This window comes from Pyrus communis, chromosome 11 (genome assembly GCF_041283825.1).
Source record: "Pyrus communis isolate YQ-2024b chromosome 11, ASM4128382v1, whole genome shotgun sequence".
Classification (NCBI taxonomy): domain Eukaryota; kingdom Viridiplantae; phylum Streptophyta; class Magnoliopsida; order Rosales; family Rosaceae; genus Pyrus; species Pyrus communis.
This window is the reverse complement of record NC_142575.1, coordinates 2,550,209-2,620,202: the sequence shown is the minus strand read 5'-3', so window position 1 is coordinate 2,620,202 and position 69,994 is coordinate 2,550,209. Positions and strand designations below refer to the sequence as shown.

At 36.7% G+C, this 69,994-nt stretch overlaps 9 protein-coding genes across 15 annotated transcripts; 1 reads left to right on the top strand and 8 right to left on the bottom strand.

The window, feature by feature from the left end:
* Nucleotides 1-2,001: 2,001 nt before the first annotated feature.
* Nucleotides 2,002-2,921, bottom strand: LOC148692671 (heavy metal-associated isoprenylated plant protein 46-like). The gene is made up of 2 exons (XM_088679530.1): nt 2,825-2,921; nt 2,002-2,300 (listed from the first exon to the last, which is right to left on the bottom strand). Exons 1-2 carry the CDS (start codon nt 2,919-2,921, stop codon nt 2,002-2,004), a joined length of 396 nt encoding a protein of 131 aa, XP_088535656.1.
* A 5,729-nt stretch (nt 2,922-8,650) lies between these two features.
* On the bottom strand, nt 8,651-9,664 carry LOC137743907 (heavy metal-associated isoprenylated plant protein 47). 2 transcript variants are annotated; one of them, XM_068483837.2, is made up of 3 exons: nt 9,515-9,664; nt 9,246-9,324; nt 8,651-9,126 (listed from the first exon to the last, which is right to left on the bottom strand). In XM_068483837.2, the coding sequence occupies exons 1-3, from the start codon at nt 9,518-9,520 to the stop codon at nt 8,873-8,875; spliced, it is 339 nt and encodes a 112-aa protein (XP_068339938.1). In that variant the 5' UTR covers nt 9,521-9,664; the 3' UTR covers nt 8,651-8,872. The 2 variants fall into 2 exon arrangements, with proteins under 2 accessions (XP_068339938.1, XP_088535299.1); XM_088679173.1 differs by lacking the exon at nt 9,515-9,664 and having other exon boundaries at nt 9,246-9,330.
* A 10,447-nt stretch (nt 9,665-20,111) lies between these two features.
* Nucleotides 20,112-21,727, bottom strand: LOC148692670 (uncharacterized). Its single transcript, XM_088678937.1, has 2 exons — nt 20,701-21,727; nt 20,112-20,389 (listed from the first exon to the last, which is right to left on the bottom strand). Exons 1-2 carry the CDS (start codon nt 21,707-21,709, stop codon nt 20,352-20,354), a joined length of 1,047 nt encoding a protein of 348 aa, XP_088535063.1. The 5' UTR covers nt 21,710-21,727; the 3' UTR covers nt 20,112-20,351.
* A 5,065-nt stretch (nt 21,728-26,792) lies between these two features.
* Nucleotides 26,793-27,840, bottom strand: LOC137741329 (heavy metal-associated isoprenylated plant protein 47-like). 2 transcript variants are annotated; one of them, XM_068481049.2, is made up of 3 exons: nt 27,753-27,840; nt 27,456-27,534; nt 26,793-27,336 (listed from the first exon to the last, which is right to left on the bottom strand). In XM_068481049.2, exons 1-3 carry the CDS (start codon nt 27,756-27,758, stop codon nt 27,083-27,085), a joined length of 339 nt encoding a protein of 112 aa, XP_068337150.1. In that variant the 5' UTR covers nt 27,759-27,840; the 3' UTR covers nt 26,793-27,082. The 2 variants fall into 2 exon arrangements, with proteins under 2 accessions (XP_068337150.1, XP_068337151.1); XM_068481050.2 differs by lacking the exon at nt 27,753-27,840 and having other exon boundaries at nt 27,456-27,726.
* A 3,934-nt stretch (nt 27,841-31,774) lies between these two features.
* Nucleotides 31,775-43,484, bottom strand: LOC137741596 (heavy metal-associated isoprenylated plant protein 47-like). Of its 2 annotated transcripts, XM_068481290.1 has the most exons (3): nt 43,394-43,478; nt 43,234-43,295; nt 31,775-31,960 (listed from the first exon to the last, which is right to left on the bottom strand). In XM_068481290.1, the coding sequence occupies exons 1-3, from the start codon at nt 43,476-43,478 to the stop codon at nt 31,775-31,777; spliced, it is 333 nt and encodes a 110-aa protein (XP_068337391.1). The 2 variants fall into 2 exon arrangements, with proteins under 2 accessions (XP_068337391.1, XP_088535251.1); XM_088679125.1 differs by lacking the exon at nt 31,775-31,960 and having other exon boundaries at nt 42,985-43,295; nt 43,394-43,484.
* A 5,889-nt stretch (nt 43,485-49,373) lies between these two features.
* LOC137742036 (sufE-like protein 1, chloroplastic/mitochondrial) lies at nt 49,374-52,951 on the bottom strand. Of its 3 annotated transcripts, XR_015953492.1 has the most exons (3): nt 51,771-52,951; nt 50,096-50,245; nt 49,374-49,867 (listed from the first exon to the last, which is right to left on the bottom strand). XR_015953492.1 is itself a non-coding variant. In XM_088680069.1 (2 exons), the coding sequence occupies exon 1, from the start codon at nt 52,949-52,951 to the stop codon at nt 51,803-51,805; it is 1,149 nt and encodes a 382-aa protein (XP_088536195.1). In that variant the 3' UTR covers nt 49,374-50,245; nt 51,771-51,802. The 3 variants fall into 3 exon arrangements, 2 of the variants coding, with proteins under 2 accessions (XP_088536195.1, XP_088536196.1); XM_088680069.1 differs by having other exon boundaries at nt 49,374-50,245; XM_088680070.1 differs by lacking the exon at nt 50,096-50,245.
* Nucleotides 49,696-50,621, top strand: LOC137742037 (NDR1/HIN1-like protein 10). The gene has a single exon (XM_068481770.2). The coding sequence runs from the start codon at nt 49,696-49,698 to the stop codon at nt 50,494-50,496; it is 801 nt and encodes a 266-aa protein (XP_068337871.2). The 3' UTR covers nt 50,497-50,621.
* A 1,061-nt stretch (nt 52,952-54,012) lies between the features above and the next one.
* LOC137741585 (fructose-bisphosphate aldolase, cytoplasmic isozyme 1) lies at nt 54,013-57,204 on the bottom strand. Its single transcript, XM_068481280.2, has 4 exons — nt 57,044-57,204; nt 56,318-56,590; nt 55,777-56,186; nt 54,013-55,247 (listed from the first exon to the last, which is right to left on the bottom strand). Exons 1-4 carry the CDS (start codon nt 57,069-57,071, stop codon nt 54,885-54,887), a joined length of 1,074 nt encoding a protein of 357 aa, XP_068337381.2. The 5' UTR covers nt 57,072-57,204; the 3' UTR covers nt 54,013-54,884.
* A 519-nt stretch (nt 57,205-57,723) lies between these two features.
* LOC137741584 (uridine kinase-like protein 3) lies at nt 57,724-63,523 on the bottom strand. 2 transcript variants are annotated; one of them, XM_068481279.2, is made up of 15 exons: nt 63,253-63,523; nt 62,077-62,237; nt 61,872-61,963; nt 61,630-61,699; nt 61,158-61,276; nt 60,864-60,960; nt 60,395-60,474; nt 59,788-59,982; nt 59,611-59,694; nt 59,424-59,484; nt 59,264-59,324; nt 58,847-58,940; nt 58,663-58,735; nt 58,424-58,506; nt 57,724-58,316 (listed from the first exon to the last, which is right to left on the bottom strand). In XM_068481279.2, the coding sequence occupies exons 2-15, from the start codon at nt 62,231-62,233 to the stop codon at nt 58,137-58,139; spliced, it is 1,446 nt and encodes a 481-aa protein (XP_068337380.2). In that variant the 5' UTR covers nt 62,234-62,237; nt 63,253-63,523; the 3' UTR covers nt 57,724-58,136. The 2 variants fall into 2 exon arrangements, with proteins under 2 accessions (XP_068337380.2, XP_068337379.2); XM_068481278.2 differs by having other exon boundaries at nt 58,663-58,940; nt 63,253-63,511.
* Nucleotides 63,524-69,994: the final 6,471 nt, after the last annotated feature.

Here is a 69,994-nt window from a genome sequence, read left to right as displayed (position 1 = left end):
TGCCTACAAGATGACATTGAGAAAGACAATTGGGACATGGCGCCCCTACGGACCTGTATGTCAAAGTTTGAATCTTTGAATGGTAGTTGTCACAGGGGAAGATGGTAACTTTGTAACGCATTATACTATTTTTTTAAAAATTTATTTATTGAAAATGACTCTAATGAACTTCAATATAAGCAAAACTGAAGAGTAAAACATAAGGAAAGTAGCTATAATAAACATATTTTACAAAAATGATCATTTTTTAGTAATGACAATATATTATTCATATATTGATAACATAAAGACGAAACAACAATTATATAATGACGAAATAATAAACATTGATCATCTCTGTAATAAAATATACAAAATTATATCTTTTGTGTGGCTAATTCCCCCAAAATATATATTACTGCAAATAATACTGGTTTCGGTCAGCAAACACTAACGAGGCAAACGGCGGCTGCTGCTTCATGCTTATGTGATTGGCACTAGGGTAAGCCATCAAACCAGTGCATATGGACCAAACAACACACACCAATGACCAAACGTTCTTCAAAAAAAACAACACACACCAAACCTTCTCCTCCAATTTTTTTATTTTTTTTATTTTTAGTTTGACATATGACTCTCCGTACATTACTCCAATTTTTTTAGTATGTTACTTTTGTAGGTAAATTATTAGTACTTCACTAACTAAGGTTCTAAATGAAATTAGCCAACCGAATCGAGAACCAAGATGTTCAAGACGATTATGAAATTACACCAAACCATCTCAAGCATGAATCCAGCTTGAACACATTGGTACATAATTTTATTGAATCATATTTGTTGGAAAAGTAGTTAATTATTTTATTATTATTTATAATTTTCTTGTGTGTCAAGGATTATGATCTTATACTCGTTAGTATATAGGGTTTGTTTTAATTTTTTTTTCTATATATAGGAGTGCTTGTATTTGTTTACTTTCAATTAGTCAGTCACTATGTAGTTAACTATTTTATAACCATCATGGCATACTCCAGAGCCCATCGTCTCATAGCATGGAAGTGGTTACCTAGGATGGAACTCCATCTAGCTTGCACCAGGAAAGTTTCTTCTCTTTTCTAATTTATTTTTATGGCCAACTCCATTTCTTGTTTTCTATGGATCTGGACCCAATTTACACATTTATATAAAGTTGGCCGTTTGAATCAAATTTTCTCAACTAATCAAGTTTATGTTCTACATGCCCTTAAAATGGGCTGCCACTTCTTACACTTGGGCTTATAGGTTTAAAAAGGAGACGTAATCGAACTTAAATCATTGTTTTGTAATACTGTGACGCAAATAAAATGGAGCCGTATCCACATATCCATATCAAACACATCACATATATCTTCCTTGACCCTACATAAGTTGAACCTAAAACCAATTCCAACAAGTAAAGACAACTGTCGCTAAAACAGAAGTAGGGTTCTGTTTTTCTAAGTCGTTGGATCTAACCCTTCTCATTATTGTTGGGTCAAATGGTGCTTTTAAGGTGTGAATAAGGAAAATAACAAAGGAAACATACGTGGATCATAAATTAAAGGTTTCATAAACCCTAATCAACAAAATTAAAAAACGACAACATAATTTATATATAGCAAGGTTTATAGCAACGAAAACAATAAAGAGACACTCCATAGCGCACTTATTTAACCACTGGTGTTATAAGGTCCTGCGGCAGAAACCAGACATATACAACTAATTCTTTAAGTCAATAGTATACAAGTAGGTTTAAAAACGTACATCCAAAAAACATGTACGTTGTTTAAAAAAGCAAGGCCACGCTTGGATTGGATAGTTTTGGATTAGATACCTACTAGATTTAAGGTAGATTAATGTAAGAAATGAAGGCTGCCTATGGAAATTTGTTCAAGTTGAAAGTTGAAGAAGGTGTTGATATTCTACAATTTTGTGGGGATCTAAAGCTAATCTTAATTTTTTTTTTCTTCAATATACTTTAAATCTAGTGAGTTATCTAATCCAATCCTAAACATTAAAACATGACTTACTAAATCCAACTCTAAACACCAAGCGCGACAAAAAACGCCTTCCATAGTACCTATCATCATAGTGCTTAAGAAACTGTGGATGGTGAATATAGTTTGATGCCCATTGAATTGGATTAGCTGGTGTTTCCTCCTCCGTTGTTATCACTTCAGCAACACTTATTATGGTGGCGAAGCCAAGCTTCTTCATCAATGATCTGGCCAATTTAACGACATCAACTCCATCTCCAATCACCTCCACCTGTTCAGTCTCCACTTTTATCGACACACTGCTCACACCTGCTTAATTTGTGCTCCATCATTAGTTAGTTAATTATCAACAATTAATTCCTAGGAATGATCGTTTGGGTAGACACTATAAAACTAATGAAAAATGTTTCAAAACAATAAATTTTAATCAAAGGTCATCAAATAATTTTATTTAATGATAATGACAAAAGAAAGAAACTTGACCAAAAGTGTGTGCAAGGCACATCTACATGTGTTCATTTTAAAAAATAGTACTCGTGTTTAGTTTAAGAAATAGTGATAAGTTTGAGAAAGTGATAGTATCCGCATTCAGTTTTTAGAAATAGTCAGTGTTCAGTTTAAAAATGTAATACACGTGTTCAGTTTAAGAAATATTGTCTTTTTATTATTAAACTTTTGCCTTTTTTTTATTAAAATTGAAGTTCTTTCCATTAAACTCTAAATCATTTTCATTAAATAAAGTTATATAATGATTTTTGGTTAAAATAAACTTCATCCAAGTCTTTTCATTAAAACTGCCTATTATTTAGTTGATTGAATACTAATTTGCATACCTTTGGCGTTTGCGGCAATCGTCAAGGCCTTGGTTTTGCATTTCTCAGATTTCAGCTGAACCTTGATGACTATCTTCTGCGTGCATAAATTGATCATAGTTAAATTCTTGTTTCCTCTTTTTGTTGACTGATATGATATTTACAAAGATATATTTATACGACCGATCGACTAATAGCCCAACAAACCACAATGGGGTCTCATGTCGAGTAAAACTTGAGACCTCTTCCAACTGAATAGTAGTAACATTAAGCCAAGTACTCGCAAGTTAAAGCCTTTTGTTTCATTTGCCTAGAAAGCACTATTAAACTTTCGTAAAATGCATGTAGTACTTAATTGCGATTAAAATTCTTACCTTCATGTAAATCAAATGAGTTGCTTTTTGGGAACAAAAATTTCTTTGAATCTGTGAATATGAAAAAAAGTTTCTTTTTGGATCTTAATTACAAAGTAACAACGATGTAGGGTATTTATAGGAGCTTAGTCTTTGCAGAATATATTATTCGTGTTGATTTATGCCTACAGGCACCGTCCCATTGCCTAAATATGAATTTAACTGACTCTTGGAAGCCAAGATTTCTAGACCAAGACCTCTTAATAACGAAGATGCTAATCTGATCCAATATTACTTCTTTTTTTTCAGAGAAAAAAATGTACAAAAAGGGCGATTAGCGGAAATACCCTGATTAATTAATGTTGTAGCATGCTATGACTCCTAGGAGCAAGTCATATACAAATACAAAAAAATGGTTTGGCCAGCATGGTGGTGCTCTATCTAATTGGCTGAAGTTTTGGGTGTAGTTGAGGGAAAATGTGTCACCTAACAATATATCACCGCCATTTCCTAAGTAATGGAGTTTTATTAGTTTAGGTACGATCCATTCAAGACAAAGTTTCTTAGTTATAATCCTTTGTTACAAGAGAACATCCTTCGACTATGAGTAATAGAGATATTTCCCTATTGTCATTTGGTTTTATAATGGAACTTCAACTTCTTCATGGTATCATAACAGGTTATCCCATGTGAGTAACTCAATGGCCACACTTGCTTCATGTCACTAGGATTTGTGTTGTCCCCGTGTTAGGTTTGAAAAGTTATCACATGTGAAGAAACATGTTGAGAACGAATCCCACATCCAAAAAAAAGGGACCTCACCTGCGTTTATAGATAATTAGGCTGTTCACACTGTACTCAATCAGACACGGTACGATGCGCTAGTTCTCTGATTTAGCTGCAAAGCTCATTTAACACATAAGAGATATTGGATTGGCAAGGCATCCAATAAGGTTAATTGGTGGTGTTTAACAAACTACAACCACAATAATTGAAAGAACAAATGAAATAAACTAATTCCAAGTTGTAAATTGTAACACGTCTGCTCGTTTGGTCCAGGAGACAAAAATGTGCTTCATGTGAACGGGCCAATATTTAATTAAATATTGCAAAAGTTTTATGGTGTTGCAGATATGTGTATAGTGAGTTTTAGAAACCATCTACGTGAGTCAATTCAAATAACAGTTTAAGGGGCTGTTTGATACTCATTTATTTGTAATTTTCTGCTTTTTAGTTTTTAATTTTTTGTTAAGATAGAGGGCAAATGCTTTATGATCTAACTCATTTGTTTGTAATTTTCTGCTTTTTGGTTTTTAATTTTTTGTTAAAGATACAGGACAAATACATTATCATCTATTTGAGTGTTGCTGATGTGTATCTATCATGGTAAAGACATATGGTGGAGTCTAATTGGCTATTGGTACAATAGATTAACCTTGCATGTAATGTTAACTTGAGCCACCAGTTTAGCCTTTGCCACTTAAATGAGGAGAAGACCCAAAATATCTAGAATACATTATTTATTTATTTATTGGGGCTTTATCTGTTTTGTACAAAGAGAGGATAATTAAGAGAAATTTTATGGATCAAAACTTTGGGTCCTGGGGTATTTTGAGTATAAAGTAAATGCTTTTAATTACTTGAACTACAAATTTCTTGTTAAATGATAATAAGTACACCTTCACAAAGTAAACTAAACTTCCCATTTAATTATTGGATTAAGTAACAAAAACTCTCCAACCTTTCAGTGTCATTTCAAATTGGTCCAAATATTTCAAAACATTCCAAACAAGTACCCAACTTATTAAAAATGTTACGTCCAGTAGGCCATGTTTGGACTGAAAATAGACATTGGGCTTGGCCAAAGCCCAAGATCCCACAAATCACTTTGATTTCTTAATGGGTATCTCATTTTAACAGGAATAAACAGTGGACGACTCAAAGTTTGGAAGTACTTTTGAAGTAGCAGGAATGGGCGGTAGGATCGCGCTCTTTCACACTGAAGGAGGATTGTTCAGTCGAGTTTTGCAAAGGAAAAGTACTTTTTAATGGCAAGTTCATAGTTCCAAGAAGATCAGAGCTCAAGTATCCAAGTGGAAGCTCATCATCTAGCAACTATCAAATCTACCACTTGGATCGAAGGCAATGAACTGAGAATGAAAGGTTTAATCTCAAAGAATGAAGGGTTTCTAAAAAAGGCGGCAAAAAAGTTAAAGAAAAGGACATTCAACTCAACATACAAAAATACTTCTAAAAGCTCTACAACCTACTTTTCACATATTCTCTGACACACCCTGACCCGATGTCTAGTGGGCACCGAAACCGAGGTGTGTTGGCCATCACTCAGATGGGTGATGAAGCCATGATACACATGAAATCACAGCTAGACTGTGAAACTATTACAATCTATCAAAAATTCGGCAGTACGTCTCCTAAAAATAGTAATAAGCCCAAATTAAAACACATGCAAGTATCACAAATATTCCTAGACATCCCCCAAAAGGCCACATCTAATAGGTCTCTGACCCTTAATTACATGCCTAATAATGTGTTTAGAGTATATTTGTTAGAATACAAGTTAAAAAAACTGAGTAAGTAACTTATCTGGTAAGAATGTGTCATAGCTTCGGGAAGATGTCACCACATCAAACATGCTCACTAAAACAACCACTTACTCTAGTGACATAGCATACAATACAATACACTAGCCATAGCTAGTGTAAGTTGGTTAATATAATCATATCATTATTGTAGTCTCGAAGTAATGACAAGCTAAGTGCATGACCGTATAATCATGTCATTACTGATTAATTTTGAAGTAATGACAAGCTGAGTATAACAATGTAATCATGTCATTATGGAGTAATCTTGACGTAATGACAAGCTATAATGACATGAAATCCTATGAACCATACACTTGGGTTCTAGGAAATCCTTAAATGCCCGTTGCATACCTTGATCCACTATTGTCCAAATAGCATTTCCTGCTGGACTCTAACAAGCTTTCTTCGCTTCTCCCCTGGCTTAAACAAACTAGTGGCATATGCCTCCTCTGACCGAGATCTTTGGAGATGAGTCTGTACTACAATTTGGTGGCAGAACTTACTTGTGAATTCACCACCCCATTAGATTACAAACATTTAATATTCATTCCAAACTAAACTTCTATGAATTTATAAAACTTCACAAAAATTGGGAAAACTTTTGATTTATTAAATAAAGGAAAGATCCATACAAAACAAGTGCAACCATCAACAAGCACTACATAATATATATATATATATATATAGACTTCAATGGATTTTATAGGAGATGACCCACATACATCTGTATGAATCCATAAAAATGGAACAAACACCTAGTAGATTCAACATGAAAATGATTCCTAGTCCTCTTTCCTTGAATATAAGCAGTACACATTTTATGAGTAAAATCTAAGCTTCTAAGGTGTGAGAAATTTGCGACTTAGATAGCATAACAGACATGACTTCATTTGCTGGATATTCTAATCTGTGATGCCAAATAGAAGATTTCACCGATTGTCCAATGAAATCACTTGCATTCTAAAAAGTAGAGACATGAATATGAAACAATTCACCAAGATTACTCTTGCCTTTGTAAAATATCACCCTTGTCACCTTGTCATGCACAAAAAACTAGTATCATCATAGACAAACTAATATTTGTTGTCCTTGCACAATTAAGGAAATGACATAAGATTCACAGCAATGGAAGGCAAATGTAAAACATTCTTTAAAATAAGGCAGTAAGAGGGAGTGTGAATCAATGAATATCCAAGATTCTTAACAGGCAAACCTTGACCATTGCCTATTTTTATTTTCTTTGAACCTTCAAAGTGATTTACTTGATTAAGACTGGCAATACCTGAAGTCATATGGTGAGAAGCTCTTGTATCCATAAACCTAAGTGGTAGGATTGGAAAAAGATTTAGATCCTTGAGCAGTCATGGCATTCATGTATGAAGGCTGATAATGATTCTCAGGAATTGGAACACTTTGTTGTACTGTAAATCCTTAAGGAGAAGACATTTGGTATGAATAATGAGCAGCAAAGAGAACTGAAAGTATTAATGGTGGCTGTGGCTGGACATAGTAAGTTGGAGCCAAGGAAAATGGTGATGCTGAAGCTTGATATAAGTAATTCCTCACATGATAGCATTCCAGTGCAATGTGCCCCCTTTTCCACAGATTTGGCATTCTTGAACACAACCAGAAGATTAGAATTCCTGAAGAAGTACTTTGGAGTTGTATGTCCTCTTCTATGGAGTTTGGCATTCAGGTTGCAGAGGATTCCTTAAAATAGTATTTTCAAACCAACCATTACTCTGCCTGAAATATTGGAACCTCTTCCTTTGTAGTTAAACTTGAAATTATCATTCTCTCTTTGTTGACCTCCCTTTTAAAATCTTTGTTGACCTCCTTTAATGTTGGAATGAGGCATTTGTCTAAATGAACTCTCGAAGAAAGGATCCATATTTCCAACAAAACCAGGACCAAACCCATTAGTAGATGTCATGGAAGAGAAAAATAAGCCAATATTCTGAGACTCGGGGTATATAGGAGGTTGAGGAGGAATATTAGACATTGGAGGAATAATTGTAATTCTACCACCAGTACTAGAAGAATAAGTATTAGAGGAATCCAAACTAGAAGCACCATTAATGAAACTGAAATCCCACAGGATGAGCTTGAACTGCCCTGCATATGTAATGCTGACATATTACGGGACAAGGCATTGATTACCATATCATTCTGTCTTTCAGCACCAAAGTAATGCCCTCAATTCGTTCATTGAAATAGCACTTTCCCTTGCAAGAATTAGTATTCTAATAGTGACATATTCTTTTGGTAACCTAGCTAAAGCTACCATAATGACATCATTGTCTAAGATGAATTCACCTGCTGCTGTCAATTCCCTGATGGATACAAACTGATCTAATATTTATGAACTGTGTAGATCAATAAGTGCTAACCTAGGACTAGGGTATGCGGCTAATTAAAATGACATGGGCTTTTGATTAAGAGTAGTTTGTCCTTGTTTTTTTTTTTTTGAATTTTTTGGGTTTTGATTGTGAAGGAAACAAATGGGCATTTTTGATATTTTAGAAAACGTTATCAAATTGGAACTCTCCCTTTATATATATATATATATATATATATATATAATCTTAGTTAAACAAACTAATTAACGTGTAAAGTCCAAAACTAAATAGTCCATTGAACACAAACTTAGACCATATGAATGCATATGCATGTCGAATTTATTCTAATGAATGTTTATAAAACGCTTGACATTTTGTGAGTTCGAGAGCATTGGAGACAAATTTAAACTTAAATATCACAATAAAAAACATACACTAATCTAAGATGTTACAGACTTAGCCATTTTGTTAGGAATTGCCAATTTTACACAAACAGTATTTAACAAAGATATATGGGCAACAGTAACATAAATTAAAGGTAAACGCATAAACTGTAACCAACAATATTTTAATAAGACAAATAAGAGAGCAAAATTACAAGAAGGGGAAACCACACTTTCCACAACAGTTCTCTAACCACCGGCACTGAGAGGGCCTGCGGTAAAAAACAAATATATACAACATGATTCTTGAGGTCTGTTGCAGGAAGCCGATTCGAACTACGGGCCACAAATTGCTGAGTCGTCAAACTCACTTAATGTTGAATTGCTGAATTTACCATCTGTAAAATCCATCATAGTAGTATTGCGCAGTTGGATACTGTGGATAGTGAATATAGCTTGATGCCCACTGAATTGGCTCAGGCAGCTCAGCTGGTTTTTCTTCCGGTTTTTTCACTTCTTCAACACTTACTATGGTGCCAGAGCCAAGCTTCTTCTTCAATGATTTAGCCAAGTCAACGGCATCAACTCCGTCTCCGATCACCACCACATGCTCTTTCTCTGCTTCTATGGACACTGTGCTCACACCTGCTTAATCAGTGATTCATCATTAGTTGATTAATTAAGTAATTTTCAATACTTCATATGAATGATCAATGACCATTTGGATTGTCACTAGATTTCTTGATGATTTTATTGATGCGTACCTTTGGCAACTGCAGCAATCTTCAAGGCCTTGGTTCTGCACTTCTCGGAGCTCAGCTGCACCTTCATGACTATCTTTTGCTGCATATACAAAGAGTATACATACAGTTAAAGCCTTTTTGATGTGGCCTTAAAAAGGTGAAAAAATTTCAAAATAACAAAGAACACGAAATGATTTCTGCACACTCTTCTCTCATACACACTCCTTTGAAAGTTTTAAAGGAGAATAATTAAATATATACGTTATATATGAACAAATGAAAAAGCATACCTTCATATTCGCGAACAGAAAATCAGTCTTATGAATCTATGAACTGTTTACTCTAGATTTCTACTTGAGCTACTTGGATGCACTTAGAAACCAATGATAAGGTATTTATAGGAGCTTAATCTTTATACAGTATTATTTGTGTCCCCACGCAAACGAGTATCATAAAGAAGGGTTAAACGTACAAAGGGTCATCTGGACCAAGTCAGACACGGTATGCATTTGAGACCGATATTGGGTTGGTAAGTCATCCTTAAGGTTGGGTTGACTTAATGATTGGGTCATTCTACATTTCATATGGAATTCGAAAACTTAGTCTAAACAAAGAATACATTGGACTTCAGGTTTTTGGAATTAATTAAAGGAATGGAAAGTTTCTGCATTACGTTACAACCACAATAACTGAAAGAACAAAAAAGATAAAAATTAACTCCAAGTTTGAAACGTCTGCGCATTTGGTCAAGTACAAAAATGTGCTTCATTTGGACGACCAAGCTTTGATTAAATATTGCAAAAGTTTTATGGTGTTGCTGATATTTGTGCATAGTGAGTCTTCCGAACCATCCATGTGAGTCAATTCATATAAACAACTATGGTGGAGTCTAATTGGGTTTACTATCATCGATCAACCTACGTAGTCTTAATAATGAAACATCTTTTACCAAAACCTTTCATGTAATCTTAATTCGAGGCAACCACTTAGTCTGTCACTTGATGGAGTGGAAGACCCAAAAAATATATGACGGCTTTTTAACCAAAATGGTATATGAAATTGTCTTAACTTCTCATTTTGGTTTTTGAGATTTAAAATCGAGATTGTCCATCGTCAATTATTTTAGTCATTTTGTGACAAATCTTTATTAAATTGGAGAAATCACCAGTTTAAGGGAAGGAGTTAATCTGACAAAAATACCCTCAATTTAACGGAGATTTTCTCAGAAGGACAAAAATGATTGACAGTGGAAAAACTCAGGGACTGCTTCTATTAATTTTAATTCTCAAATACCAAAGAGATGAGTTATGTCAATTTTAGTGATAATTTTTAAACATTTTTATTTGTTGGGGCTTTATTTTTATTTTATTTTATTTAGAAATAATACCTTAATTCAAAGAGAAACCTCTGATACTCCAAGGTGTTGGGGCTTTGTGTGTTTTGTATTAGTTCCATAGGATATGAGACATGATTGTGAGATAAATCGTATCTCCCTTTTTACGGTGGGTCATATGGTGGAGTCTAATTGGTTATTGGTACAATTGATCAACCTTGCATGTAATGCTAATTTGAGCCGTCCATATTTATTGGGGCTTTGTCTGTTTTGTATTAGTTCCTGATATGGGAGGATAATTAGGAGATGAATATTATCCATCAAAATTTTGGGTCTTGAGACATTTTGAGCATAGAGTAACGCTCTTAATTATTTGAATCAAGAGTTTTTTTTATCAAATGATAATGAGTATATGTACACAAAGTAAACTAGACTTTCCATTTAATTATTGAATATTCTATTATACAATCGATATCATGAGGGCACCGGAAAAAGTCCTAGCCCCGTTGGTTGTCATGAATCTTGCAAATGCGACGACGAAAGTATAAATTGAACATATAATAATATTTTTCTTTTAATTTGATACCTATTTTGCTTTTAATTTTTCATTATTATTATTATTATTATTATTTGGCTAGAATTAGAGAACAAATGTATGGAAGAAATAGGATATACAACAAGAGCGGAGAGATAAAGGCCACTGTAATTTTTTTTTTTGGAACAAACGAAATTATTTATATTAAAAAGGAAATGTAAGTTTAGCCTCACAATGAGTTAATAATAATATGATTCAAATTTGCTTTTGGTGATAATCGAACTTAAGACCTCTCACTTACAAATGAAGAAGAATACTACTAGACCGTAATACTAAGTGATTCCACTTTTTTTTTTTTTTTTTTTTAAACAAAAGATAAAGGCCACTTAAGACTTCAATGTTCACATAGGGCCACTTAAGCTCACAAACAAGGGAGGGAAAATGGTAAGACATTAATTTTTGTCAACTCTACATCAATCTTTTTTACCACAAATGGACTAACTTGATTGTCACACTGTTTTCTTGTAGGTCGTACCCTCCAAATTTTGCCGTTTTGGTGGCAAGCAAAGATAGTGTGTCCTATTTCACAAGCATAAATTAGATAATTGCTTGTTGGAGGAGCCGAAATATTTGCTCTAGCAGTTGGCGAGACTGGTGAAAATTGAACAATACTGATACTGAGAAGTGATGCACAAATTTTTTCTAGCCTTTGTTTAAGGTCATTTACTGAATGCAAATGTTGAGAACAAGGAATAAATAAGACTTATAAATTTAAATATGCATTTAAGGAACGTATTCGGAGCACACATCTAATCTAGAACACTAAAAGAATTAATATAAAAAAAATTGAATGAACAAAGGAGTGGGTCCTACACCGAGAGGACTTGAAGATGCCGATGCGGAAGTGCCTTGACGCCGGGATTGTACGCCTCGATTCTAAGTCTTGAGGAGGCGCAAAATAAACATGAGTGGACCAAGTTGATATATATAATACTGAAACAGTTATCAACATGCTAACTCCCAAAGTTTTAAAGAAAACTCATAAATAACATAATATGTAGTAGGTTTTCCGAAAACCCTAGCATGCCATAAAACCTTCACAAAACATGTCTCATATATAGTGCTAACTAGCGGTATCAGTATCAGTATTAGTATCTATTCAATCAGAACCCTTCATTTGCCAAACAGGCCATTTAGAACACTTCTTCATTTGCCAAACAAGCCCAAGCTATGCCCGACCGAAGCCAATATAAATGTCATTGCTAAACAGGCCCAACCTACGCCCGGCCGAAGCCAATATAAGTATCATTGCCAAACAGGCAAAACAGTCCTTCCAAACATAGGTACATATATCTCAAAAACATCTTCATAGTATAGAGTCATCCATCATCTATACTATAAAGAAGTGTGTAAAAACATGTTTTAAATAGTATATCGTCATCCATCAGAAATCCTGCAAAAATATGGGTTCGATAGAAAATATGATATTCCAAAATATTCTAAGTAAGCATAATATCTCATAAAACGTAATCATTAAATCATGCTTTTTATATGTGCAATTCTACTATTAAAACATGCATTTTAGAAGGAGTCGACTCACAAATACTCCGTCGTAGTAGAGCTATACGAACTAGGAATGGCAGAATCGCCGCTATTAATTGCACTTAAACACATAAAGGGTACAATTAATAAAACTATACTCAAACAATTGAATTTGGGAAAATGAACATCAAAAACGGGTCTAGGACATCGAAATTAACCTATGAGGGGTTCTGGTCGAAAACTTGAAAAAAGTCAAAAAGTCAACATTGACAGGTCAAAGTCAAAGTCAACGTTGACCGGGTTAACTATCAGATCGGATCAAAGTTAACGGGTCAACGCCCAAGTCAAACCGGGTTAGTCAAACCGATCCAGTCAACTGGGCTGGGTTCTAGGGTATTGGGTCAAAAGGGCCTAAGGGTTTGGGCTTCCCAACTGGGCCGGGTTCTAAGGCCCAAAGGCCTTGGTTCCAAGGAATTGGGCCTTAAGGTTCACTAGGCCGAATGCCCGTTTCACACGGCCCGAAGGCCTGTTTTGGCTTTGGGGTTCTAATGGACCTTGGGCTTGTAAGCCCAGCCCAAAATAAGGGTTTTAAAAAAAATAAATATAATAAAATCAATTAAATAAATGGGTTGGGTTTGGGGATTTAGCGGGCCAAAGGTCAGATGTTGGTCACGGCCCGAAGGCCTGGTCTTTTTAGTTTGGGTTTGAAGGCCCTTTCCTCACCAGGGAAGAAGGTCGGAGCTTTCCAAGCTTCGGTTGACGCCATTTCGCCGATCTACCCTCCAATCTACTTACGAACATGAAGATACAAGAGAAGGGAAGAAGTTTGTTACCCTTGTTTCATCGAGAGAAGACTGGATGTGGCCGAATTTGGGCTCGCACACCCACAGTTTGCCGAACTTGGGTTTTGGGTGCCCTTTGGGTGTCCTGGGGTTCCACAGAGACAAAGATAGTGTGTCCTATTTCACAAACATAAATTAGATAATTGCTTGTTGGAGGAACTGAAATATTTGCCCTAGCAGTTAGCGTCGGTGAAAATTGAACAATACCGATACTGAGAAGCGATGCACAAATTTTTTCTAACCTTTGTTCAATGTCATTTATTGAATGCAAATGCTGAGAACAAGGAATAAATAAGACTTATAAATTTAAGTATAATGAATATGCGTTTAAGGAACATGTTCAGAGCACACATCTAATCTAAAACACTAAAAGAATTAATATAAAAAAAATTGAATCAACAAAGGAGTGGGTCCTACACCGAGAAGACTTGAAGATGCCGATGCGGAAGTGTCTTGACGCTGGAATTGTACACCTCGATTCTAAGTCTTGAGGGGGCGCAAAACAAACATGAGTGGATCAAGTTGATATATATAATACTGAAACAGTTATTAACATACCAACTCCCAAAGTTTTAAACAAAACACATAAATAGCATAATATGTAGTAGGTTTTCCGAAAACCCTAGCATGCCATAAAACCTTCACAAAACATATCTCATATATAGTGCTAACTAGTGGTATCAGTATCAGTATCTATTCAATCAGAACCCTTCGTTTGCCAAACAGGCCATTTAGAACACGTCATTCATTTGCCAAACAAGCCTAACCTACACCCGGCCAAAGCCAATATAAATATCATTGCACACCCGGCCGAAGCCAATATAAATATCATTGCTAAACAGGCCCAACCTACGCCCGGCCGAAGCCAATATAAGTATCATTGCCAAACAAACATAACAGTGACCACTAGATATGTACAAAAACATTAAATATAGTCTTTCCAAACATACGTACATATATCTCAAAAACATCTTCATGGTATAAAATTATCCATCTATACTATAACGAAGTGTGTAAAAACATGTTCTAAATAGTATATCGTCATCCATTAGGTATCCTACAAAGAATATGGGTTCAACAGTAAATATGATATTCCAAAATATTCTAAGTAAGCATAATATCTCATAAAACGTAATCATTAAATCATGCTTTTCATATATGCAATTCTACTATTAAAACATGCATTTTAAAAGGAGTCGACTCACAGATACTCCGTCGTAGTAGAGCCGTACAAACTAGGAATGACAAAATCGCCGCTATTAATTGCACCTAAACACATAAAAGGTACAATTAATAAAACTATATTCAAATGATTGAATTTGGGAAAATGAACGTCAAAAACAGGTCTAGGACGTCGAAATTAGCCTAGGAAGGATTCCAGACGAAAAGTCGAAAAAAGTCAAAAAGTCAACATTGACAAGTTAAAGTCAAAGTCAACGTTGATCGATGACTAGGTCAACTGTCAAACTGGGTCAAAGTCAACCGATCAACGATCAGGTCAAACCAGGTCCGTCAAATTGATCTAGTCAACTAGGCTGGGTTCTAGGGTATTGGGTCAAAAAGGCTTAAGGATTTGGGCTTCATAACCAGGTAGGGTTCTAAGGCCCAGAGGCCTTGGTTCCAAGGAACTGGGCCTTGAGGTTCACTAGGCCGAAGGCCTGTTTTGGCTTTGGGGTTCGAATGGACCTTGGGCTTGTAAGCCCAGCCCAAAATAAGGGTTTTAAAGAAAATAAATATAATCAAATCAATTAAATAAATGGGTTGGGTTTGGAGATTTAGCGGGCCAAAGGCCCGATGTTGGTCACGGCCCGAAGGCCTGGTCTTTTTGGTTTGGGCTTGAAGGCCCTTTCCTCATCGGGGAAGAAGGTCAAAGCCTTCCAAGCTCCAGTCGACGCCATTTCGCCGATCTACCCTCCAATCTACTTACGAACATGAAGATACAAGAGAAGGGAAGAAGTTAGTTACCTTTGTTTCGTTGAGAGAAGACCGGAAGTGGCCAGATTTGGGCTCGCACACCCACGGTTCGCCGGACTTGGGTTTTGGGTGCCCTCTGGGTGTCCCGGGGTTCCACAGAGACAAAGGGAGCGGGAGAGAAAGTCCGGGAGAGTGGTGGTGGTGCTACGACGTCGTCGGATGCCTCTGGGTGTGAGGGTGGTGCTGCGTCGATCGGGAAATAGAGAATGAGAGAGATTCGGGAGTGAGAGATAGAGAGCTGAAAGAGAGAGTCTTGGGTGGGGGAAAGAGAGAAGAAGGGAAAGGGTTAGGGAACTGCCACGTGGCAGCTACAGAGAGAGAGGAGAGAAAATCTAAAAAGGATACATATTGGTTAAGGATACGGGGACAAATTTGTAAAAAAAAGTGTAAATCTTTAGGGGAAATGTAAAATTCACAATAAATTTGGGGAGGGGTTTTACAATTGTAAGATTTAATTGTTTGATATAATCAATTGAATAAAAAACAACAAACCTCTTTTGTATATAAAAGGTAAAACGTCAAGCGACTCAAACATGTCTTATTGACTTGAAATACAAATCTGTTTACTTCTTTTGTCTCACTCCCCAAAGTGCCAAACACCAAACCCTAAACAACTAAACCCATTGGCCTTTATGGCATTCCCCAAAAAACTCCAAATCATAAACACCCTTGTTTATTCTTGGCCGGACTTCAAAGTCTCATTTAGGATCCCAAATCCTCAGAGCCAGCCCCGCTTATATTATTTCCCCAATTGATAAGAAAATATGACTTTATCATTGTACATCTTCGCTAGCACAAAATAAGAAAAGAATTGTACCAAACCAATCCCTCAGTGTTTTAGAGTTTTAGAAAAGGAGTTACACTTATAAAAAGTCTTCAACGCTCCAAGTTTCACAGAGCTTGATATCTAAAATTTGTATTGACATGTATGCAATCATAGTACATTACGTAAAAAACAAAGTAAACCAATTCTTTTTTGTCTTCTATTTACCGGTTTGGCTTCAGTCCCCGTTTGTATTTCTTTGTTTTTTATTTGAATAAAATTTTGGTGATGGGGGACAAGGGATCATTCTATTGGGAAGTTAGCCCTTCAAATTGCTCTAGGCCGGAAAATAACCCACTTTTGTAGTTAATGGCTAAATTTCGGGTCTTGATTCTTTTTTACCGCTTTGCGCATGTTAAGAGTAAGGCTACTTTTGTAGTTCAACTCACCTAATCTTCATCCTCCTCATTTATATATTTAAAAAAAAAAAACAAAATTCATAGTATTTTAGTATTTTAGTAAAGCTGGAGAGTTTGGAAAATCTCTCAATATCTTTTTCTCATCCTGATATTAGTCCTTGGATCTCATCGGCGATCAAATTCCCACCAGCAAGTGCCGCAAAATCACCAATAAAAAATAATAATAATAATAATAATTTCAACAGAAAACCCACTTCTAAATCCAAAATCACAAAAACCCCATATTTGAACAAAACAAAACCCAAATGTAAGATCCCAAGAACAAACCAAGAAACGCTAGCTTTTCTGGGTAAAAATCTTCTTCGAATCAAACTGAAAGCATCTATTGGCTTGGTCAAAGCCGAGATTTGTGAGAAAGAGGGAGAGAGACGTACAGAAGAAAGAATGCTTTTCAATGAAATTATTTTATTTCATATCAAAACAAGGTATATATACAACCCTATACAGATATGGGAAAGAATAAGGGAAAGAATAATTACATCCTAAACTAGGAAACCAATTACAGTAGGAATCCCACAATTATAGGAATCCTAATACAAGTCAACACTCCCCCTCAAGTTGGTGCATAGATGTTGCACATGCCCAACTTGTCTAGAAATTTGGAGAACTTGTTACTAGAAACCGCCTTCGTGAGAATATCTGCTACTTGGTCGTCCGTTCCTATGGGAAGAACCTCAATTACTTTATTATCTAGCTTCTCTTTAATAAAGAACCGATCAACCTCTACATGCTTGGTCCGATCATGTTGCACAGGATTATGAGCAATATCCCATGCAGCTTTATTGTCACAGAATAACTTCATAGGTAGACCTTGTTTGACACCCACATCTTGCAACAGAAACTTAAGCCACAAGAGTTCACAAATACCGAGTGCCATGCCTCTAAATTCAGCTTCTGCACTTGACCTTGATACGACATTCTGCTTCTTGCTTCTCCACGTTACTAGATTTCCCCCAACAAAGGTGAAATACCCAGATGTCGAGCGTCTATCATCCGTCGATCCTGCCCAATTAGCATCCGTATAGCACTCAATTCTGAAATGCTCATTTTTCCGAAATAAAATTCCTTTACCAGGGCTTCCCTTTAAGTAACTCAATATTCTCATAACTGCACTCATATGTTGTTCTCCTGGATTGTGCATATATTGACTAATCACACTTAAGGCATGAGCAAGATCGGGCCTAGTGTGAGCCAAGTACATTAATCTTCCTACTAACCTTTGATACCTCCCTTTATCAACCGGTACTTGGTTCTGATCTATACCCAACTTCATTCCTTCGGCCAACGGAGCAGACACCGGCTTACATGCTGTCATACCGGTTTCTTCCAACAGGTCAAGAACATACTTCCTTTGTGATAGAAATATCCCGGACTTGCATCTTGATACTTCAATCCCAAGAAAATATTTCAAAGGACCAAGATCTTTCATTTCAAATTCTGTGGACAAATAACTTTTCAAGGCTGCTTGCTCAACAGGATCATCACCAGTAACCACCATATCATCCACATACACGATTAGAGCCGTAACCTTTCCGTTCTGGTGTTTCAGAAACAACGTGTGATCCTAATTACTCTGTATATACCCAAATGCCCTCATGGACTTGGTAAATCTACCAAACCAGGCTCTAGGAGACTGCTTTAATCCATACAGTGATTTCTTGAGCCTACATACCTTTTGTTTCCGTTTGTCCGAATCACTGCACCCTGGTGGAAGGTCCATGTAAATCTCCTCAGTCAGATCTCCATGGAGGAAAGCATTTTTTACGTCGAACTGTTGCAAAGGCCAATCCAGATTTGCTGCTAAGGACAGTAGAACACGAACTGTATTGATCTTTGCCACTGGTACGAACGTATCAGTGTAATCAATGCCATATTTCTGTGTATACCCATTTGCCACCAATCTTGCTTTAAAGCGATCTACCGTTCCGTCAGCTTTATATTTTACTGTATAAACCCATTTGCATCCTACTGTTTTCTTTCCGGCTGGCAAGTCAGTTATTTCCCAGGTAGCATTCTTCTTCAACGATCTCAATTCCTCGTTCATTGCATCTTTCCAGCGGGAATCTGCTAACGCCTCCTGCACACTGTTAGGAATAGATACAGTAGATAATTGATATACAAATGACTTATTTGATTCTGACAGGTGACAGGTAGACACATAATGGTTTAATGGGTATCTCACTCTGGAATCAGAGTTTGGCTCACTCATGGAATACTTGTGTTTACACTGAGGATCTGCCTCATAAGTGGGTTTGGGAATACCTCTATTAATACGCTCTGGAAAGAGACGAAGTGGAGGTGCATCCGGTGTAGAAGACGATTGGTTATGAGAAGTAGTATCTCGTGACACATGCTCTAATTGCTGCTCTGTTTCACTGCAATTGGGCGGCTGTATCTCATCTTCCAACTCAATACCCGTGAGACCCGTGGGCTGCTCCTCTTCCTGACTTGTTGGCTGCTCCTCAGTAGGCTTCTCGGTAGGACTAAACCCAGAAAACACGGGCTGCTGCCCTTCTCTAGGTGTCACGGGCACAGGCTGCTGCCCTTCCCCAGGTGCCGTGGGCTGTTGCCCTCTTCCAGAAGCCGTGTACTCCAAGCTCAACACGTCCCTATTATCGTGAGTCAGAACTTCATCATTGTGGTACTCCCCCTGAAGTGAGGACAGGGAGGAACCAAAGAACATGTCATTCTTGTGAAAACTCACATCCTGAGTAATAAACATCTTTTTACTCGAAGGATGATAACAACGATACCCTTTCTGGGTAGTAGCATACCCCAAAAAAACACAACGAAGAGCTCTAGGTTCAAGTTTAGTCTTCCGTTGAGGTGGATGGAGGTGAACAAACGCAACACATCCGATGACCCGTGGGGGAAGATTGGGAGTCGGGGGGCTGCTAGTCTGAGATGTGAGAGCCTGAAATGGCGTATGGAAGTTGAGAGTCCGAGATGGAATGCGATTAATAAGATAAGTTGCAGACGTAAGTGCCTCTCCCCAATAATTGAGTGGCAGATGTGCCGCAAATAGGGAAGCACGAACCATTTCCAACAAGTGTCGATTTTTCCTTTCTGCAACCCCATTCTGTTGAGGAGTATACGGACACGTGGTCTGATGAACAATACCATGCAACTCTAAGAATGAACGAAGTTCCATATTAACATATTCTCCCCCATTGTCACTGCGAAGAACCTGGATATTCCTGTTGTATTGTACATCAATCATTTTATGAAACCGTTGGAAGGCCGAACTAACTTCACTCTTCGACTTTAACAAAATAACCCAAGTCATGCGGGTACAATCATCAATAAAAGTAACAAACCAATGAGCACCACCAAGAGTGGCTACTTTTGATGGTCCCCATACATCAGAATGCACAATCATAAAAGGAACGGTACTTTTATTTAAACTGGGAGGAAAAGAGGTTCGATGGCTCTTAGCCATTGCACAAACATCACACTTAAACTGAGAAACATCATTCTTGACAAACAAACTAGGAAATAACTTATGCAGATAACCAAAGGAAGCATGCCCAAGGCGCCGGTGCCACATCCAGATGTCTGACACTTTATTAGTAATCCCTTGAGAATCATCAACGGAGAGAGCTTGAGTCAGCAAGCTAGAACTACTGGTGGTCAACTCCAAGTAATAAAGTTTCCCTCTTCTAATACCATAACCAATCGTCTTCCGCGTCCGGATGTCCTTAAAAACACAAAAATAGGGCCAAAAAATAACCAAACAATGTAAGGCAAGGGTTATTTGAGCAACAGACAACAAATTATAATTTAGAGAGGGAACCACAAGAACAGTGTCAAGTTTCATGGTATCGGAAAGGGAAACAACGCCTTCCCCAATAACAGGGACGACATTACCATTAGCAACATTGACCTCGGTTTGTGTGGATGTTTTTAGTGATGGAACCTGTCTAGAATCATAAGTCATATGTTCAGTAGCTCCGGAATCAATTATCCATGTATTATTCATAACAGAAGTAGAAGTACTGAGTGCCTTACCATCACTTCCTGCCGCAGCTATCATGGCAGATGCCTTGTCCGCTATCTGATCCGAATCATTCTTGGTTTCGGCAATGGAGGCTCGAGATTTGTTGCACCGAGGATCACGGGTCTTATCCCAATTCTCGGGATATCCAATCAGCTCAAAACAACGACTCTTGGAGTGTCCTGTCAGGCCACAGTGTGGGCACTTACCTTGTGGACGATCCCGGCTTGTCTGGCTCGGCTGAGTTGATCCAGGCCGGTTTTGTACCCCTTCTCGGTTCAACCCACTAGATGATCCACGGGCCCTTGCTGCCATGGCAGCAGACTCCCCCTTATCAACCTCTGTCTTCATTGCTTCCTTTCGATCGGCTTCTCGACGAACATAGGCATAAGAAGCCTGCAGACCAAGTGAGGGATCCTTCCGCAGCACTTCTCCACGCACTTGATCAAACCCATCATCGAGACCACCAAGAAACACATAGACCCGTTGTCTCTCAGTGAATTTCTGAAACACTTTGATGTCATTCTCACACTCCATGGATACTTTATTAAAGTGTTCCAATTCTTGGAAGATCTCAATGAGCTCCCCAAAATAGGTAGCTAAGGGTCGGCCATTCTGACGCAGACGGGATGCCTTCTGATTCAACGAATAAATTCTAGCCTCGTCATTCTCATCAAAGTAGGCTGCCTTCAAGGAGTCCCAAATCTCCTTCGATGTAGACAACCGAATGTACCGTTTCATAATCTCGGGCTTCATTGAAGACAAAAGCCAACTCTTAATTTTTTGATCTTCAGAAAACCAATCATCATATTTAGGATCGTCTTCGCTAGGTGCCTTGATAGACCCACGAAGATATCCCATCTTCTTCCTTCCAGCAATATGAATTTGAATGAGAGGAGCCCATAAATCATAGTTCTTTTCATCCAAAACCATACCAATATTAAAGCTTGAATTCTCTGACTGCATCATAATTGGAGCAGCCGCTGAAACAATCTGTGAACCAGCCCCCTTTTCTTCAGTCATCTCTCTGTTGCTTCGGTGTTGACTGACACAAACTAGGCAGAGAAGAAAGAAAAAAAAACAGCAGCGGGGATGGGACCTAGAACACGTTGGACAAATCAACAGGGCAGCAATACTCTATCTGGTGCTCGCTGCAATCGGTCAGGGCACGGGCAGCAACAATCCTAAGGTTGCTCGCTGCAATGGATCAGGTACACGGCAGAAAAGAAAAAAAAAATTATTACGGTTCAGTGTCTTTCTAACCCGGCTCTGGTGCCAAGAAGAAAGAATGCTTTTCAATGAAATTATTTTATTTCATATCAAAACAAGGTATATATACAACCCTATACATATATGGGAAAGAATAAGGGAAAGAATAATTACATCCTAAACTAGGAAACCAATTACAGTAGGAATCCCACAATTATAGGAATCCCACAATTATAGGAATCCTAATACAAGTCAACACTTCTGGAGGCCAGCGATTAGGAGCTTGGGAGAGAGCTCGAGAAATCTGTGAGAGCAAATGGAGGAGCCTGCTTTTCCATGTTTCTTCTCTTCCACGATGAGCAACACGTGTATAGCAGGAAGAAAATCCAATGAAAGGGCGCTCGATGAGGACGCAGGGAACACGCACGCGCAGCATGCATGAAGAAGGGCAAAATCGCCACTTCACTGCACAATCCCAATAAAACTGGAAAACCATGAAGAAAATGAGGGACAGAGCCGGGTGGACACTATTAATGAACAATAGTTTTCCACTGGCTTTTAGAAGATTATAATTTGGTTCCAAAATACTCTGATTTTCCAGATGGAACAAATTAAGGTAGAGAGAGTTTCCAACATTTCCACAAAGTGAATCAAAACCGTGGTTATAATTTCAGATGGAATACAAATTAAGAGAGAGAGGGATATTATATACATATTGATAATGCTTGCATTTGTGAATAATGTATCTTTACAATATAAATTCATAATTGGAAATGTTCAATATCTTAATCTTAATTGATATCATCCCTACAAAATCATTAGAATCAGAGATCGTTGAGTTATCCAACGGTATAAATAAATCATCGGGTAATTGGGCTGTTCACACTATACTAAGTCAGACACAGTACACTGTACGATGCGCTAGTTCTCTGTTTTAGCTGCAAAGCTCATTTAGCACATAAGAGACAGATATTGGATTGGCAAGTCATCCAATAAGGTTAATTGGTGGTGGTCTTTAACGGAAAAGGATCCTCACCGGATTCTTTTTTTAGGGATCCCGGAGATCCTATGATCGTGACCGTTTATCTTATATCGTGCGGTCATAAATCATTTAAATTTAAAATTTAAAATTAAATATAAATTGTACTTAACGAAAATTGACCGCACAATATACAATGAACGGTCATGATCACAGAATCCCCGAGATCCCTAAAAAAAGAATCCGATGAAGATCCTTTTTCGTGTTTAACAAACTACAACCACAATAATTGAAAGAACGAAAGAAATAAACTAATTCCAAGTTGCAAGTTGTAACACGTCTGCTCGTTTGGTCCAGGAGACAAAAATGTGCTTCATGTGATAATTAAATATTGCAAAAGTTTTATGGTGTTGCTGATATGTGTATAGTGAGTCTTAGGAGCCATCTACGTGAGTCAATTCAAATAACAGTTTAAAGGGCTGTTTGATACTCATTTGTTTGTAATTTTTTACTTTTTAGTTTTTAATTTTTTTGTTAAAGATAGAGGACAAATACATTATCATCTGACTCATTTGTTTGTAATTTTCTGCTTTTTAGTTTTTAATTTTTTTGTTAAAGATAGAGGACAAATACATTATCATCTATTTGAGTGTTGCTGATGTGTGTCTATCATGGTAGACATATGGTGGAGTCTAATGGGCCATTGGTACAATCGATCAACCTTGCATGTAATGTTAACTTGAGCCACCAGTTTATTCTTTGTCACTTAAATGAGGAGAAGACCCAAAATATTTAGAATACATCTCTATTTTTATTTATTGGGACTTTATCTGTTTTGTACTAGTTCTATAGAATATGAGACGATAATTAAGAGAAATTTTATGGAACAAAACTTTGGATCTTGAGGTATTTTGAGTGTAAAGTAAATGCTTTTAATTACTTGAACTACAAATTTCTTGTTAAATGATAATGAGTACATGTACACAAAGTAAACTAAACTTCCCATTTAATTATTGGATTAAGTAATGAAAACTATCCAACTTTTTAGTGTTATTTCAAATTGGTCTCAACATTTCAAAACATTCCAAAAAAGTACCCAACCTATTAAAAATGTTACGTCCAATAGGCCATGTTTGGACTGAAAAGAGACAGTGGGCCTGGCCAAAGCCCATGATCCCACAAATCACTTTTATTTCTTAATGGGTATCTCATTTTAATAGGAATAAACAGTGGACGACCCAAAGTTCAGAAGTACTTTTGAAGTAGCAGGAATGGGCGGCTTGATCGCCCTCTTTCACACTAAAGGAGGATTGTTCAGTTGAGTTTTGCAGTGGAAAAGTACATTTCAATGGCAAGTTCATAGTTCCAAGAGGATCAGAGCTTAAGCATCCAAGTGGAAGCTTATCATCTGGCAATAATCACATCAACCACTTGAGTCAAAGGCAATGAACTGAGAATGAAAGGTTTAATCTCGAAGAATGAAGGGTTTCTATAAAAGGCAGCAAAAAGGTTAAAGAAAAGGACATTCAACTCAACATACAAAATACTTAAAAGCTCTGCAACCTACTTTTCACATATTCTCTGACACACCCCGACCTGATGTCCAATGGGCATTGAAACCGAGGTGTGTTGACCATCACCTGTATAGGTGATGAAGCCATGATACACATGAAATCACAGCTAGACTGTGAAACTATTACAATCTATTTAAATTCGGCAGTACGTCTCCTAAAAATAGTGATAAGCCCAAATTAAAACACCTGCAAGTATCACAAATTTTCTCACACATCCCTCGAAAGGCCACATCTAATAGGTCTCTGACCCTTAATTACATGCCTGATAACATGTGTAGAGCATATTTGTCAAAATAGAAGTTCTAATAAAAATGAAGAAGTAACTTATCTGTCAAAGCTTCGGAAAGATGTCTCCACATCAAACGTGCTCACCAAAATTGCTACTTACTCTAGTGGCATAGCATACAATACAAATACACTAGCCATGGCTAGTGTAAGTTGGTTAATATAATCATATCATTATTGTAGTCTGGAAGTAATGACAAGCTAAGTGCATGACTGTATAATCATGTCATTAATGAGTAATTTTGAAGTAATGACAAGTTGAGTATAACAGTATAATCATGTCATTACAGAGTGATCTTGACATAATGACAAGCTATAATGACATGAAATCCTATGAACCATACCCTTGGGTTCTAGGAAATCCTTAAATGCCCATTACATACCTTGATCCACTACTGTCCGAATAGCATTTCCTGCTGGACTCTAACAAGCTTGCTTCGCTTCTCCCCTGGCTAAAACAAGCCAGTGGCATATGCTTGCTTTGACTGAGATCTTTGGAGATGATTCTATACTACAATTTGGTGGTGGAACTTACTTGTGAATTTACCACCCCATCAGATTACAAACATTGAATATTCATTCCAAACTAAACTTCTATAAACTTATAAAACTTGATAAAAATTGAGAAAACTTCTAATTTATTGAATAGAGGAAAAATCCATACAAAACGAGTACAACCATCAACAAACACTACATAATATATGTAGCCTTCAATGGATTTTATAGGAGATGACCCACATACATCACATACATCTGTATGAATCCATAAAAAAGGAACAAACACCTAGTAGATTCAACATGAAAATGATTCCTAATCCTCTTTCCTTGAATACAACCACTACACATTTTATGAGTATAATCTAAGCCTCTAAGGTGTGAGAAATCTGCGACTTAGATAGCATAATAGACATGACTTTATTTGCTGAATAACCCAATCTATGATGCCAAACAGAAGATTTCACCGATTGTCCAATGAAAGCACTTGCATTTTGAAAAGTAGAAATATAAATCTAAAACAATTCACCAGGATTACTCTTACCTTTGTAAAAGATTACCCTTGTCAACTTGTCATGCACAAAAAAACTGGGTATCATCATAGACAAACCAATATTTGTTGTCCTTGCACAATTAAGGAAACGACATAAGATTCACAGCAATGGAAGGTACATGCAAAACATTCTTTAAAATAAGAGAGTGAGAAGGAGTGTAAATCAATGTATATCCAAGATTCTTAATAGGCAAACCTTGACCATTGCCTATTTTTATTTTCTCTGAACCTTCAAAATTAGTTACTTGATTAAGAAATATCTGAAGTTATATGGTGAGAAGCTTGTGTATCCATAAACCAAGAGGTAGGATTGGAAAAAGATTTAGATCCTTGAGCAGTCATGGCATTCATGTATGAAGGTTGATAATGATTCTCAGGAATTGGTAAACTTTGTGGTACTGTAAATCCTTGAGGAGAAGGCACCTGATATGAATAATGATAAGCAAAGGGAACTGAAAGTATTAATGGTGGCTGTGGCTGGTCAGAGTAAGTTGGAGCGAAGAAAAATGGTGGCTGTGGCTGGACAGAGTAATTCCTCACATGATAGCATTCCAGTGCAATGTGCCCCTCTCTTCCATAAATTTGGCATTCTTGAACACAACCAGAAGAAACACCATTAGAATTCCTGAAGAAGCAGTTTGGAGTTGTATGTCCTCTTCTATGGAGTTTGGCATTCAGGTCGTAGAGGAGTCATTGAAATAGTATTTCCAGACCAACATTTTCTAATAGTGACATATTCTTTTGGTAACCTAGATAAAGCTACAATAATGACATCATTGTCTAAGATGAATTCACCAGCTGCTGTCTTTTCCCGGATGGATACAAACAAAAATGACATGGGCTTTTAATTAAGATAAATAAAATCTTAGTTAAACAAACTAATTAACGTGTAAAGCCCAAAACTAAATAGTTTATTGAACACAAACTTAGACCATATGAATGCATATGAATGTCGAACTTATTCGAGTGAATGTTTATAAAACTCTTGATATTTTGTGAGTTCGAGAGCACTGAAGACAAATTTAGATTTAAATATTTCAACAAAAAACATACACTAGTCTAAGATGTTATAGACTTAGGCATTTTTTTAGAAATTGCCAATTTTACACTAACAGTAAAATTACAAGAAGGGGGAAACTACACTTTCCACGACAGTTATTTAACCACTGGCACTGAGAGGGCCTGCGGTAAAAAACAAATGTATACAACATGATTCTTGAGGTCTGTTGCAGGAAGCCGATTCAAACTACGGGCCACAAATTGCTGAGTCGTCAAACTCACTTAATTTTGAATTGCTGAATTTACCATCTGTAGGATCCATCGTAGTAGTACTGCACAGCTGGATACTGTGGATAGTGAATATAGCTTGATGCCCACTGAATTGGCTCAGGCTGCTCAGCTGGTTTTTCTTCCGGTTTTTTCACTTCTTCGACACTTACTATGGTGACAGAGCCAAGCTTCTTCTTCAATGATTTAGCCAAGTCAACGGCATCAATTCCGTCTCCGATAACCACCACATGCTCTTTCTCTACTTCTATGGACACCGTGCTCGCACCTGCTTAATCAGTGACTCATCATTAGTTGATTGTTTAATTAATTTTCAATAATTCATATGAATGATCAATGATCATTTGGATAGTCACCAGATTGCTTCTTGATTTTAATGATGCATACCTTTGGCAACCGCAGCAATCTTCAAGGCCTTGGTTCTGCATTTCTCGGAGTTCAGCTGCACCTTCATGACTATCTTTTGCTGCATATACAAAGATCATATGTTGTTAAAAGCCTTTGTGATTTGGCTTAACAAAGGTGAAAATTTCAAATTAATAAAGAACACGGAGTGATTTCGCACAATCTTTTCTCTCGCACACACTCCTTTGACGAAAAAACATGTTTGACAAAATCGTTTCTCTAAAGAAATGGAATACTTAAATATATATACGTTATATCTGAACAAATGAAAACGCTTGCCTTCATGTTCGGGAGCAGAAAATGAGTCTTATGAATCTATGAACTGTTTACTTTATATTTCTACTTGGGCTACTTGGATGCCACTTAAAAACCAATGATAAGGTATTTATAGGAGCTTAATCTTTATAAAGTATTACTTCTTCTTGACTTGTGTGTCCCCACGAAAACGAGTATCTTAAAGTAGGGTTAATACGTACAAAGGACCATCTGCTTGAAAACCAAGATTTTCACACTGGACCGGGTCAGACGCGGTATGTATTTGGTGTACAAGAGACAGATATTGAATTGGCAAGTCAACTGTAAGGTTGGTGTCCTATTTGACTTAATGATTGGGGCATCGATCCTACATTTCATATGGAAATTGAAAAAATATAAATTAATTTCAAGTTTGTAAATACGTCTGCGCATTTGGTTAAAGAGAAAGATATGCCTCAAGTGGACGACCAAGACTTGATTAAATATTGCAAAAGTTTTATGGTGTCGTTGTTTTGTGAGTCATTTCAGATTAAAAAAAAAAAAACTACGGTGGCGTCCAATCGGGTACTACCATCATCGATCAACCCTGCATGTAATCTCAATGAAACATCTTTTACCAAAACCTTGAATGTAATCTTAATTTGAGCCAACCACTTAGTTTTTGTCACTTAATGGAGTGGAAGGCCCAAAAAATATAGAACACATTTTTATTTGTTGGGGCTTAATTTATGTTTTTTTGTCGTGTTTTTGAGAAAGAAGTACCTTAATTCAAAGAGAAACCTTGGGTACTTCCAAGGTGTTAGAGCTTTGTGTGTTTTGTTTTAGTTCCGTAGGAAATGAGAGATAATTAATAGATAAAATTTATCGATCAAAACTTTGAGTCTTAAAGCATTTTGAGTGTAGGTAAACGTTCTTAATCACTTGAATGATAATGAATACATGTACATGGGTTTAATACAAAGTAAACTAAACTTTCCATTTAATTTTTACAAAGGGATATTATGAGGGTAGAATCGAAAAAAAGTCTAAGCTCGTTGTTATCATAGATCTTGCTAATGCGAAAAAAAATGGAGTCTAATTGGCTATTGGTACAATTGATCAACCGTGCATTTGCATGCAATGTTAATTTGAACCACCTGCTCAGTCTTTGTCACTTAAATGAGGGGAAGACCCAACATATCTGGAACACATTCTTATTTATTGGGGCTTTATCTGTTTTGTGCTATAATTAATCCTCATACAATGATAATGAGTACGTTGACACAAAGTAAACTAAACTTCCCATTTAATTATTTATTTTTTTTTTATGCAAGCGATATTATAAGGTTACGTCAAAAAAGTCTAAGTTTGTTGGTTGTCATGGATCTTGCAGATGCGAGACGAAAGTATAAATTGAACAAAACAAAAATGCTCTTGCATCTCGGGAGCAAAAAATTTAAGGACTTATTTGGGACTAGGATTCTTTCCCTTTCTTTTTTCATCTCTTTTCTTCCTCTCTTTTCACACTCTTTATTTTATCTTTATCTTTATCTTTCTATAAAAAAATTAACATAAGATGTTGACGTGGCTTAACTATAACCGTTCAAATAGAAGGAGAGAGAATGAGAGGAAAAAAAAAAGAGGAGAGAGAATCCTACTCCATCTATTTGACGTTTATCTTGCTTTAATTTTCAATTTTAATTTTTTTCTAGAATTAGAGGACAAATATATGGAAGAAATAGGATATACAACAAGGCGGGAGAGATAAAGAGATAAATGCCACTTTGGACTTCAATGCTCACATAACGCCACTAAGCTCACAAACAAGGGAGGAAAATGACAAGACATCAATTGTCATTATGGGACTCTTCACATATGGGTCAGACCCAACATAAAGAAAGATGAGATTCCATCATAAAATTAATTGATAAATGAGGTGTAGTCTAATCTATTATAAACCTTTACAATATTTCTCTTTTCAGCGATGTGAGACTTTTTACCATTATAAACAAAACTTGATTGTTGCACTGTTTTCTTGTAGGTCACACGCTCCAAATTTTGCCTTATTGGTGGCAAGCAAAGTTGGTGTGTCAAACATAAATTGGATGATTGCTTGTTGGAGGAACTGAAATATTTGCACTAACAATTGGCGACGCCTGTGAAAATTGAACAATACCGATATTGATAAGCGACGCACAGAATTTTCCTAACCGCTCTTCTATGATTTCCCCAATTGATAAGAAAATATGACTTTATCATTGTACATGTTCGCAGTCGAAACGAAAAAGAATTATACCAAACCAATCCCTCAGTGTTTTAGAGTTTTAGAAAAGAGTTCACTTATAAAAAGTCTTTAACATTTCTATCTAGTTTCACAGAGCTTGATATCTAAATTTTGTTGTATTGACATGTATGCGATTATGTAACAAAACAAATTAAACCATCCAATTTTTTTTTATTTTTTTAGTTTTGTCTTATTTTGTGGGTCTTGACTTCGTCTCCCCGCTTTCATCTCTTTATTTTTTATTTAAATTAAATTTTGGAGATGGGGGGCAATGCGTTTTTCTATTTGGAATTAGTAATTTCAAATCGCTTTGAGCGCAAATGAAGTAGTCTACTTTTGTAGTTGAAGGCTAATTCCCGGGTTTTGATTCTTTCTGACTGCTTTGTGCATGTTAAAGAATAAGGCTACTTTTGTAGTTCGACTTGCCTGATCCTTCATCATTCTCATTTATATATAATAAAAAAAATTCAAAGTATTTAATTATATATATATGCTTAGGTAAAAGTGCTTATACTTGGGTAGTCTATTTGCTACAATGAATCTGGAAGAAAATAACTTGGTAAATTACATAAAATTACCTCAATTATTGGGTCAGTCACAATTTCATATCTCATATTTAAAACATTTCAATGTCATACCTCATCTTACAAATTTGTTATAATTTCATACCTTTCGTCAGTTTGTCTGTCAATTTTTTTGTTAAATAGTGACGTGGCTTGAGATGAAGCCCACTCTCTATTAAAAATTAATTAAATATCAAAAACTAAAAAAAATAAAATCATTTAATATTTTTTTTGCATGGGGGACCCACCTCTTATCCCCCTCACCCTTTCTTCCCCATCCACCCTTGTCCCCCCAACCTTCCTTCAACGCCAAAACAGAACCCTCGCAACCCTCATTTCCTCCATCTCCACCTCCCTCCCATGGTGCTCCTCCCGCTCCCCCTCCTCCTACCCACTTATCACCCTTACCAAATTAATCCCTGTAACCAATTTCAAACAAAATACCCCAATTTGACCCAAACCCTAACCCTAAATTTCAAATTCACCTGTTTCGGAGAAAGCTTCAGGCTTTGCTCAAGGGTTTGTGGGTTTTGGTTCAGGGGATGGGAGGCAGCTATGCTTGGGTTCTGGGGTCGAATGAGAAAGAGTTCGATCGGGTTTTTTTGGGTTTTGGTTTGGGGTTCGGGAGAAGAGGCGGGGAGCGACGTTGGCGTCGGAGGGAGGGGGAGCGACAGCGGAATTGGCCAGAAGAGAAGAGAAGAGTGGGGAGAGAATCGATGGAATCGATCACCTACAAAAAAAAATTTCTGGGTTTTTTTGTTTCAAAATTTGTTTGTTTCTAGGAGAGAAGAGAAGAGTGAGAGAGTAGGATGAGTGGCCGAGGAGGGTTGGGGGGTGGGGGAGGGAGATGTTGGCGAGGTGGGATTTGGGTTTAGGGTGGTTCTGGTTTTGGGTTGGGGGAAGACGAGGTGAGGTGGATAAAGATGAGGAAGAAAGTCCCCCATGCAAAAAAAAAAAAAAATTAAATTAAATGATTTTTTTTTTTTTAGTTTTTAATATTTAATTAATTTTTTAATAGAGAGTGGGTCTCGTCTCAAGTCATGTCACTATTTAACGGAAGAATTGACAGACAAATTGACTGAAGATATGAAATTGTAACAAATTCGTAAGATGATATATGACATTAAAATGTTTTAAAGATGAGGTATGAAACTGTGACTAACCCAATAATTATAGTAATTTTATGTAATTTATACTAACTTTAAGTAAAAGTGCCTAATTTAGTACCTGCAGAATCTATCATAGTGGTACTGCACAGCTGGATACTGTGAATAGTGAATATAGCTTGACGCCAACTGAATTGGCTCAGCTAGCTTTTCTTCCGGTTTTTTCACTTCTTCAATACTGACTACGGTGGTGAAGCCAAGCTTTTTCTTCAACGACTTGGCCAAACAAACGCCATCAAACTGAGACAAAACCGTGCTTAGATTCAAATTTGGTAGAGAGTGAGTTTCCAACATTGCCACAGACTGAGTCAAAACCGTGCTTAGATTTCAGATGGAATACAAATTAAGAGAGAGGGGTATTATTTATATATATATATATATATTTTTTTTTTTTGGACAATGCGTGCATTTTCTTCTTAGCGGATGAGCTCAGTCATCTACTAGCGAATAACGTTCATTCACATTAGAAATTCATAATCGAAAACGTTCAATATCTTAATCTTAATTTGAGACCATCCCTACAAAATAATTTGAATCATAAATTGTTTAGTCATCCAACATTATCAAATTAATAAATCAATGGTACATCATGAATATGTTACTTGATGCCTACATTGTTGATTTATTTGATACATTTAAATGATTAAACAATCTCCAGTTTAAATGATATTTTATAGAAATAGTTGTCAAATAAAGATTTAAGGGATTGAACCACTCCAATTATGAAACTCTACAGTAAAGTACGTTATTTGGGAGAATGTAAGTATTACCATGGAAGAGAATATGATATTAACAAGTGGTTTAACAAAAAATACATTAATTAGTACAGTATAATACACCCTTGTACCATACACGAATGTTCTCTAGTTTTGATTGGCTTCAAACATCAATTTAAGCCCTACCTATGTTAGAAAGTATATTACGCCTATGTGTCAATTTTATGTGTTTAAATAATTTATATCTCTATAAAAGTACATACAAAAATCTTCTTATCGATGATCATATCTTGTACATCCCCATTGGCAAACCGAAGTCAAAGTCTTTGAGTAATCAAAACAAATTGATCGTAAAAAGCAGTTTCCAAAATCTGAAAATTTTCCTCGTTCCTTTATTTGTTCTTCCTCTTAACACACAGAGATGAAGAAAGAGAAGGAATGCGAAAAGTCACAGAAGAGAGAAAGAAGACTTTGATATTACAGCAATAACAGTTTTTCATTACATTGGAAAATGACTTGGCTCACTATATATAGTAACTAGGATACTTAGTTAGTAAGTAAACTTGTAACTAACTAAAACCAACACTCTAGGATCATTACACATGTCATAGCAAAGATTATGCCACTTGGTATTCTTATGGTTAATACTTCCAACCTGCAGTCTTTGTTATATATCTTGTGAATACAAATGTGATAGAAGGCATACAAAGTCTCAGTCTTCTGTTTTTACGTAAATTAATATTTATGGTACTATCACAAATTTTGAATGAATTCTTTCTTGACGGCCAAACCACCATAATCAACTAACATGGCACTAAATAGGGCTTAGTATTGTGAATTTTGAATGAATTCTTTCTTGACGGCCAAACCATCATAATCAACTAACATGGCACTAAATAGGGTTTAGCATTGTGAACGTAGGGAGAGTTCCTTATATAATTGGTAGCTTGGGCAGTCTAAGGGACTCCAAATCACAATTATATAATTGCCATGTGCTCTGTCTTTTATTACCCATTTTCAAAAATGGCTAACTTAAAATATCATGCATAGGAAGAAATTGAGGTTCCACCATAAAATCAATTGATAATATGAAGAATAACACAACTTATTTATAAACTCATGCAAGGTATCTCCTCACATCATCATTCTCTACACGCCCCCTCACATGTATCTTTCAAGCCTAACACGTGGACACCATAATGGGGTGATGTGGAGTACGTGTGTTTGTTTGGTTGAACTGAACATGTGGAACAACCTGCTTTGATACCATGAAAAAGTTGATGTTCCACCATAAAACATATTGGTAATATGGAGAGTACCAACCTTAGTTATAAGCCTATACAAGGTCCATTCTCACATCAATGTGAAATTCATTCTCAACACATTAGGATCATAATCGTAAACATTCAATATCTTAATCTTAATTTGGGATCATTCACTAGTAAAAAAAACCCTTGCACGACGAAACACACATCGTTACCCAATGTCACTTTGCACGACGAAATTGTAAACTTCGTCGCGCAAAGTCTTGCACGACGAAAAACACATTGTCGTGCAAAGTTACTATGTGCGACGAAATTTTGCGTGACAAAACAACATCGTCGCGTAAAGTGACTTTGCGCGATGAAATTATAAACTTCGTTGTGCAAAGTCTTGCACGACGAAAAACACATCGTACTTTGCGCAACGAAACTTTAAACTTCGTCATGCAAAGTCTTTACAAAAATAAATAAAATAAAATAATTTTTTTTTAAATCTTTGTGCGACGTAATTCAAATATTTCATCCCCTAAACCAATTTATTTTCGTTTTTTATTTTGTAACACACCCCGACCGAGATCAGGGCGTGCTGGCCGCCACCCAGAGGTGACGTAGCCATGTGCACGTGCGGAAGCTAATAAAATAGTAATATAAAAAGTACGAATAATTAAAAACTAGCAACATAAGGTGATAAAACAAGTGCTAGCGTAAGTGAGACGCTAAGTTCAGAGCATCAAGTCTACAGCAGTCCAAAGAAAATGGTACGACAATAGTACACCCGGAGGTGACCCTACGCTGGTGAGGGTCTGTCAGAAATGCCGGGAAAGCCCTCTAGGAAACCACTGAACCTGCTAAGCAACTAGAACCTGGATGGGCGCAAAACAAAAGCGTGAGTGGGCAAAAACAAAGCTTTTCTAAAACCATTTAGTAAAATACATTCTAACCCCTCGCCGTAAAACCTGTATACTTCCCAGAAAATAAACATATATACGTATATATAGATATGCCAATCATGCTCGAGAATATGCCATGTCGAATCCTCATAATGAAATACAAGTGCTCAGGTATAAATCATAACAATAGCATATAATCTGGCAGCCGGAGTCACCTAACGTGACCTGTACGGCTGCATATAGAGCTCAAGTTTCAAACTAAATAACTGAACCTGCCCACGAGTCGGAACCACCTAAAGTGGTCTGTACGACAGGCCTGGGTGTAACATATATATATGCTCTAGTGCTACGATCACGTGAAGGCTGTGCGAATAATCGCGGGTCACCTACGAGTCAGAACCACCTAAGGTGGTATGTACGACAGGACTGTGCACCTAACTTGGATCCAAGCTGAGCGTGTGGTGCGGAAGGTGAACATCACGTGAAGGACTGTGCCCTACTCTGGGCAGGAGCACTAACACCGGGGGTGCAGGTTATGAGCTCTCTAAATATCTCAAATCACTACTGAATGTAAATATGAACAACGCTTACCTGGCACTTACCTGTGCGTCCACAGCACCCAAATATGCATATGTATATATAACCATTGATAAAGCAACTAACGATGCATGACCAATGATAATGCAATGCATGGCATATAACTAATAAACATTTAAATCAATTCTGGGAAAATATAGTATATAGGTATATACGGAAAACCAAAAGCCCACTCACTGGTATGTGGAAGGGTCGTAGCCCCCCTGCCTCGAGTGAGCACGCTCGTCATCAGGATACGTATCACCTATATGCGAAATAACTATAAAAACGTTAATTTTAAAGCACATAACCAACTTCTCGTAATAACTTCTCATACATTGCTCAAAATGGACAATTGAATATACCAACATGCTCTACACAACCTCAGGATCACACCCATATTTTTAGAAAAATTTTCCACCGCTGCACGCGCCCCCACGCGCCGGCCAAGGCACGGCCACACGCGCCGGCCACGCGCAGGCACGTGCCTGGCACGCTGACGGCGTCAACTGACGCCGTAAGGAATATTTCGTTAGTTCTAACGGATTCCGTTAACGACGTCAGGAATATTCCGTCAGATTTGACGGAATATTCCGTCTCCTTCCCCGACGAACCTCCGGCGCTGTCGCCGGCGCCGGAAAATCGCAAAACCTGCAACCTTCGTTTTCTCTCTCGTTTTTCAACCATTTTTCGTGATTCTTGCACCAAAATGAAACCTAAGACTAGTAGAACACGACCATACAATTTTTAAGGGTCAAAAACTACTAGATCTTACCTGTCCAAACCACCCAATACCGGTCAACTCCAAACGCAGTGATTCCGACGTCAAAATTCTTCGAACGAAGTACTCCGAGGCTCCTTGGGACCTCACCAAGCCACCCACGAGCTTTGTTTTCCCTAAAACGCAAGAAAATACGTTTGCATGAATAGTACCCCAAGTCGGACCTCGTGAAATCGACGTGAAAACGGTGATAATCTTACCTGAAAATGGTACAGTTGCACTCCTCTCAACCTCACGAGTTCGACAGTGGTCTTGGTTCCCTCGATCTGCTAAGGTTTGATGGGTTCTTGGTGTGTCCGTACGTGTTCGAAGAGAAAGGGAAGAAATGAGAGCACGGGAGAGAGACAGGGAAAGGGACAGAGAGACAGTGAGAGTGACAGTGTGTGTGTGTGTGTCTGTGTGGTTCCAAACATGCCAACAAAGCTCACAACGACAATTAAACGTAAAAGAAACGAACCAGGGGTAAAAGTGTCCTTTCACACGCACGTTTTCAATATTTCCGGGACGGGATGTCACATTTTGTACATATAACGCTTAAGAAATTGAACGGTATATATATTTATTAAGTAGCTTTAAATTTATTATTGTAGTTTGGATCGGGTTTTTGTTAGAAAAATATATTATTGTAGTTTGGATCAAATTTTTGTTAGAAAAATGTATTTTAAATTGACGATCGAATTAGTTTATTATATTCACATAGGGTCAACGAGTGTAACTCTAAAAAATCATCAAAATCGGAGTTGAAATAACCATTAAATCGTGATTTTTCGTTTATAACCGTCGAAAAGTTTTGTCTCATTCCTTGATCTCTGAATATTTATTTTTTGCAATTTTTGGCGTATATGATCTCAAACTATATATAAACAGGTTTGACAGTTGGATCGTTGAAACTAGTTTCGTAGAATGTGTATCCCATCAAAACAATAGATTCACTAACACTTAGAGTTTATGTATACTTTCATCAAGTATAACATAAAATTTTGTGGTGTCCATTAGTGTAAATATTTTAAATTGAAAATCGAATTCCTTCATTGTATTCATATAGGGTCAAGGAGTGTAGCTGTAAAAAAAATCATCAAAATCAGAGTTAAATAACCATTAAATCGTGATTTTTCGTTTATAACCGTCGAAAAGTTTTGTCCCGTTACTTGATCTCTAAATATTTGTTTTTTTTTAATTTTCGTCGCACAAAGTGTTTTTTGTAGTAGTGATTCCTACAAAATCATTTGAGTCAGAGATCGTTTAGTCATCCAACAATATCAAATTAATAAATCAATAGCCCATCATGAATACGATACTTGATACCTATACCATTGATTTATTTGATACATTTAAATGATTAAATAATCTCCAATTTGAATGATTTTTTGCAGGTATAGTGTTCAAATAAAGATTAAGAGATTGAACCAAAGTAAAATCATTCAAATTAGAGATTATTTAGTCATCTACATATAAGTTAATCATCTCCGATTCAAATTCAAATCCGATGGGGCAGGTTAAACTGAAATTTATAAAAATCCGTCCACTCCCAACCCGACCTCAATCCTATCATTTATTGGGTTGAGTTGGGTTGATGTCTTGTCGGTTTATGTCAATCCAAACCCAACTCAATTTTTAACCCGAATTCTCTCACACACATATTAAGACTTACGCTTCGTATTATTAAGCGAGGTACACTTTTTGGTAGGGATGGAATTTTTCAGAGAGAAAAGCAATTGATTTAAAAAATATTTCTTGTGAACTTCAGATCCATCTACTTGTAGGGAAAAGAGAAAATGGTCATAATCAAGTTCAACTAATTCATGTCATAGGCAATTACATTATGGAGCAAGTGGTTGGTTCTGGATATTCATGAACCAATTCACAGTACACTGGACGAAACTGGGGAGTGCAACAATATTGAACACAGCTTGCCGAAGGAACTGAAGGAGTTGGCTTTTCCACAGTTTTAACTGCCGGCTTCACTTTTTCAACTTCGACTATAGTGCAGGAACAGCCGAGCTTCTTCCTCAATGACCTCGTCAAGCAAACGGAGTCTACATCATCCCCAATCTGTTAGTGTTTAGGCTAGTTTTAGACTAAATTTCTCAGTGCAATTGTTATCAAATCAACAAATAATTGAAATGAGATTGAAGATGATGTATAGAAGGTGAAATTCAGGAAAGAATGGAGTTCATAGCTACTCGAATCTACGTTGGATTCCATCCACCAAAATTGGCTACAAAGTGGGGATTATAGCCGATGCACACCCACACTCGCAGCGTGACTATGATCACGTACTCAACACATGTTTTCATTAACTTTCTAACAAACTAGACATGTGGCAAGATATACACCATAGAGACATAATCTTGAGCGTTCATTACAAGGATTTAAATTCAACTAAAGCTAACACTTAGAACAATTCGATCTTCAACTTCTTCTTCCATGTTGCAGCTGCATTGCTTCAGTGATCCAGCTACCATGCTTATGCACCAAGACGATCACCTCAATATGATCTGTGTTTGCTCCTTCTATCACACTTTTGTAACACTTGCTTTCATTAATTTTGATACTCTAATTATTTACATGCCAACTATAATTAACAATGAAAAAGGTGAAAATAAATTTTGAATGATAATATCGAAAGGCGCGTACCCTTGTGCAGCAGCTGCAATCTTCAAGGCCTTGGTTCTGCATTATCACAGTACATTGGCACTATCTTCATTGCTGCACCATCAATTTGTGTACAAGATATAAAAATAATGTGATCAATTATACATTTAATTAATGTCAGTTAATTTGAAGAAAACCTTCTCGTTTTTAATTAGTTTCAGTTGGATGAAAGGAAAAAGATATATAATTTCAACAAAATGCAAGAGCAGGAGAATATATATATATATATATAGGATAGGGAAGGGATCCTTATTTTTTTTATATAAAAATGTAGATTAGTGGTAGGGTTCACACCACATCGAATTTTAACGATCCAAACCGTTTATTTTTCAAGTTGCACCTCATAGATTATCCTTGCAAAATATTAGTCAAATTGGAAATGTTTAAGACATCTAATTGAGTTAAAAAAAAAAATTAACGAATACCTTGTTATATAAGAAACAATGAAATTTTATCTTGATAATTAAATATGCAAATGATTTCGGATTGAATTGAATTTTTGTAAGGATGTATGAATCGAGACTTATAAAATAGACGGTTCGGATCGTTAAAGTTCGATGTGGAATGGGCTCCACACCTAATCCCCATTTTTTTCAAAAAATAAAGATCCCTTTGCATAAAGGACCTAATATATATGAAAAGGCTTACCAGCGGCATTTTGGAGAGAATATTGAAACATTGAAGCTTTAAGTTCTTGGGATGGAAACCCATGAATCTGTGGAAGTAGAACTACATATCGATTACTATGGTACTTATAGAAGATAGGAAGCAGATAGGAACCCTTAATATTTTTCTTGACTTTGTGTTACAAGTCCATATACATGCTACTCCGTACCAATTACATGAGATCGTATCTTTCTTTTTCTTTTCTTTTCATTTTTTTTTTGGTGTGAAAAATATGAGATCGTATATATCATATGGACAAGATTTTGTTTATTGTTATACAAGAACAGTCAGATCTGAAGAGATACTGAACTGAATAGGTTTTCCATTATGATAAAATTAGTTACAACCTCTATTTTTATATTACTCTGTAGCACCCCAGGTAGGTATGATTAATCCACTTGATCTACAACATAATGATAACAAAAGTTACTATTACTAGAATAAAAATGTTACTATTACCATATTTTTTATATAATATTTGTATCATCTCTGTAGTAGAGATGAGATTCACATGTGTTGGTGGCCTCTATCCTTATTAGAGATGGTACAAGTGTAAATTATAAATTTCAAAAATTTAGAATAATACATCGTCAAAACTAAACACAATTACTAGATGTTTATGAAGGCGCAATATTTAATTCTCACAATTCACCTTTGCTCATTGCCTTAAAGGTATGTAGAGTAATTTTTTGTTCTAGCCGTCACACTGTTGCGTAAATTTGTACTTCATTCATGTTATAATAAGTAAAATAATCATAAAATATAATAGTGACAAATATAGTCAAGCCTAAACTTTGTCACAAATTGTGTTAATATATATGCACGTTTACTTTCTTAAAAAAATACACACACACACGCGTTTTAACCCGTGTATATGTATACTTCTACAAATCTTGTTATCGATAATCAGATCTTGTTGTACATCCCTATTGGCAAATCGAAGTCAAAGTCTTTGAGTAATCGTAACAAATTGATCGTAAAAAGCAGTTTCCAGAATCTGAAAAATTTCCTCGTTCCTTTATTTGTTAGTCCAACCTGTAGCTATCTTTGTTATATATCTTGTGAATACAAATGTGATAGAAGGCATAGCAAAGTCTCAGTCTTCTGTTTTTACGAAAACTAATATATATGGCACTATCACAAATTTTGAATGAATTCTTTCTTGACGGCCAAACCACCATAATCAACTAACATGGCACTAAACTAAATAGGGTTTAGTATTGTGAAAGTAGGGACAGTTCCTTATATAATTGGTAGCTTGGGCAGTCTAAGGGACTCTAAATCACAATTATATAATTTCCATGTGCTCTGTCTTTTATTACCCATTTTCAAAAATAGATAACGTAAAATATCATGCATGGGAAGAGGTTGAAATTCCACTATAAAATTAATTGTCAATATGAAGAGTAGCTTAACTTACTTATAAGCCCATGTAGGTCTCTCCTCTCATCAATGTGGGATTCATTCTCAACACGCCCCCTCACATGTATCGAATTTTCAAGCCTAACATGTGGACAACATAACGGGTTGACATGGAGTGCATGTGTCTATTTGGCTAAACATGTTAGACTACATGTTTTGATACCATAAAAAAGTTGAGATTCCACCATAAAACCAATTGGTAATATGAAGAGTAACCAAACTTACTTATAAGCCCATACAAGATCAATTCTCTCATCAATCTGAGATTCATTCTCAACACATAGTGTGTTTGCTATGAAACATTGGTCCCAAAAATAAAGGAAACTAAATCCTTGCCATCACTACGTTTTCCTGAATTTTTTTTTTTCAATACAACAGCAAGAAGCTACGGGATTTTTTTTTTATTCTCTTTTCATACAACAACATTCCGTGGCGATCGAAGAATGTTGTTATCACATATGAAAAGTGAATATTTTATACTCAAAACTAACACTTTGGATAACTAAAACGATGTCATCACTAAATGCTCTGTTAATTGTAAATTATTAGTGAAATTTTTAGAGCCTTGATTTATTGAGATAAAGTTAGGGCCATAATTCAAAGAATGCAAACGGTACATGTATGTAGAACGGGCAAATGTGTCTCAGATCATTTCATCTTTGCATGAGCATTTTACGAATGTGTCTCATATTAGGTTTTAGTGGAAGATGCTAAGTGTTTGCTGCAATCGGTGGCTGAAGTTTCTTGCTTCCTACATCCGCCACCAAGCAAAATGTTTAGCACATGGGCTTGCTTATTTTGCCCTTTATTCTAGTGGTGATTGTACTTGGTTGGACGAACTTCTTATTGTTAACTGTCATTTACTTGATCAAGATATCTTCTTGCCCTATATTGAGTAGCCTATTTCTGTCTTTTTGAATGAAATTTATGTTGTCTCTTATAAAAAAGGGTTTATATCACAAATGGTCCCTGAAATTGACCTACACCATTAAGATGGTCCTTGAAATTGAAAATTAATCAATATAGTCTTTGAAAATAGGTGTCACAAATCAATGTGGTCCTTCCATCACAATACCGTTAAAACTTATATTACGTGCTGACGTGACACATAAATGGGGCCCACAAGATATAAGAGTTTTTATCACAAATGGTCAATAAAATTGACTCACACCATCAAGATGGTTCCTGAAATTGACCCATCATCAAGATGGTCCATGGACTTGAAAATCAATCAACGCAGTCCCTGAAAATAGGTGTTGCAAATCAATGTGTCATCCCGTTACAATTCTGTCATATGTTCATGTTTAATAATTGATTAAAAAAGTTGTCAAAAACTTCTGTGCACAAAGAGATTATCTCAAGGCAGAGCTCGCAATTCTCCGCGTCACCAAGATCACTGGGGGAGCGCCTAACAAGCTCTCCAAAGTTAAGGTTGTGAGGTTGTCGATCATCCAAATATTGACCGTAGAGTCACAAAAGTCATCACCAATCCAAGTTGTCGCCGAAGGTTGTCTCGATCCTGATCCAATTCGATGAAGGGTGTGAAAATGAGTGTTTTAAGTTTTTTTTTCTTTTTTTGGTTTTTTTCTAGAGAAGAGACAACAAGGGCTACCATAGATGAAGGTAGAATAATATGGGTTGGGATCGGAGGTGATTGCGGGACTGAGTTTCTGGGTTGACAACTTTTTAATTAATTATTAAATTATTAGACATATTTCTAATTTATTTTTTATTTAGTTAGACTTGTGGGCCCATTTATATTCCACCTCAGCACAGAACAAAATTTTTGACATAATTACAACGGAATGACCCCATTGATTTGAGATATCTATTTTTAGGAACTACATTGATCAATTTTCAATTTTAGAGACCATTTTGATGGTGTTAGTCAATTTTAGGGACCATCTTGATGGTGTGAGTCGATTTCAAGGACCATCTGTGATAAAAAAAAAAAAAAAGACTTGTGAGACCCATTTATGTGCCACATCAGCACATAACAGAATTTTTGACAGAATTGTGACGGAAGGACCATATTGATTTGAGACATCAATTTTCAGAGACTACATTGATCGATTTTCAATTCCGGGGACCATCTTGATGGTGTGAGTCAATTTCAATGATCGTTTGTGGGAAAAAAAAAAAAAAAAAAAAAAAAAAAAAGCCAGCAAGTATTTGAAGTTCAATTTTCTCCTTATTGGAATCTCAGTCACACACAAAAATACATTTAAAATTAAGAAATCATTAAACGGAAGGGGAATATATATATATATATATATATATATATATATATATAGACACATACATACATATGTGTGTGTGTGTCAAAGGACAATTACATAATGGAGCAAGTTGGTTGTGGATATTCACGAACCACTTCATAGTACATTGGAGGACATTGCCGAGTGCAATAATAGCTTGCTGATGACGTGCATTCAATAGTAATTGGGTTTTTACCATCATTATCGTCTTTCACTTGTTCCATGTGGACTATGGCGGCGAAGCCGACCTTCTTCCTTAACAACCCCGTCAAGCGAACGGAGTCAACTCCATCTCCTGTCACCTCCAGATGATCTTTGTTTTCTCCTTCTAATGACACTTTGCTCACACCTGCTTTCATTTTAACGATCATCAATTAATTACTTAATTATCCAACTCTAATCAAATATGAATGAAGAAATGATATAAAATAAACTCAATTACATTACCGTATGCAGCTGCTGCAATCTTCAAGGCCTTGGTTCTGCATTTGTCACTGTGCATTTGCACCTTCACTAGTATCTTTTGCTGCATCATATTGTATAAATTAATGCCAAACATATATTGTTAAAATCTTAGATCTTTTATAGAGAACGTTTTAATCGGGAAATTCAGAAAAAAAATGTATTCTTGCCTCTTTTATGTGTAAAAACTTAACAGACCCCATAGTTTTGATTGCATTCAAACGCTTTGACTAGTTATTATTGCTCGAGACCCCGTCAGGAACAATTGATCCTATAATTTTGCATGTGAAAAGACTTAACTGACCGATAACTTTTTCTAAATTTTCAATTCGATAAAATGTAAGAGTAATACTAATGAAATGTTTTAGAACAAATTAAAACGCTTACCTTCATGTTGGTGACTTGAAAGAATGTACGAAATAAGTTTTAAGCTTGTTGGGATGGAAAACTCTATGAATCTATGAATGAATTAATCTGGGAAAGTAGAACTACATATTTATAACGACCTTAGTCCTTGAGTATTACTCCTTCCTTCCTGTTGACTTGTATTTATAACGACCTCAATCCTACCAATTACATTCGACAAAAAAAAAAAAAAAACAAAAAAAAATCCTACCAATTACATGGGAGTATATAGAGACAAGTTTTTTTCGGAATAAGGTACAAAAAGTCAGATCCATATTTTCCGCGGTTTCGCAGACTTAGTCCTGCTAATGGTACTGCAAAACCTGATCTGTCCGCTCAGCTATTGGCAAATAAAAGATTATACATGAACATTCTTAATTCTTAATTCTCTATGTAACTCTTTTTTTGTTAAACTTTCTCTATGTATTAATACAGGCAACCCAAAGAATTTTTCTGTATCACTTTTAGATTTTTTTCCTTTCCATTTTCTGGCATTTAAATCAGTTTTGTTAGGGTGTTTCCAGTGATTGATCAGTAGTCTCAACACCCAAAGACTGAGTAAATCAGTTTTAGACCTGGTTTGGTACTGAGGTGATTCTGAAAAAAGCTGCTATCAAAAAAAGCTGGGAGCTGTTTTTGTGTTTGGTAAACACTCAGCTTCAGCTTTTTTTTCACAGTTTTGGGTGAAAAAAAGCTAAAAACAAGAAGCTGCAAAACCCAGCTTTGAAAAACCGGCTTTTTTTCACATCTGTTTTACATAAAAGTTTACCAAACACTCTAATACTGCTTTTTTTTTTTTCAAAAGCACTTTTACAAAAAAGTTTACCAAACACTCTGCTGCTTTATTTCACAACTGCTTATTCTCACAGCACAGCAGAAGCAGTTTTTTTTCAAAGCACAGCAATACCAAACCAGCCCTTACTAGGGTTTTTGGTAGTGTCAGTAAATTTTCAAGAATACGGTTCGATCGACCACAAAAAAAATTACTTTGTTAGAGGATTAAACTAATCTAGAATTTTCACTCTTTATTTTGTTTCATTGCCTTAGGTTAATTAATTAATTGTATAGCTCAGGGAATGGTCTTTTAGATGAGAGATTGGTAGGCGGTTCAGCTCTCAGGGAATTAATGGTCTTTTAGATGAGACATTGGTAGGCGGTTCAGCTTTGCAAACTCACAACTGGTGGGATGCTATCCACACACAGCTTTGTACTTCTACATACCCTTTTCAATTTTTGGTTGCCAGATCAAATGAATTGAAGAAGATCAAAGAAAAAAAATTAACAAGAGATGTGTGGGAGGTACAAATAGGAGTGCAGATAGCACCACCCTGTACATATCAGGCTGTGGAAAGAATTGATTGTACGTGGTTTTGATCCTTGTATGAATACTTTCTTTGTGTATGAGTTAAGGTTCGAACGGGGGTCTAACAATACTGATTGATGAGATCACGATTTACTTTAGACATATATAGTGAAGTAATCATATATAGTCTTCTAATAATCCAAAAAAACTCGTTAAAGATCTTTTACAGTGTGAAATCCCCTTTTTTCCAGCATACCGGATATCCATGACTACAAGTTCATTTTTCAAACCCTGCAATGCACCTTCTACATACAACAGCAATATATATATATGGAAAAGAAAATATTAGTCAAGGTCTTTTTCTGATTAATAAAAAAAAAAAAAAGTCAAAAGTCTTTTATTTTTCCACATAAAAAATAATATGGCACGATCATAAATTTGAGTGGAAATTTTTTATTTTGGGGAGGTGGGGTGCGGTGGAGGAAGATCCATATTTCCCAGTCTCCAGGGACAGATTTTCGAACATATTTGTGACTATGTCAAATGAGATATTCCCATAAATATATGCAAATTGTAAAAATAAACATATATATGATTCACAATAAGTAATGCAATATGACAAGTGAAAAGTGATTGATTATTTTTTTTGACTCCCAAACAAGACAACCTCCACAATATAGGAAATCTCCCACATGCCTACGGCCACATTTTAGTTGGATGATGACCCCAACCAGTTGTGAGATATTAAATTGTTCAGTTGCTATATTCTATGCCCCCAGGCATGCACCAACTCGCACCATTTGCTACTTTGACGACGTGTGGAAGCATAGACTGCATAGTACCAATCATTCTATCCTATATATCGAAAAGATTAAGATAATGAAATTTTCTTTACAATTGTCTATGTACGATATGTTGTCAAATTATGTATGAGTACATAAAGACATGTAATTTCATCTAGTTTCTAACAACACAACGTGCTTAATATCCAGTAAGACGTTATGTATCCTAATGAACATAAGGTGTTGTTGTCATTCTAAAAATTTATTGTGCACTTCAAGCTTTATATATTTAGAAAGAAAATTACATTTATGAGGAATGCTGACACGCCCCGACCCCAAGGTCCTAGGGACATCGAGATGGTCACGTGCTGGCCGACACCCGAAGGGTGACGCAAGCCATTTAATTTAAACAAAAACTAGGAAAATAAACTAAAGTAAGCAATATAGGCTAACCACACAAATAAAAGTTCAACCTCTAAATATTGAAATTAGGTAAACACACAGCACGTCCAGAGCATAATTCTAATACAGAGTACAAGCAGAACTAAGAATAAAGAAGTGCTATTACAATAAGTGGCGAAGCGGAGCGAATATGACACAAATCACTGGTAGGGGAACGCCTCGTAGCTTAAGTCGTAATCCTCGTTCCTAGGTCCTGAAGGGGGCGCAAAACAAAGGTGAGTGGACCCCTTCTAAAAATGCATGTTTTAATGGTAGAATTGCATACACAGAAAAGCATGACTTTATGTTTATGTTTTATGAAACGTTTTGAGATAACATGCTTACTGAGGCTAGTTTGAATTATTACTATTTTTCCTATAACCCATGTTCTTATAGAATATCTGATAGATGACGATATGATATTTAGAACATGTTTAGAACACTTCTTCATAGTATAGATGACAGCACGTAACCATCTCGATGTCCCTAGGACCTCGGGGTCGGGGCGTGTCAAATGCACATTGAGTTTTTTGAAGTGTCAATAACAAAATCCTAAACTATTGTTGTAAATATTGTTAATTGCATAATTCTCCAGTTTAGTCATTGTGTAATAGTTAAATGATTTTTTTTTATAGGTAAAATAGGAAAACTTAGAAATATCCACCAAGTAAACCATAAGCATATAAATAGACATCCTAATGAAAAATACACTCTCAATCTCCATAAGCCTATGTGTGGGTAAGCTCGCATGGCCACATTGTCCGGGTGTAGGGACGCTACAAGGTGTCCCATTTTCGGGTTGTTTTTTCTAACTCAAAATGAATTCATTTTAGAGTAAAGACTTCTGTTGACTTGCTGTATACAACTTAAGAGAACCCTATCGTTGTTGGCGCAAGATATCTGGGGAAAACACCATTTTTGTGGCTGAAGCTCTGGCACTCGGGACGCCCTTTGGACTGCAAAAGGAAGGGGATACAAGAGCGTGTGTTGAAGGTGACTAAATTAGTCATTGGCGCCATTAAAGGCTCCTACTCAACTCCTTGGAGGTCGAAGACAATAAGTGGTTGATGACTTCCTTTGACTCTTTTCCGTATTTATGTGCTTATGGAGGCAAATTCCTTGACGAATGTAGTCCCTAGGACTGATTTTAGTTTTAGTAACTTCCACAATTGGGATAGAGCCTTGCCCTTAGTGGCAAGGAAAACTTTCTTATTTGATTGTATTGGAATTGGATTTAATCATGGTCACACTATTTAATACTTATTTTATTTTCTTGAGCAAAGAAAAAAAGACGGGTTGGGCCTGCAAGGCCACATTGTCGAGGTGCTGGGACGCTAGAAGTTGTACCAGTTTCGGGTTGTTTTTGTGTTCTTTTGTCCGACAGTTGCACCTAAGATGGGACGTCTTGTGTCTGTATCCATGTGGTTACTCCGATAGTCGAACCTTAGAATTTGCTCACAATTTAATGTGTTTTTGTAACTCAATGTGGGCCCCATTTAGAATGAGAGTAGAACTACCATGGACTTGATTTGGGTAGCTAAACGTTAATGGGCTACTCAATTCGACCCACGAAATCTGGTGCCGTGTTGATCTATCATTAATTTAGGGGGGCTATTTGGGATTTTCAAGTCATTACGTAACTTCTTTTTTTGTCGAAAGAGTCATTACATAACTTATTCACCGGAGATTTTTTTGTGTATTCGAAACATGTGCATATATATATCATATTTTATTATACAAGTGAAGAAACACTTGAAATAAAAATCTTCTTCCGCTTGTATAATAACATTAACATACAATTCCGTATTTTGAGCGCAAACTCTCTCCTTATTCACAACGTGAATGGCCCCGCCTCCTACCTTCCGTAGCAGATCGCACTGGAGTAGAGTTCCGTTGTACCAATCCACCCAGCTGCCAGCCTGACCTAAAGCATTCATGATTGGCATGGCTTTTGGGGTATATGAATCAAGGAAATTACAAATTTTAAGGATCTTTATGCAGCACTAGTTCTAATTACTTGACGGTACACTTTTGGTGGGTGATTTTAACGCATTTGTTTAGCTTCTTGTCATCCGAAAATATTCAATTTAGAGTGCCATTAGTTTAGAAATGAGTGATAAATCTGCTTGTCTTATAGGAAAATTATGTGTCCTATCCATCACATGATAATGTTTTAAATGTTTGGACGATTAAGCATCAACAAATGCAAAAAATAAGTGTCGCGGAGGTGAGAATGCTTCGTTGGATGTGTGGATACATGAGAAAGGACATGATTAAGAACGATGATATCCGAGGTAAAGTAGGAGTTTGGACATGTGAACTGAAGACCTACAAATGCTCCGGTTAGAAAATGTTATTATGAAATAGAGGCTTAGGCAAAATGAGTAGAAAAAGACCTAGGAAGACTTGGAAAGAGACTAAAAGACATAGAGTACTTAGAGCTAATGGAAAACTTGACGCAAAATCGAACGCAGTGATGTTTTAGAATTCATCCAACTGATCCCACTTAGTAAAATGAAACTTTGCTGTTGCTTATGTTTAAAAAAGTAGGAAAAGACAAAAGAACAAATAGTTCATGCTCCCATGATAGTTAGTTGATTACACATGACCTGCTTACTTTTGAATCTTTTTGTCTAATATTTTCTGCGCTGTCTTTATAGAAGGCCTAACTTTCGACCTTCCTTAGTGGCTAAACAAATCATAAGCTCCAAACCCCTTGATCTGGTTGATCTTTTTGGATTGCTTCGAGAGCCAACACTTATGCTCACATGTGCTTACGGTATAATTTTTTTCATTAGAAACAAGTATAAATTTTTAAAAAATAAAAAATAAAAAAATTCAGTTGCAAAAAAATATTTAACTTGTCAAAAAAATATAACTGTTTATGCTAAACGGAATGGAAAACTGTTTTAGTTGTCAAAAAAATATTTTTAGCCCTCTTAAATCAGTTGCAAGCAGGCACTACATCTAACCAGGCACTACATCTAACCACTCACAACTTCGACTGGTCTAACCAATCAAATGACAAAAGTGCTTATAATCAAAGCACTTTGCAGAACAAGGCCACTTCTGTTTAGGACTTTTCCACACAGTGCTTGCAAATTGAAATCAGCAGTTTCAAAAGCAAAACCATTCAAACCACAAACATCTACAAGTTTCCCACCTTTAGCTCCACCTAAACCCCCTTTTGCAAATACCAATACAAACAAATTGGTCCCACTTCTACCCCTCAATCAAATGCTTCTTTTCCTTTACTTGCTTTAACCAATTAACTAATCTATTTAAACAAACAATTATCTTCATCTTCCCCCTTCAGTACTTGGTTCAGCTGTTTTGCTTCTCATTGTTTTCCAGAGATGTTTGCCCTTCAACCTCCACCGCCGTCCCCAATTCCACCTTCACCGCTACCTCAACCTCCACCCCAACGGCATAGCAGACGCCCGCCCCCATTCCCAAGGCCAACGACACCAATCTCCCTCAGCCAAATCATCATATCAAAGCGTGCTGCGAATGGAGAAGCTCCAGCACCTGATGCAGAAAACCTTAATTCAAGTAAACCAACAAAGCAAAAAATACTCTGGCAACCTCAACGGACAAATCCGCTTGTATGGTGCTGTGCAATTGCATGTCTCATATTTAGTGTTATTCTTATTTTCTTTGGAATTGCGACTTTGATACTTTTCTTAGTTGTTAAACCAAAAACTCCATCGTTTGACATCCCCAATGCAAGCCTCAACACCATCTACTTCGACTCACCTGAATATTTCAACGGCGACTTCACTTTCCTCGCAAATTTCTCCAACCCTAATCGGAAACTCGATATAAGATTTGAGTATCTGGATTTGGAGCTTTTCTTTTCGGACAGGCTCATAGCAACTCAATCTCTTGCACCTTTCACACAAAGACCTGGAGAAGGAAGGGTGGGATCAGTTCGCTTGATATCGAGCTTGGTTTACCTTCCTGTCAATCATGCTGTGGCACTTCAAACGCAGGTGCTGAACAATCAAGTTAACTATAATATGAGAGGAACATTTAAAGTGAGAGCCAGTCTAGGTATGATCCATTTTTCTTACTGGTTGCATAGCAGATGCCAATTACAGATGACAGGTCCGCCGAGGGGTGTTTTAGTTGCAAGAAGTTGCAAATCTAAAAGATGAAGATCCAGGAGCATTCTTTCCTGGTATCTTCCTTCTATGTTCCTAGTATGTCTACTTTGAAACCTAAATGTGTAAAGGTCATACGAGCTATATAAATATGATAAATGAGCATTCTTTTCTACAAACTTATGAAAGTCCTTTTCTTTTCTGTTTTTGCATTCGGACATTCGGTTGGTTGTATCACAAATCCATTAGTAATAAAACCTAAAGAAGGACACAATTTATCATCTAGAACAAATACAGTGCTAAAGATATGAGACTAAAGAACAAAGGAAACCCGATAGCCTCGTCTGCAGAACGGAAAAAGAAAAGGTCTGCTGAATTGGAACTTTGTTTGAGGACAGGAAGCACTAGACTTCTACTTGTGGAAAACTCTAGCAAGAGATGTATGGAGATTCAAATAGGATCCTGCAAAGATTTACACATAACTTCTCCCTTGTTTTAACACTGACACATTATTCTGCTATGGTGCTCCATCACTGCACTACCTCTTTCATATGTTTACTTAATTAAAAGAATTCATATGAAAAGCAATGTTCGGTTCAAATTTTTACAGAAAGTTAGCCAGACAACGAATCACAACAACAGTTGGAGAATCCAGCAACAGGTTTGTGTTTGTGGGGGGTACTTTTCTAGATAGCTCCTGTCCAAAGTGTCCTAATCAGAAATCACCTAATACACTACAACTTTTAGATCCATCAACAGTTTATATAATCAGAAAAGATATAAAGAGATTGATTTGTAGTTTAAAGAAACACCACAAGATAACAGTCCGATGTTCAATACGACTATGTAGCAGACAATCAATCATGTTACTAATGGACAGCTTGTGGCTGGAGCGTAGCCAGCAGATGAAAACTAGCACAGCCTCTATACTTTGTACTATAATTTCTACCAGACAACAATACATATCTAAACTGCCTTACAAAGAGATTTAGTCTGCAAATTTACTGTTACCATTACAATTATTGATCTCCCTAAGTGCTATATCGTTACGTTTCATTATTTGCTTTAAAAGCATATCCATTGTCATATACCAAGTCAATCAAAGTTCGAAAGAATCACAAAGACAACTAAAATATATAGCTAGTTCGCTAGAATGTTGTCACCAATATGTAATTCAATTATGCATTGTAATGATTCAAGGCAGCAATGTTCACATTCTAACAAATCTTATGAGCACTATGTGTACAACAGTTCTGAAAATTCAGACCAACAGCCTCATTATACGATCATCAAGCAAAATATAAGAACAAAAATTAAAAAATATGAACCTCTTTTACATGAGAAACCCGGAGCCGTGCCTTCACCCTTCACTCACTTCAGATGGTGTTTTCGCCACAATCGACAATGCATGTAGTCCACTTTGCAATTCTTCTTGCAACAAACCATATATAAGCCTATGCCTCTTAACCAAACTCTTCCCTTCAAACTCCTTAGACACAACTCTCACATTGAAATGCGTCTCCCCATCACCACTTCCTCTAACCCCGGCATGCCCGGCATGTTGATAAGAGATGTCTTCCACTTCCAATTTCACAGGACTTAACTCTCCCATCAATTTCTCCTGAATTCTCTTCCCTCTGCTTCCCAAGTCACCTGAATCTGCCACATTTTCGCTCATTTCACTCGCTACCAGTTCCAATTGCTTAACATTTTCTCCAGAACTCAATCCAATATCCTCAACCTCAATCCCACCATCAACTCTCAAACCCGAATTCAAATTCGAATTCTTTTCCCCACCCACTTCAGAATCCACTCCAAGCTCCAAACTTTTGACACTATCTTCAATTTTTGCTGTGAAACGCTCACTCTCCCCTCCATTTTCTTCCTCCACAAGCAACTCCTTCGCCTTCCTCTGCATCAACCTCAACATATTCACAAACCCATTATTCCTCGACGGCGTCAGGCTCTGCTGCAGCCCCAGAAGCACCGCGAAATCGGGCGAAACCCGCAAAACCTCATCCACCTGGCGGCCTGATAACCCGCCAACTAGCAAAGCAGCGAGCCCCTTGGTGAGGACCGAGTCGGAATCGGCCTCGAAAAACACATTCTTGTCCGAATCAAGATACGCCCTGACCCACACCTGAGAGACGCATCCCTCCACTTTGTTCTGCTTCGTCTTGAATCGATCATCCAACGGCTTCAAATTCTTGCCGTAGAACAGGAGCTGCTCGTACTTGGCCTTGGGGACCTCTACGGACTGGAAAAGCTTGACGATTTCCTGGAGCTTCGGAGGAAGGTCCTCCACCGGCTGCAGGGACGTGGAGCTCGAGGCGGATGCGGACGGCGGCGTAGGGGAGGAGGAGGATATGGTGGGGATTCTTTGGAAAGTGATGTGCCTTTGGGGGAAAGACAGAGATGGGGGTTTTGGGGTCTTAGGGTTGAGAATTGAGGTAGGGATTTTGGTGGTGAATAATCGAAACGACGATGAGATTGAAGAAGACGACGACATTTTTGGAGGAGGAGAGCGAAGAGAAGAGAGGGACACAGTGGCAGATTCAGAGAATTGAAGAAGATGGACTCAAAACTCCCCGTTTTGTCTTTTACTAGTGAGCTGTTTATATGTTTTCTGGGCCTTGAGTCTCATAGTACCAAAAAAATGAAAATAAGTCCAGTGGAATATAGGGTTTGATATAAATTCTCTCTGCATGACTTCCATTCTTGGTTAAGCGGGCATGTTGACAACACTGCATAAGTATTTGTCTCTAGTTTGATAACATGATATTTACAACAACAATTAAGCTTTATATCACCAAATGAAGTCGGTTGTATGAATCTTAGAACTTACTGCGCTCAGTTTTGTGCCAAGTATTCTATTAGCTTCAAGTAATCTATATATTTTCTTCCAGTCTCTTTTCAAATCTTCCAAGATATTCCTTTGCTCCATTTACCTTGTGTCTATATCTCATAGTCGTATCTTCTAATGAAATCATATGTAGATCTTTCATTCGCATGTCCAAACCAATATAACTGATTTTTCTATTAAATGATTGTTATGAAAGTTGTACTCCTCATTTAACCTTGAATTTTCTTTTCTTGTTATGTGACTAATTTCATAAAAAAATATGACAGATATCAAATCGTGCAGGAAATAATATGAGTACGAGCAAAAGTTGGAATCTCATGAATGGTCTTGTTACTAGGATATAATCATTTGTACTATTTGAAAGGCGGCTGTTTTCTCTGGAATTTTTTTAGCAAAACTTAAAAACCTAAGCACAATTCTAAACATCTTTCGTTTGTGCAACCTAAACATTTTCGTTGTAGAGATTATGTCCAATCACAGCATTATATTAGTCATGAGAACGTTGTTCATCAAACTTGGAACCTCGTTCAACGTTAAGAAAATAGATACCACGAGATAGAAAAGTTCAACTATGTGCAAAACTCAAAGGTTTCGAGTTTATGTAGTTGAAGCCACGGTGTCAGTTACCCTAAACGTAAGACCTCAACCATGCACTCCAGCACAATTAAATTATCAAAAACGAATTCAAGCAGAACAATTTTGAAGGGTTTAATGGAAAACAACTTTGAATAAACAAAATAAGCAACAAAGCTTTACATCATATAATTGAACAAACTAACATTATATAACGACCAAGATCCTGGCAAAACATTCACATATTCTTGAGGACAACATCTTCATGCGATAATTGGTGATATCCAGTTTCTTGACTGCTCTGGGCATCCTCCCGGTTCACAAACTCGTCCAATCCAAATCTCTTGCGGCTCCAGATATAGCCACAGCAGCTGTGAGTGTGAAAAAAGTTGGAGTTTTACCATAAATCTAATTGGTAATATGGAGATACCCAATTACTTATAACACGTCCTTACGATGAATTTTTAAGCATAGCACATGGACAACACAAATTGGGAAATGTGGAACACGTGTGGCCATTGAGCTTCATACATAGGACAACCTGCTCTGATATCATGAAGAAAGTTGATGTTCCACTATAAAACCAATTGACAAGGTGGAGAATAGCTCCATTTCTTATAAGCACATTCAAAGTCCATTTTCTTCCAATGTTGGGTTAGTATGCTCTCAACAGAGTGTGCTATTGGGGCCGGTCATATCCTTGGATGATGGACGTGGCAAAATTAGCATGAGGGAAATGTGGTTGTGGTATGAGATCTTTTGTAGCACCATGAAACTATGACCTGTATGCCGTCAGTAGCAGTTGCACGAGGAAACAATTAACGTTATGTCTTTGTTGTTGTATGGCACTTCTCTTGGAGTGTGAATTTGTTGCACTGAATTATATCGGACCGGACTAACTTCAAGGTATAGAGCAATAAGTAGAGTTGATAAAATAAAATTACACTGAATATTTTTTATTCTTGATCTTATACCGGCCATCCAGTTAAGGGCTTTAGTACTAGTTCTAGTACTTGTATCCCTTAACAAACAAGCTCTCAGAAGCCAGTCCACCGGCACTTCCTCCAGAGTACTTTCCAAGAGTGGCATCTGAGTTTACCTTGCACCTTGTCAAGAACGTCTCCTGAGCTTTCGCAACATTCTCCTTCTTCCCACCCCAAGTCTTGAGTGTGCTTGCTTGCAAAGCTCGCCCGAACGAGAACGAAAGGGTCCATGGCTTCAACACATCCAACCTGTTCATTGCATCCAAGTTGAGTGTTGCCTCTTCCTCACTTTGTCCTCCGGACAGAAACACAATCCCCGGCACAGCTGCTGGGACTGTCCGGCGCAGTGCAGTTACTGTGTACTCGGCAATCACCTCCGGCGTAACCTGTGCAAAGATTGAAGCCATTTCAGTTTGAAGAAAAACTATGTTGATAATGTTGTATGTGCCGGTTATATATAACCTTCCTCTCTCAATACGTCTACACGAAACTACTATTATATATATGTTGCGACCAACATGCATGTGATCTATGAGAAAAGAACTTTTATGTTACAACCCTTATCGTAACTCCAACAATAAATATAACATGTATACGATAAACTGTGTCATGCTATCATAGTATTACAAAGTCATCTAAATCACGATTCCTACAATATTTAATATAACATTCAATGGTGAAATTTTAAACTTAAGATACAATAACTTGGGTTAATTTTATACACACAGTAAACTCTTACATTCCACATCTTCAAATTAGTCATATATACAACAGTTGTATGCAAGAAGTTCTTTGCAAGAGACATTATACATAATATATCAACACACACGTGTATATATACAACTATTGTAAGTAATAATTTCTTTGTGAGAGAGAGCTCAAGAGAATTTAGAGAATAATCAATTTTTTTTTCACCTTTGGGCTGTCAGAGCCTGGAGTAACCATGTTGGGCTTAAGGAGTGTGCCTTCAAGAAGAACATGTTGCTCATTGAGTGCCTTGTAAACTGCTGCAAGAACCATTTCAGTAGCAGCCGCACATTTCTTAATGTCATGGTCTCCATCAGTCAAAATCTCTGGCTCAACGATTGGCACCAGTCCGTTCTCCTGGCAGATAATCGCATAGCGAGCCAAACCCTGCGCATTCTGCTGGATGGACAGTTCCGAGGGCTCTGTTAGGCCTATCTTGAGCACCGCGCGCCATTTGGCAAAGCGCGCGCCCGCCTTGTAGTACTGTGCGCACCTAGCTCCCAGAGAGTCAAAGCCTTGGGTTGTTGTCTCTCCGTTTGTTCCAGCTAACTCAACGGTGCCCTTGTCAACCTTGATCCCTGAATCAAAGTGGTAAACATTGACATCAATGAAAATACCAAAATATGGAAACTTGAAGAGAAGTGTCAAAAAAAATATGTCGAAAAAAACTATGTTGCTTCTATTTATCGAAATTTAACTTAGACCATACCTGGAATGACATTGTTTTCCTGGAGGATTTCGACGAAGGGTTTGCCATCAGAGCTCTTCTGGTACAAGGTCTCCTCAAAGAGGATGACACCGGAGAGGTAAGGGAGGGCGTTGGGAGAAGTGAAGAGAAGTTCTCGGAGAGCTTGGCGGTTGGACTCGATGTTCTCGACCTTGATGCTGGATAGACGCTTGCCAATGGTGCCCGTGCTCTCATCTGCTGCCAATATGCCCTTGCCTGGGGTGGCAATGTACTTGGCATTCTTTATGAGCTCCTCTGCACAAAATCAAAAGGGCTTGAGTATCATTCGAACTTTTTACAAGTTAAAGTATGACTGCAATGAGTTATATATGCCTAAATGTTCTCTCAAGGAAATTGTCTTTTTTTATTTTTTTATTTTTTTCTTTTGAAAATTTTCTTGGTCAATGACCTAAATTGTTTTGAACGCAGTGCTTATTAGGACTCACGTCCACAAGAAGAACTCATTTGCAACTGGTTATGTAAGAAGAACTTATGCTTATTTGCAACTTTTTTTATTACAAAGTGCTTATATATAGACATGTAACTTTTCTTTTTCTAAAAAATGCTTCGTGATGATCTAAAAGCGCTTTTCAAAAGCAGTACTAAACAAGTTCATCATAACTATACGTGCATGAGAAGGAGACATGCATAAGTTACCCAACAATACCACATGTAATTAGGAAAATCATATTGAGAGAGAGAGAGTACCAGCATACTTGCCAACAAAGGCTGACATGGTTGAGGATTTAGGATAGGTATTAGATAACACTGGACGAAAGTGCAAAAACAAACTTACACACCCAACAATCTATATAGACAGCTCCGGCGGAATATGCCATCAGAAATCCACCATGGCATATAGAGACACACGTGTCAAAAGGTTAGCCTAAGGAAAGTTATCAACCTAGGATAGAGCAACGAGTGATCACTCTCCTTGCCAAGTGGCAACGCATCCTTAGGCAAAAGTTTGTGTGGAAGGCCTAATGATCCTCATCCAAACTACTCAGAAGTTGAAGAGACAACCAAAGGAAGATTTTGGATTCTACTAACCAATGATGTGTGCCTATCCATTTCGGTTTTCTGTTTTCGGTTCATTATTAGTAAATGGAATGCGAAGGACAGTCGCCCGATTGTCAGTGGTAATGTATCCATCTCGATTGATTTCACACACATTAACGGATGACAAGCAATCAAAATCAGTAGTTGAAACTAATCACATTCATAACGGCTGGCCTTAGGTACATGTCTTCAAGGAATTCTTGGTTACGAGTGTATACCACACCTCTCTCACATCCTTCACAATTCTCATCATGTGACGAGTTATCTTGAGAGGGGTATACCCCGCTGTATGCAAGAATTTGCGAAAATGAGGAATGATGAGAAGAAAATTGCGAAGCAACAAAAAAATATTATCATCATGCCGGTAAATGTCCTGGTTCATAATACATATCATGGGGAGGGTCATTCATTTGCCCGTAAATCGCTTCCCCTTTAAGCCATACAAATGCAAAGTGAAGTTCAAAGGGAACTTGACTATCTAGGCACACACTCACTGCCTGCTATGACAACTAGCGGTCCAACCCTTTCGATGGCATCGTCACTTTATAAAGAGTATCATTTGCGAAAGAAATTCCCTATAAGCCAAATAGTTTGAAAACAAAATTACCAAAGACTCGAAGGATGATAATTCGGTTTCATGAAGTCAAAATTTTTTCAACCCTGAAATGTAGAACCCAGCATCATTGCGGAAAATAACTCGAGTTGAGCAAAGGGCTGGACCAACTAGCAGTTTTCATTGGAACTACACTGATGAAGGAGCTACCACTTGTTGATCATCATCATCAGTTCCAAAATATCGGTCCCCAAACTCACCCATGCCAGGTACTACACGAAACTCTTCGTTCAGACCAGTTTCAATCTCAGATGTCACAATCTTTATTCTGGGGAAGCGTTTGCAGACCATGTGCACACCTTGAGGTGCCTGGCCAATTGATATGAAACATCATTAGGAGTAAAAGTCAGAGGGTAGTCCAAAATCAAACTAAGAGTCAGAGGAACCTGAAGCACGTTAGAGAGCCGTTAACTTACAGATATGAGATTGAGAAATATAATGTTGGACTCTGGCACCCCCTTCTCCAAAATTAGAGAAATAGCTTGAACAGCCGAGTTCCCTAAAGACAAAGGTATGATCGTATAATAGCCAATAATTCAACACAATTTTAAAAAGAACCACTTTTGACAGTCATTTCTTTTCTATGTTATCGTAGTTGATTACGAAGAACCAGCAAGTCCAAACAATAACGATACATTATCAGAAAAAAACGAACCTGTGCCTAGGATAGGATCCAACAGTAATACATGCCTCTCTGAAATGTCGTTGGGTAGTTTTTCATAAATTAGCTGTTGAGACAATAAAGCAATAAGAAAAACAGTAACAGAAATGCAGACATGCAAATGCATGCAGTGGGACCAACACGAAGGGTGGGAGTGAGAAGAGAGAGAGGTGTGAACCTGCTGACCATTGTCTCCTTCTCTATGAATAAGAATCTTTCCAATCTTGATACCTTTACAGCATGCTCGCAAAGCATTCTCCATACTCTCGCCACTGGTAAAAGGAGAATGTTAATCAAACCATGAAAACGTATAGCAATTCATTTTTTTTTTTTACATAAAATCAAACTCAACAGGAGATACAACATTTGTACGTGATAATTACAAGACCATATGGTTCATAAAGACAAGGTTGGGTTTCGATTCAGATCTACTTAATGCCTCTATCTATCTATAATCATCATTTGTTTTCACAAGAATGCATTTGAGCGAAACCGTTTGTTCATGCGTAAAGAAAGCCAAACTAAAAAGAAACATAAGAGGATATATTTTTTTTCTATCCAGAAAAACCAAATGCCTTAAAAGGAACGGATGTACCTCCTGATGATAGACACACCGCACAACCTCTTGCAAAAATCCACACCGATATACACAGACCCTGCATTCAGACCAAAGGAACGTTGAAGAAAAGGATTAATCAAAATCAAATATGGGAAAACGGTATTATGATAAGATGTGCAAATGAACATCATCTTACCAGTTGGAGTGATCACCTGCTTTTCGGTAAATGGTAGATGTCCCAGGCCATGTTCAACAACCTATTCAAGATTAAGAACTTATGATGAGTGGTTTAAACAGACAAATAACTGGCCCTATGGCCCTATTTCACTTATGATCTTAAAACCATCAAATCATCCCCTTGACTCGAAGAATCAAATACCCACCAAACGAATCAACCGGTCTGAATAGAAAACAAAATCATGCTTTGTTGTTTGAGAATCACGTATGAGAGTATGCATACCCCGTATCTGCATGAGACCAGCAACAATAATTGGTGAGCCAAAAAAATTAAACATACAAATACATATTGAAGCTTGAATGAAAACATATAGGATGGGCACCTGAAAGGTTGAGTGTATGACATATAGATTGGGATATATTTTACAAAGGTCATGTTGACCAAGCTTAGTACGAATATGTTGTACTATCAAATCAACAGCTATGTGATTATCTCCGCCGCGAGGAATAATGATATCAGCATACTTCTTCGTTGGAAGAATAAAGTCATCAAAAGCCGGCTTAACAAACTTCGAGTACTGCATTAAAATGATAAGCACCATCAGAGAAAAGGCACCATAAAATAAGTACGCTGTAAGCATTAAATTGGTTGCCTAAATCACGTGATCATGGGGAACAAAGGTAAGAAGAGGTAATAGAGACGAAAGAAGAAACCCTTAACACCCCGAGTAAAATAGTTCTAAGAATGGTTTGAGTACAATAGGTAGAAAAAATTATCGAATTCATTCAAGAGTATACCACTTATCTTGAATTCCTTTCTACAAGTACTGAGCACTAACAATCTACAAGAAGGGAATTCTAACAATTATTTTCACTGAGAAAAAATAGTCACATACACTCTTTTATGAATTCACAGCATGAAAAGAACTCTACATATAAGCTCGGAAAATCAACATAAATCTAATAACAATGAAATGGAAAGTTGCAAACCTGATCAAGAACTTGACCAATATCCCTTCCCTTCTCAACTGTATCACGCCTTATCCTCCTAGCCAACCGAACATCAGCATCTGCACTGAAAATTTTACAATGTGAAGTGGCCTAATTTAGTAACAATATGACGTGACATATACCATTCTACTTATAACAGTAGCTTAAAAAATAAACTATTACGAACAATTGATTTCAACATAGGATCAGAAGATATTAAACGAAAAGCAATAAAACCATGCAACGCCAGAGACCCCATACCCTGGCTGATCAAGTTAAAAAATTTAACATGAAAGCCAAATCGTATAAATTAGACGAATATACTAGAATTTGAAACAGAGAAACTTTTCACAAAGTGAGACTATGAGAGTCGTTTGTGGTGACATAAGCTTTGATAGCGCACTATATCCTCGAAAGGCAAAGAAAAATTATCAATTAGAAAGGAAGAAGTAGGTAAAAGAAAAATGACCTGTATCAACAAAAATCTTCATATTCATTAACTCTCGTACACGAGGATCATGGAAAGCAAGAATGCCTTCCAAGATGATGACATCTGAAGGGTTTACCTGTTAAGGATGATAAGATAAGATAAGCATTTCAGTGCATAAGAGAATTACACAAGATACACGAAAATGAGAATGTGTAGACATGTGTTTTGATATAATTCCAAAAACTATCCCTCCGCAAGAATACGGCCTCAAAACAACAGGTAACTAGATGTTGGACAATATGTCTAATAGATACCGCAGATTTCAAAACTTACCCGTCTAGCTGGAAACACGCTATTTTTGTAACTTTTGAAATCATAGTTTGGAATATCTACTGCTTGCCCATGCTTCAACTTGTCCATTGAAGATAACAGTTTCTCGGTGTCAAATGCATCTGATGATACCCAAATACTATGAATTAAAATTTGAAACACAGCCAGCATAAAACAGAGCCAACTAGCACGCATTATAAAGTACTTTGAAGGTCACAATATAATTTTAAATTTCTATAATCCAACCATGTGCAAAGCACTAAAGAAAAACTACACAGAACCAACTTGTTGAGTTACTCAGAAAACTAAGAGCATGACATTACTACTGTCTGGTTACCATTTTAGTGTCTCAAACTGTAGCAACATGGAATTCTTTGATAGATTGCACATGTTTCATTTTAAAATCATGAAATTTTCATATAGATATTTGTCCATTTACATTCCCTTAAATTTGAAGTTGCAGTATTGCCCTCACCAGGATGGTCAAAGTTGTATTCATGTACACGTTTAAGTTCCTCCTCAGTCAGATTATGATAAAAGGAATCCTGTAATAATATCATCCATGATATATAAGATACTAACTTGGAAAAATGGTAAAATTCTCAGTCGTGAAATACAGGAGAACCAAATGATAAAGAAAAACATGCAAAGAATACGTAACAAGTAACAACTACCCTAATAGACCACAAAATTCTACACTTGAACAAGGAATATTACCTGGTTAACAAGAACAACACGCTGATCATGAAGCTGTTGTATAATCATATCACAAACTGTAGTCTTACCAGAAGCTGCCCCACCAGCAACACCTGTGACAATATGTACAAAATGATGGATCATTTGAAAGCAGAGTTAAAGAAAGTAGCTACCACGCCTGCTTAGAAACAACAACGAAATAACCAAACCGTAAATCCATACTTACCAATAACAAAGGGCTGTTTATGCATGTTTCCACGTGCTGATGTTGTTGGTTGCTCCACCTTTTGTCTTTGTTCTAAGCCATCCATGTGAAATCCAGAAAAATGAACCCCTGAGGAGGCCTCTATCATATCCACAACTGAATTCGAGCCCATGTTCATAGACCTGCATAGAAAGAGGTGAAGAAAAGGTTTATAAGGTCATGAAATAGAAAGCAGCATTCAACTCTACTTTGGCACTAAAACTTGAATTGATTAAGCCAAGCTTGTGTTAAATTCAGGTACAGGTAGCTGGTTAGTTATTTCGGAAGAGCGGATCTATTATTTTTCTTGTATGGGTGAAGTACTCTGAAGTGAATTTATAGCTCCCCGAGGTATCAAATTAAACCGTTTATACTACGTAATCCATTCTAGATTACAATATTAAGTAAAGTTGATAAATGATGATATTAATAAGCAAGAAAAGTAGTAAATTTTAAGACGATGATACTAATATGCAAGTAAAGTTGTAAACTTTAACACGCTAGAACGACCAAACAAATAAGATACTTATGAAACCAAACAATATTGGATCAATGTTGTATATTGCGCATATCTAATCATAACTACATAGTAGCTAACACTTTAAAAAGCTATTAACTAAGCTAAAAATTACTGATCAAACCTCAAAACGAATAACAACAATACGAATACAATAAGGGAATATCACGATCGTGCGGACTACACACTCCTTTTTTGTTCCGTGCACCATTCATCTTCAAAACAACAATAATCACGAAACCAACAGATTCCGAACCACAATGGCATCGAAAAAGCGGATTCGATTGCACGAAATCACAACGGCAGCAACAAAAATAGCTAAAAAAACTCAATCTTTACTCCCTAATCATTGCATTTCCACATTTCACACTTCCAACACATACAAACACAAAGCTTTTCATGCAAAAAAAAAAAGAAAAAAGAAATTGAAGTGATCATCTTCCGCCGAAAGCATCCAAAACAGCAATTGATCGAAAATTTCAATTCAGAGATCCAATGTGCATATCAAAAGACTCAAACTTTAATCCACCAATTAAAACCTCCCAATCAAACAATCAAAATTAACCAAAAAAAATATTAAAATTTCCAAAAATTTAGATTGAGTAGGAAAATATCAACGGAGGAATCTGCCAATGCGATACCTGGTGAACTCCGCCGAGATTTCTAGAGAGAGAGAGAAAGATATTCGAACGAACGCAAGCAGTTTCAAAGAAATTCCAGAGAGAGAGAGAGAGAGAATGATCAGACCGATCCCGATGGGTTTAAATAGTGGCAGCCGGAGAGCGGCCTCGCACCGAAGTTAAGGTTGTTTAAATTACGAAAATGGTCCTGGGTTTGGCGTATATTACGATTGTGCCATCCACTTCGCTATTTTAATCTCTGATATTTTTGGGTTCGTACGGTCCACAGCTTGGATCTGCCTCGATATTGAGCTGTCCGGCCTTATCCATCGTGGCACTGAATCAGAAGCGGGACCCACGTCTTTTGAAAATGTCTAAGAGGTGAGAGACATTATTGCATGTGTTTCACAACACGGTCTTTACGGTGCACAGCAAATTAGGGTATTTCTTGGGTCGCCTATCGAATTGAATGGGATGAAGAATATTAAAAGATGAAAATTAATAAGATGTATATAACAGGTGAAAAAGTACGTGTGAATAACACCATTGTTTTTTTTTCTAACATAAATAATTCTCTTACGTTAATATATAACTCTTTTTTTTTTTTTTTTGGTTGAGCATCAAACGCAAAATTAATCGGCAACAATGGAGATTGACCAGGATTTTTTAAGCATTTATACTCTCAATAATAACATCTTGATACGCGAAATGATGATTTTTTTGCCAACGCAAAAGATATTTTCCATTTTCAAATTTTTAAAACCGATGTAGAAAAAGACAGCGATGTGTTCTGTGAGGAAATCTTCTTGGAGAAACTCTCAGTTTTAATTCTCTAAGACTTCTCTACAAAAACCGTTTTCGTGTTCAACAGACAAACCCTAAGAAAAATAGGAATTTTCCTTGAATCTATATGTGGGTTTCCTACTCTAATACAATAGTTGGTAAAAGTAAATTGAAAAAAAATCAGTTAGCTTTTGAATAATAAAGTACACTATGTTTGAATGAGGAAAATAAACTTGAAATTTAAATAAAAGTCAAAATTTATAAATTGACATACACCAATTCCATTGTTTGGATTCATAAACATAGAAATTTAGAATTTCCGCATGTAAAAAAAAAAAAACTTAGAATTTGAGACCTCAAATTCCCAATTTTAGATTCAGAGTTTAAAAATAACAAATTCTGTATCTAATTCCATTGTTTTTTTAGGTTAACCAAACAAGAAAATTTACAAATTCTAAAAAATAAAATCTCGTCATTTCAATTTCAGTCATTTTAAAATTCCTTAGTAATTTTAAATTTCTTCATCTAAACATAATGTTACAGAAAAAGAATATGCTTGAAGTTCTTGTGACCTTTATCCATTTGAAGATAAAGATCGATAGAGTTTTGCTTCCTGAAAAAAGATAGCGACAAGGAGTTTTCGATACCCGTGTTCTTCTCTCATACTTTTAGCTCACTAATGCAATTAGATTCTGAACTTTTGCTTCCAAGGAAAAGGACTGGTAGACGTTTTCTTTCGTTTCAAATTTCTAAATCTTATCCAAGACTCTAATAATAGAAGGTGAATTCTTATCTGAAGGTGGAAACTTTTTGCACGCATGGATCACTTGATTGCTAGGGTACAGGTAAGGTGCACCACCCTCGAGTGTACTGCAATCTCACACACATTTTATGCATGAGCACAATAAACGTTATGCATGCACATATGTGAGAGAAAAATATAAAAGACAAAATATATTTTAATACGTTGAACCTTATGCGGGTACTCATAACAAAATTACGTCACCCTTGAGATATGAACTCATCAAAAATATATATTTTTTGCTAGATCATATATACACACACACACATACTTTAAAGGTAGAATATCGAACTTCACATTTGCTTTTAGAGAAAACGTGACTACTAGTACTACTGAAAACAAGACATTTTCGAATTATAGAATATAAGATGCATACGGGTGATCCGAAGGTTGATGATCGTTAGTTGTACAGCCACAAATTGCCCTTTTACTTGTAAGAATGAGATTTTCGATTCTCATTTTATTCTCTATAAGACAATAATGGGGATGGAAAGAAATTTACTTGGTGAACCTAACTTGCTTATAAACAAACTAAGTTTTTTAGTTAAAAATGGTTTTAGAAATTGGCATAACTCCTTGTTTTAATCTCTGACAATAAAAATCGATAAAATCATAGAAATGGTCTTTGAGTTTATCCACTGTAAATCATTTTGGTCTCCATGAATATACTCTTAAAAAAGGTGGTCACGTGGTCAAACTCAATGACCATTTCTATCGAGTTTCATTGTCAGAAACCAAATTAAGGAGTTATCCCAGTCTCAGAAATGATATTGTCTAGTTTTAGAATAATCAGGAAGCTCCACTTACATGCATAGTTAAAAAGAATCAAATGCACGCACACTCTTAACTAGAAAAAGAAAAGAAAAGGTTGTATAGAGAACGCTTGGAATTTGCCTAGTTTGGAGCAGTCCTTTTCATACATTACGCATGCATGTGTTTAACATACTAAAATGGAGAACATGGTATTGCTCATTTGATACCACGCATATGCATAAAATAAATTGATAAGGACTTAGAGCCTGACTATGACGTATCAACTTGTGATGCATTTGGTTTGAAATCCACAATCTATACGCAAGTAGTCATTTACTATAATGGTGGAAAAAGGAGTTGAATCTTTATATGACAGCGTGAGTTTGAACCTCGTTGATGACTAATTTAACAAAATTCATCATTTAAAAAAAACAATCTATATATATTCATAATTTAAATACTTTAATCAATAAAACTTTTGGTATGAAAAGAGACATACTAGTGTTTTAGAAAAAAATGAAAATTAACTAGATTTCAGTGTATAGGTGTTTTTCTTTTTAGTGTTAAGAAAGGTCGACATATACTAACATGCATGTTTTAGAAAAAGCAAATGAAACTTTCGATTTTTTCTTTCTAATATTAAAAGAGTTCGACTCTTAGCCTCGGTCAGTGAGAGATGTCATCAGTTTGTGTCACGCTGCCCTCCATGATATCAGCCAATACACACTCGGCCATTTCACTACCTGAACTTCGTGGAAATGGCAAGTCATGGTAGATGTATCGTTCCGAGTCTGACTCTTATGCATGCATGCATGCTATACTAACCCACCTAAGCATCAACACATCTGAGCCTTTGATTGGTGTGTAAAAGAAATCAGAATTGTTGATTTTTGTATGGTAGGTCAACGAAATGAGTTAGTGAAAACCGGCGAATTCAATTTGTGCGCCGCATATATGTTGATCATTTGGCTCTAAATACTAAAATCTAGAGTGACATTGACTATACATCTATGACTCACACCTATGTCAGCTCATTAGTCCACCTCATCATTCCAGCTCAGCAATAGTTAGTTAGACAGTTGAGAGTGTGGCTGAGTTGTTATAGCTGTTATCGAATTAGTTAGTTAAAATAGCTTAGACTGCAAGATAGTCACAATGGCTATATAAACTGTATTCTCACAATTGTAAAGATTGATTTAGAATTAATGCAATCAATTGCTTCTCTCTCTTTCTTTCTCTCTCGAAACACTCATAGTATTCTTAGTAGATTTTATGCATTCTTCGTTCTCTGTTAACATGGTATCATCACCGAGTCGATTCTTGGTGACCTTCTTCCGCTAATTTGTGATCGAAACGGAGGTAAAGCTCTTCGATCATATCTTTTCTAGTTCGGGTACAGATTCAAGAAAGCAGTATTATCAGGTTCATGGTTCTTTATGACATCTTGCACTCTATATGTTTGATGGAATGTCGCAGTCAAATTTTTTGCTTCAAATTTCATAATTGTTAGAGACCGATACCCATAAGTGTTGAAATCATGGAATGTGTAGATCAATGAGGTGTTTGTTAGGATAGAGAGGCCGATAGCCATTTTCCTTTTATGTTTCACTTCAGAAAGGCTGATAGCCAGCAGTGTGCGTAGTATTCTTGCTGTGTTTTACGTATGAAAGTTGAGATTTCATCATTTCATCAGAAAAGCCGATAGCCAGAAGTGTGTGCATAGAATTCTTTGTGTGATTTACATACGAAAGTTGAGATTTTATCGCTTCAGAAAGGCCGATAGCCAGAAGTGGTTGAAAAGTTCTTACGAAGATACAATTTGTTGCTAAAATTGATACAATGGCTGATTCAAATGTCAAGATTGAAGGGTTATTGGGAATATTGATTGTAAAACTTCAAGATGATAATTTTGTTAAGTGGAGCTATCAATTTCAATCAGTTTTAAGGGGATATGATTTGTTTGATTTCTTTCTTGGAGAAAATCCTTGTCCATCTAAGTTTGGGGTTAATACGGACACTAGTGTAACAAAGGAAGTTACTCTATCTGTATAAAGAATGGGTAAGAAAAGATATGGCATTGCTGAGTCTTCTTATTACTACTTTATCTGACGAGGCTATGGAGCATGTCATTGGGTGCAGAACATCTCATGAAGCCTGGACATGTTTACAAGAAAGGTTTGCATCGATCTCAGTTGTTCAGGTTAATCAGTTAAGGACTGAATTACATACAACACAAAAAGGAAGAGAATATGTGGATAAGTTCTTAATGAGGCTGAAGAATATAAGGGATCAACTTGCTTCTGCAAGAGAAAGAATTTCAAATAATGATTTAATGATTGCTGTGTTATCTTACCTGTAGAATTCGAAATGATTAGGACAGTGATCTTGGCAAGGGATACAACTCTATCTTTAAAAGATTTTAAGGCTCAACTTCTTGTTGCAGAATGGAGCATTGAGTCCAAGATGCAATCTTTGTCAAGTTCTATAGCTGCAATGTGTGTCCAAGGTGAAGGATCTAACTCTCAGCGATATCAAGGCTGTGAACATGGTGAAAGCTCAAATACACAAGGGATGCAAAGAGGATACAATGGAGAGCAATTTGGAGATAGCTTTCAAGGTGGCTCTGGTTTTCTAGGCAATGGAAATAACAGGAATGGCAACACTAATTACAATACTAGAAATGGTAACAGTAACAATTTCAAGAAGTTTGGGAATGGAAACAACAACTTTAAGAATTCATCTTCCAGATTTCATAATAGGAATGGAAATTGGGGTAATAACAATCACTTTGGGAATGGAAACAATAGCTATTCTGGAAATGGAAAAGCTCATCAGAGTGGAGGAAATGGCTATTTTGGCAATAATTATGGAAATGGAAGTTCTTTTTTCTGGCAATGGGAGTTTAAATGGTGGCAATGAGAGTTCAAATAGCTGCTACTCTAAGTCAAATTGGGCTGGAAATACCAATTTAAGTCTTCTGTATCACCAGAGTGTCAAATATGCTCAAGAAGAGGACATACTACACCAAACTGTTATTAAATATTTGATAATGGGAATGTATAGAGTTCTGGTCCTGTGATGTGTCAAATTTGTGGAAAAAAAAAAGGCATATTGGTCTTGAATGCTATCACCGGAACAACTATGTTTACCAAGGTAATCCATCACCTTCTTCTCTTGTTATGACTGCTCAGACAAACATTGAGTCAAATGCGTCTACTGGCTCAGTATTTCCAAATGAAAATGGACATGGTTTTTCTGCTGAAGATCATTGGATCATTGACACAGGGGTTACTCATCATATGACTGTTAATCTAAATCATCTCAATAATGTTACTTTATACACTGATGATGAGAAGATTACTATTGGGAATGGTACAGGTTTATCAGTTACTCATATTGGTTCAACTTCAATATATGTGCCTCATAATGCTATATTGTTGAGAAATGCGCTTTGTGTACCTACAATTGCTGTCAATTTGTTTTCTGTTAAAAAGATGTGTAAGGATAATGGTTGTTGGTTTATATGTGATGATATTGTGTTTTTATACAAGACAAGGCAACTAGGAAAATACTTTACCAAGGAAAGAGTGATGGTGGGGATTTGTTTACGATACCAATGAATGTGTTTGCCAGGTCATTTGCTGCAAAGTTGGGAAGATGTTCAGCTTTTCTGGGGAAGAAAGTTCAAGTTTTAGTATGGCACCAAAGGTTAGGACATCCATCTGAGGAGGTTCTTGATGCAATGCTAAAGAAGTCAAAGGTGATAGTTAGTGCAAATTGTTCACAATCCTTATGTTCTTCATGTATTAGTGGTATAATGACTAGGCAACCTTTTCATGTAAAATAGTCTGAAGCTACTTTTCTTTATGAGAAGATACATACTGATGTATAGGGGCCCTCTCCAAAGGTGTCTGTACAAGGATAAAGGTACTATATTAGTTTTGTGGATGAATATTCTAGGTTCATTTGGATATTTCCCATGAATAATAAATCACAAGCTTTTGAGATATTTGTGAAATTTTAGGCCTTTATTTTGAATCAATTCAATGCTACAATCAAGTGTTTACAATCTGATGTAAGGGGAGAGTTTTTAAGTAAGACATTTATCAGTTTTCTGGAGAATAAAGGAATTCTCATATGATATCTTGTCCATATACTCCCCAACAAAATGGCCTTATTGAGAGGAAACATAGACATGTGGTTGAAACTGCTGTGACTTTGTTGACTGAAGCAAATTTACCAACTCAATTCTGGTATCATGCATACACACATGCTGCATTTCTCATTAATAGGATGCCAAGTAGAAATCTAAGTATGAAGTCACCATATCAAGTAGTTTTTGGAATAGAACCTGAGATTCAACATCTAAAAGTGTTTGGTACTATAGTTTATCCATTTTTGGGACCATATAATGAGAACAAGTTG

Coding starts and splice junctions, on each gene's coding strand:
- LOC148692671 (XM_088679530.1), bottom strand. CDS start 2,921: ATGATCAATTTATGCACGCAGAAGATAGTCATCAAGGTTCAGCTGAAA. Junction 2,301..2,824: donor GATTGCCGCAAACGCCAAAG/GTATGCAAATTA, acceptor CAAATTAAGCAG/GTGTGAGCAGTGTGTCGATA.
- LOC137743907 (XM_068483837.2), bottom strand. Junction 9,127..9,245: donor GATTGCTGCAGTTGCCAAAG/GTACGCATCAAT, acceptor CTGATTAAGCAG/GTGTGAGCACAGTGTCCATA.
- LOC148692670 (XM_088678937.1), bottom strand. CDS start 21,709: ATGACTGAAGAAAAGGGGGCTGGTTCACAGATTGTTTCAGCGGCTGCT. Junction 20,390..20,700: donor AGCTGCGGCAGGAAGTGATG/GTAAGGCACTCA, acceptor TGTGTTTTTAAG/GACATCCGGACGCGGAAGAC.
- LOC137741329 (XM_068481049.2), bottom strand. Junction 27,337..27,455: donor GATTGCTGCGGTTGCCAAAG/GTATGCATCATT, acceptor CTGATTAAGCAG/GTGCGAGCACGGTGTCCATA.
- LOC137741596 (XM_088679125.1), bottom strand. CDS start 43,481: ATGATGCAGCAAAAGATACTAGTGAAGGTGCAAATGCACAGTGACAAA. Junction 43,296..43,393: donor GATTGCAGCAGCTGCATACG/GTAATGTAATTG, acceptor AAATGAAAGCAG/GTGTGAGCAAAGTGTCATTA.
- LOC137742037 (XM_068481770.2), top strand. CDS start 49,696: ATGTTTGCCCTTCAACCTCCACCGCCGTCCCCAATTCCACCTTCACCG.
- LOC137742036 (XM_088680069.1), bottom strand. CDS start 52,951: ATGTCGTCGTCTTCTTCAATCTCATCGTCGTTTCGATTATTCACCACC.
- LOC137741585 (XM_068481280.2), bottom strand. CDS start 57,071: ATGTCAGCCTTTGTTGGCAAGTATGCTG. Junction 56,187..56,317: donor GGAAAACAATGTCATTCCAG/GTATGGTCTAAG, acceptor ACTTTGATTCAG/GGATCAAGGTTGACAAGGGC. Junction 55,248..55,776: donor CAGGCTCTGACAGCCCAAAG/GTGAAAAAAAAA, acceptor ATCTTTGCACAG/GTTACGCCGGAGGTGATTGC.
- LOC137741584 (XM_068481278.2), bottom strand. CDS start 62,233: ATGAACATGGGCTCGAATTCAGTTGTGGATATGATAGAGGCCTCCTCA. Junction 59,695..59,787: donor TCATACACTCAACCTTTCAG/GTGCCCATCCTA, acceptor GGTCTCATGCAG/ATACGGGGTATGCATACTCT. Junction 58,507..58,662: donor GGATCCTATCCTAGGCACAG/GTTCGTTTTTTT, acceptor CTTTGTCTTTAG/GGAACTCGGCTGTTCAAGCT.